The 72,089-nt window shown below is 35.7% G+C and overlaps 3 protein-coding genes across 7 annotated transcripts; 1 reads left to right on the forward strand and 2 right to left on the reverse strand.

Moving 5' to 3' along the window:
* The first annotated feature begins 2,141 nt into the window (after nucleotides 1-2,141).
* On the forward strand, nucleotides 2,142-15,259 carry slc1a8a (solute carrier family 1 member 8a). Its single transcript, XM_051122731.1, is given in 11 exon segments — nucleotides 2,142-2,468; nucleotides 5,451-5,530; nucleotides 5,629-5,844; nucleotides 6,970-7,012; nucleotides 9,308-9,515; nucleotides 9,604-9,703; nucleotides 12,008-12,241; nucleotides 12,349-12,543; nucleotides 13,476-13,610; nucleotides 13,819-13,915; nucleotides 14,627-15,259. Coding segments are annotated over 11 exon segments (1,800 nt in total). The 3' UTR covers nucleotides 14,792-15,259.
* A 5,661-nt stretch (nucleotides 15,260-20,920) lies between these two features.
* elavl1b (ELAV like RNA binding protein 1b) lies at nucleotides 20,921-29,432 on the reverse strand. Of its 5 annotated transcripts, none has more exons than XM_051122664.1 (8): nucleotides 29,273-29,432; nucleotides 28,657-28,722; nucleotides 27,876-27,938; nucleotides 27,549-27,726; nucleotides 26,162-26,265; nucleotides 25,214-25,367; nucleotides 24,899-25,124; nucleotides 20,921-21,539 (listed from the first exon to the last, which is right to left on the reverse strand). In XM_051122664.1, the coding sequence occupies exons 2-8, from the start codon at nucleotides 28,690-28,692 to the stop codon at nucleotides 21,215-21,217; spliced, it is 1,086 nt and encodes a 361-aa protein (XP_050978621.1). In that variant the 5' UTR covers nucleotides 28,693-28,722; nucleotides 29,273-29,432; the 3' UTR covers nucleotides 20,921-21,214. The 5 variants fall into 5 exon arrangements, with proteins under 5 accessions (XP_050978621.1, XP_050978620.1, XP_050978623.1 ...); XM_051122663.1 differs by having other exon boundaries at nucleotides 27,549-27,729; XM_051122666.1 differs by lacking the exon at nucleotides 27,876-27,938.
* A 3,213-nt stretch (nucleotides 29,433-32,645) lies between these two features.
* si:ch73-60h1.1 (calcium/calmodulin-dependent protein kinase type IV) lies at nucleotides 32,646-53,566 on the reverse strand. The gene is given in 12 exon segments (XM_051122658.1): nucleotides 32,646-34,156; nucleotides 34,159-34,372; nucleotides 36,383-36,535; nucleotides 36,758-36,884; nucleotides 37,541-37,616; nucleotides 37,815-37,889; nucleotides 37,989-38,079; nucleotides 48,265-48,337; nucleotides 49,846-49,928; nucleotides 50,048-50,110; nucleotides 50,197-50,275; nucleotides 52,794-53,566. Coding segments are annotated over 12 exon segments (1,407 nt in total). The 5' UTR covers nucleotides 52,901-53,566; the 3' UTR covers nucleotides 32,646-33,890.
* Nucleotides 53,567-72,089: the final 18,523 nt, after the last annotated feature.

The raw sequence follows: 72,089 nt of genomic DNA on the forward strand, positions 1-72,089 counted from the left end.
ATATTTATGATACAGCTAAATATTACTGATATACTGAAACTATATTCATTAAGATGTGAATAAATGTTTTAAAACTAGCTACTCTTTTTAAGGCATGATTTTGATTCTGTTTACTTTCTACATTATTCTCCTACGATCTCCTCCCTTCTGGTGGATCTCTGTTAATTTTCTGTCTATATTTCCTCGTCCTTTCTCTTCCACTATTTTCTCTCCCTCAATTCTTTCTGTTTCAAAAACAAAGTATCACATCTTAACAAGTATCACATACTTATTTCATGACACTTTATAACAGTACAGGTTTTCTGCAAAAACATCAGAAAATAGTTTAATCAATGTAATTACTGCATTTAAGAACACTGAAAATGATCAAAAAGAATAAAAAGTAGTTAAATTATTATTTAATTATTTAAAATGCTTTTTAAAGAGACCTTGTCCTCTGGTGTGACAGTACAGGCGTCACACTGAAGGACATTTTTTGCCATTTCAGCCTTTTTTTGTCAATGACAAAATGATGACCTTGCTATTCCAAGTTAACCTGTCATTAGCGGTTTGCAAGACACATTTCCATAAGTTTCCATGATTATGTAGTTTAATACATTTTTGTAGTGGTTCCAAAAAAGTTAAATATTTTAACATTTCTGAGACAAAAATTGACCATGTGCACACGTCATGGACTTGACAAGGACCATGAATGGAGTCCTTCAACTAATAAAAGTTTTTTCTAGAATTGGCCGATTTAAAATCAGGATATGGTGTCACACCATAGGACATGGTTTTCAGAGACAAAATGTATTAAGTTCCTACACTTTCAGAATATATGGATGAAAAAAATGATTTACTAAAATAGACTTATACTGGAGGTATTTATTGACATTTTTATGCTTTTTTTTTTTTTAATTGATAAAATGTATTGAACCATGGTTGAGACAGTCACACCATAGGACAATTTTGACATTTGGCTCAAAAATTTAAAAAAATTAAATAACATTGCAGCTTTTATAACAACCCATGTCGGACAAAGAAATGTTTTATGATTTACAGCATTTTAAATAATGACAATATTAATTATATTAATTTTTATCTTGTGGGACAGTGAAATGCCATGTCACGTCAACATCCCAGATACCTGTATAAACTTGCAATTCTGAGAAGAAAAGTCCAAATTGTGAGACATAAACTTGCAATTGCGAGAAAAAAGTTTGAATTTTGAGTCTTGCAATTCTGACTTTTTTTCTTAGAATTGTGAGTTTATATCTTTTTTTTCTCTCAGAATTGTTAAAAACCATGGTGGAACAGTGAGATCAGACTTATAGTATAATAATATATCAAATATCATTTAAGAACTGAATTTTTGTTTTAGTTTTATAGGCTTCAGTACAGAACAAATCAGTGAATGAATTTCAATAAATCTTTATAGAGAACGGATTCAAAGATTCCAGTCACATTTTCTTCCTGTAAGAGTGGACGTGGACATTTGCAAACTAAATGGGTCTGGCTTCCTGTCTCATCCATGTCCAGCTATTTTTAGCTGTACAAAACAGCTTGTTTTGCTGCTTGATATTGCAAATTGGTCTTACTATATTATTTTAGTGTATTACCTTAATTATGAGCGAGCACATTGGTTTGTAGTGTAAACAGTTTTACCGTTTACTGCATGTTGTTATTCTTCCCTAATGAACTATCAATGGATCACACCGGTCATGTCTACTAAAGCCAAACTTTGGAAATCCCCTTAATCCCCTTCCCCACAAGACAACAAGGCTGTATCAAGTGTACTGAACTTTACCTGTGCCAACCTATTCTCCAGAGAAAAATCATTTAATTGAGCCCGTGCGTAACAGACAAACTCAGTCGTAACAAGATCATGTGAAGTCACGTGCTGGCTTCCCTTGTGGCTTTAGAGACACAGATCATCCTCACTATGGATTAGATTTGCGAACAACACAGTGCACTACTATTTTACCCTTTGCTCCGGTAGTGAATACGCAAAAATAGGGGGTTATTTGACATCACTTCATGCCAAACATCCAGAAGTATGGCAGAAGGCCACTGTCAACAGGGAAGTGTTAGATTTTATTACTGCATCCTAATCCTCTTAGCCTCCTAATTCCTCCTGACCGTGGTCTTGAGATGCTGGATGGATGCATGATGGCTTAATCCCTTGTTAGAAAAAGTTACGCTTTGCCCTCCTGCGTTACTCGCAGCGTCTCGCCATGGAGGAGCTACTGATACCCGCAGATACCGAAGAGGCGCCGCCCGAGCCTGCTATCATCTTCTCTCCAGCGGGACCGGCTAAAACCCCACTGGAGAGGATGAAGAACTTCATGGCAAGCACGTTCTCGGTCAGCGTCAGAGAGTATGTAAAGGACTACATCAGGCAAAACGGGCTGCTGACGCTCTCGGTTCTAGCCGTGATCACAGGATGCATTCTGGGCTTCATGCTGAGAGGTCTGGAGCTCTCCACACAGGTAAGGTTTATTAAACTGTGATTTTAGATGACTGTGGATATTATGTGGATAAGGAACCATGCAAACATATGCAAGTTGAAGTTGTTCAAAAGTTGTGATGCATCTTCGTGGGTGGACCTCAAACATCCACCCAACATCTTTTCCTATATTTTAGTAGATTATGATCATTTTTCTGAAATGGTCAAATCTTTTTCTCATGCTTTTGATCTCAGAAAAACGTGTCATCATAGTGCAACTCCTACTGTGTGAAAAGATGTCTTTATTTATGTCAATGTTGTTGTGATGGAATACGTGTAGGTTTGAATGTTAGGAAGTGCTTAAGGACAACTGTGCTCAATGATCTAATCCCAGACAGACAGCATTCCAGCCGAGACAAATGGAGGTTGACGTGAGAGACAGTCTCACCGCGCGTGACGCCTGACCCTGCTGAACAGCAAATGTCAACAGTCAGGGGAAACCGCTCAGATGTGCTGCTCTCTGATAGCAAATTCATCCTCCCATATAATATATGCAGTTACATTAGAGGCAAGCATCAGTACTATTACTCATATTTGAAACATAATCATAATTCTAATAACATACTTACAGTTTTGAGAACAAAACATTAAATTCGGGAATGAGGAGAGGTGTGCTGTTAGGCTAGTACACTTTAAACACAACCTAGCGCTGGGTTGTTTTGACCCAGCGGTTCGGTTAAAAGTTTAACCCAACCTTTTGGGTAGTAACCCAACCGCTGGGTCAAAACAACCCAGTTGCTGGGTATGTCCATATTTTACCCAGCGCTGGGTTGCATTTAACCCACCGGTTTTTAGAGTGTATAAATACTAGGGATTCACCGATGTAATCGTTTGATAAAAGCAACTATCCAGGCCAGGGGTCTTCAACATTTTTCAGTGTAAGGACCCCTTTGGGTGACAGAAACATGGAGTAGGGACCCCAGACACAACATGTGTCAAGCAGAGCTGCATATTAAGCATAGAAACTAACCATATTATGATTAAGAATAAATTATATTGTTATACTGTATGGATGAGACAGTAGATCAAAACTATGCACATTGTTATTGCTGCACATGCATCGCTGCCTATATGTGACCCTGGACCACAAAACCAGTCTTAAGTCACTGGGGTATATTTGTAGCAATAGCCAAAAATACATTGTATGGGTCAAAATTATACATTTTTCTTTTATGCCAAAAACCTTTAGGAAATTAAGTAAAGATCATATTCTATGAAGATATTTGTAAATATATCAAAACTTAATTTTTGATTAGTATGCATTGCAAATAACTTACTTTGGAAAACTTTAAAGGCGATTTTCTCAATATTTAGATTTTTTTTTGCACCCTCAGATTCCATATACTGAAATAGTTGTATCTCGGCCAAATATTGTTCTATCCTAACAAACCATACATCGAAAGCTTATTTATTCAGCTTTCAGAAGATGTATAAAGCTCAGTTTTGAAAAATTGACACTTATGACTGATTTATTATACAATTCATTAGTTGTTTGCAGTTGTTGTATAATATTTTAATGGATTTGCAGAGTCATACGCTTTGATGTAACTAGTCAGATGGGCATTTAGATTTACCTGAACTTTAGCTATAAGTTTATTAAAAATTCACATTTTAATTGTACTGTCAGATGGACAAATAAATCTTCACTTAAACTTTAGCTTCAAATGTATTAAATCTTAACATTTTATTTTGAGATGGAGCAGCGGCTCCTTGACAAGAATAGCGATTTACAGTGAGACATTTAAGATTTACAAGGCATTACTTTTACATATATTTGGAATGGAATTAAAAATCTTATTAGTCTGCAATTAGATTGTGCCTATCTATTTAGACATGCCATATTTTTGCACCTTTAGAGTGAATCACGCATTTAAATGTCACTTCCAAAACTTCATTGCGTTAAAACTCGCTAGAAAAAGTAACATTTAATATTCTCCAGAGCTTAAAGCCGAGTGGAGTGTTTGCTAAATCTGTTTTGCTAATAATAATATAGCATTACAGTATCAACTAAACATTATTTGCTTGCCTCCTATTCGGTAGTTGCAAAGAGGTTTGTGCTTTGTCAGGCTACTTCTGATAAGAGACAAACTAATTCTAATGCTAAATTGAAACAATAAATGGCATTTTGTCGCTTTTAAATTGCTTTTAAATGTGGCGTGACAGTAGCGCCTCAGGAGCGCGAGCCACTTTTTAAAAAAGTTATAGCGCGAAATAAACACAAATCAACATGAGAAGGTATGTTGAAAAATACAGTACATCTTACCTGAAAATATCATGTCTCAGATCAGTTTCACTGACTCAATCATTGAATGTGATTATTATATCTGAAAATTATTAACAGTTAAGTTTAACCTAACTGTAAAACTACCAAATTGAAATCAAACTTCAGTTTTTGAATGTTATTAACAGTTAAGTTTAACCTAACTGTATACCAAATGAGAAATCAAACTTGGTATTGACAGTAATATTGTGAAATATTACGTTATTACCATTTAAAATAATAGTTTTCCATTTTAATATATATTTTAAATATAATTTATTTCTTAGATAACAAAGCTGAATTTTCAGCATAATTACTCCCATCTTCAGTGTCACATGATCTTTAGAAATCAAGCTTAAGACACATTTCCTTATTAGCAATGATAAATACTACAATGTGATACACTACCATTTAGATTTGGTCATAAAATCAGGTAGTGCTCACTGCAGAGCCAAATGACATCTAGCTCCTTCTTGCTGGATGTAATGGATGGAGCTTGACCCTGTCCAGCTTCACCTCTGTGGATCTAATGTGTGGAGTTAATCAATCTCAAACTAAAAATGTATTTATTTTTTTAAATATCACAAAATATAACATGTGGCAAAACTGGATGACATTCCAGCCTATTACCAATGTTAATGCAACGTTAATACTTATTGAAATTGTGTATAATCTGAAAAACTCTTTTTCTGTTTTGGTAATCAGGCAAAAATCTATTTCTCCTTCCCTGGTGAGCTGCTCATGCGGATACTTAAAATGTTGATTCTTCCCCTAATCACCTCCAGGTAAAGATTTGACTCATTCTCATCTTCATATTTGATACAGAACTATTTGTCTTACATAAAGATTATGTAAACATCAACTCATGCTGTCTTGCCTGTAGTTTAATGTCTGGACTGTCATCTATGGAGTCAAAGGCCTGCTGCAGGATGGGGGTGCTGACAGTCACTTACTACCTTTGGACCACGTTCATTGCAGTAGTGGTCGGCATTGTACTCGTTCTTATCATCAAACCTGGCTATGGGACACACATGGAGAGCAGTAGACTGGGAGGTGGACAAGTAATAACATCTGCAGATGCGCTGCTGGATCTGGTCAGGTATAACTGTCCAAAAAAAATAAAATAACGTCAAGTAGCTACAACATCCTTGTAGGTCCTGATTTAACATTCATATCAGCTAAGCAGATTTTAGGAGTAGGAGCCTAGATATTGAGTTAAAGGCTTTGCTTTAGTAGGTTCAGTACTGCTGATCCAGAAACATGTGCTTCTTGGAAAATAAATGGAAAAGTTCACCCAAACATGACAGTTCTTTTCTCATGTCATTTCACACCTATATGATGTTTTACAGTGACACAGAAAGAGAAAGTCTTTCCATGCAATTACAAAGCATAGGGACAGGGGGATTCAGGCATCAAAAAATATAAAAGTATTCTTCTGAAGCCATTTGATGGCTTTTTGTGAGGAACCGAATCAAATTTGCCCTGGCTTTCCTCAGCATATTCGTTATTTGTGACTGAATTGTTCTTTGAGTTAGGTCTTTTCAATGAATTGGTTGATCCAGTTCACAAAATCAGTCTAAACGAATGTCAGCAGTCTGATCTTCATGCAAAGCTATGTTGCTTTAAAATAATATTATAATATCAGTATGTTATATATAAAACAAAAATCACATGGATCAGTTTTTTTTTTACACAGAAGAAAAACAGTTGAAATTGCATTAGGGTGAATGAAGTATAATGGTATTTTCATTTTGGGTGAACTTCTCCTTTAATATCAGCTTGTTTATTAATAAAATGATAAGCTTTTGAGGTAAAATTTTACCTTATTTTGATAGAAATGTTCATAAATATGTCTCTTGGACACCGTAACTGCCATTCATAGGAAGAGTTGCCCATGTCTGGGGATTTTAGGCCATCCCATACAGTGAAATCCTATTAAAGCAGTGATTAGGGTATTTTTAGTAATCTGCACAAAGGACCAAGTAAGAAGTGCAGGACTCTCCCACTCCCCTCGGCCCATAAACACAGCGAGCATGTCTTGTGCTGCTATACTTGATAACAGCTAGCCTAAGTGTTCAAGTCTGCAGGGTGTACAACGTATCATAAAGTATAAATGTAGTATAATATATATTCATAAAGGCACTATTAATGAATTAGTGACATATGCTTTAAGTATGGCCAGTTGCTTTATACTTTTACACTTATACTTTATTTCCATCCCCAGGAATATGATCCCCTCCAATCTCATTGAAGCCACATTTCAGCAGGTGAGTAAACAGACACCTATCAACTGATAAATTAGCTTACAAAATGTCTTGTGTTTGTACTATGAGCATGAAAATTTTGTTGCTGTCACATTTAAGTATTTAACAGTTAGTTTGGCAAGAAGTTTTTGAAATTTCTGTATTGCCTTGTACATGTAAGTCTTGGATGTTCAAAATAGCTACCTGGAGGCAATCCCATAAATGTTGTTTTTCATTCTCAAATAACGTTAAAACCAAGGTTGGTCTAGCCAATGCGCTTGGACTTTTTCTATGGAACTGGCAGCTGTAGTGATCCAATGACTTCAACATCAGATTGACAAATGGCTCTTTTATTTAGATTTATTTATTTTAGAGTATAAAGTGTGTTAGTGCCTGCCCACTTTTTCAGCAGCACTGGTTCCTTGAGTATTTTTCCCATGAGGCATTGTGAATTACATAGTCAAATTAAAAAAAAGATGGAGAAATATAAAACTATGAATTTAAAGGGGTCATATGATGTTGCTAAAAATAACATATTTTGTGTATTTGATGTAATGCAATGTGTTTATGCAGTTTAAGGTTCAAAAAACATTACTTTCCACATACTGTACATTATTGTTGCTCCTATTGTTGCGCAGTGTGCTCTGATTAGACAGGTATTCAGTGCGTTGTGAATACCGGACGGAAATGTTACGCTCCTAACCATATTGTGATGCCGTGTCCTGGTACGACGAACCAAAAACAATAAAACCCATAATAAACGAGGCATTTGTTGCATCCAGTGAGGACATAATTGCTGATTATAATGACTCATACTGTCTTTTTATTTGTTTCGTTGCGTCGCACCGCGCTGCGCTGCGTAACATAATGCCATGTCTGCATTTGTGACACACATTTGTGAAACAAACAAGCACTACTCTACACTGCTTAAAACTTGCATTTGAATAGCCAGTAGCAAATTCTTTCAATATGAAAACGTACTTACAGGCTGTGAGTCAGAAGCGCCGGACTGTCCTTGCAAAGTTGGAATTGCCCCACTTTATAGTGTGCATAGCCGGCATTGTAGGCTACTCTCCCAGGTTCAGGTGTGCTGCACACATTCGAATATTTGCGTTGTACTGGTCTGGAATAGTGTTGTAAATATAACTTAACCACTGATTTCTAGTTGTGTACTCATTTGGATGGCCAAAGTATTTTTGCTTTCGCAACAAAACACACAGCGTCTCCACAACATGGTGGTGGCTGCAACAATACTACAGCGAGAATAAGTTACGCCTTCTTTGTTTGCGTATACATTTGGGCGGTGTTATGCAAATCTTCCCACACCGTGACATAGACGTGGGGACATGTTTGAATGGGCCGTTTTAGGAAGGTGTGGCTGAGCCTAAACTTCTCTAAAGAATATCTCTTCGGGTTTGAGATTGTAATCTTTGCAACTTTACAGATCTTATATATGCACAAACAGCTTGCAACTCTCCAAAGACAAAGGAATACATGAAATTGCATCATACGACCCCTTTAAAGCTGATTGTATCCATAGAACCTACATTTTTAACTTTTTGCCAAATATGCATTCTATACACATATATGCAGCAGACAACATTTGAAGTGGATCACAACCTTTCATCAAAGTTGTCCTAAAACCAAAACAATAGCCATTCTTGTCTTAGGACAACTTTGATTAACATTTTTGATCAACTTCAAATGTTGACGTGCATACAAATATTTAACTAATCTCGTAGAGTAAGGAGACTGACACTATTATGTTATTTGCGGTGCTTCTGTGAGCAGGCGGGGCTAAAGAACTCTTGGTGGGGTTTGCACGCTGTGACTCTCAGATAGGTGGAATTTCTGTACAGCATTAAGCTGTAGGAAGTGCTTCTGCCTCTCAATATGGGGACAGGAGAGGTATAAATGAATAAATGGGAAAACAAAGTAACTTGCATTACTTGAAAAAGTAACTCAGATATTTCATTGTAAATTTAAAAGTAATTCGTTACTTGCATATACTGGGTACTTGAAAAAAGCAATCTAATTACATAACTAGCATTACTTATAATGTGTTAATGACTGCTGCACTATTGCACTGCACTTTCTCCCCTTCATAGTAATGTGAGTCAACCATTTTGTGTATAAGTATATACAGGCTTTGACAATACCTTAAATCATGCAGCTTATTGTTGACTTTCATTTGCTGTATGATAAAATACATTAGACTTGCATGGATCAGGATCAGAAGAGAATACAAGGTTTATACAAGCAAAAACCACTCGCATTTCCAGAAAAAGTCAAACCTAGCTTTATATTTTGTTGTTTCAGTATAAAACAGACATCATTCCAGTCTTAAAAACACCAGTGAACACAGGACGCCCAAATTTTGTCTACTTGATGCCTGATGAAGAAAATCCAAAGGGTCGGACGGTGCTGTTGGAGCTAACGCCACCTCCAGACATCGACTATAAGACCCGTCCAAGCAGCAGTCAGCAGATGAACGTACTCGGCATTGTTATTTTCTCAGCCACGATGGGTAAACTTCTTTCTTTACCTAATGAAGCATCTTCACTAAGTAAAATCATGATCAAATGCATAACTATAACAAAAGGCTTTTCATTTAGGTCTCTTACTTGGTAAAATGGGTGAACGGGGAGCTCCTCTGGTCAGCGTTTGCCAGTGCATCAATGAGTGTGTGATGAAGATTATTAATGCGGCCGTATGGTAAGAGTAAAAAGCACTGGTGTGAACGCATTCATACTCAAAAATCTGTCAATTGAAACAATCATCTTAGCAAAACAATCCTTTAGTGTTTTTAAAAGACCAGTTCTATACAAAAAAACAGTTTGTTGTTGAAATTAAGATCAGGAAGTAGTATTTACTGAACACTTGGCCAGGATTGGCCATTGAGAAGCTTGAGGGCTCAGATACCATTAGCGGAGGATCTGAGTGGAAGTTTCCAGCATGCAACTGGCACGTGCATAACGGCTGCAAGCATGAAGGTGTGTTAAAGTCATGCTGTCATTCGGCACATGCGGGGATTATGGATCACCTGCACTTAAGAGTTGTCACACACTTCAACATGCTGCTGGGTAGCGTGGGGCTACGACACTGCTAGCACGTATTACACTCCAAAAAAATATTTAGGTCTAAATTCAAGATTTATCCATTTGAATTGCATATAAGATTTCCATCACACAGTTTTAACATAAACTAGTAAATAAAACTGATTTCTACATTCTAAACTTAAAAAAAAAAAGAAGAAAATAATCATGGCATAACTATTTTGGAGTGTTGGCAGAGGCACTAACTTTGCCTACCAACCTGTGGTTGAGATCGAAAATATTACAAAAGACAGCTACCAAACAACAGCTCCAGTGGTGTAGACGGTAAAGCGTGTATTGTGTTTTGTAACGCAAATGACCCGAGTTCAAATCCACTTTTTGCTTAACTCATTTTTCTCTCTTTTCACATCTCATATGACATTGGAAAGGCATTTATTTCCAATAAAATTTGAGTGCCATACAGGTGTTTTTTGGGTAGGGTTAGGGTTAGGTGTAGGGAGGGATTTATTGTCCGAACAAGGCGGCATCCATTTAATAATTTTAATAAAAATAATCATATACACTCAATACGTTATTACTGCATACTGTTTTATAATGTACTACAATATTGAGGTGCAGATATTTGCCACTATTTGCAATTAGTAGTATACATAGCAGAAAATTAGATTTTATTGAAATAATCATATTTTCTAAAATGCATTTATTCACATTGCATAGAATTAGCATAAATCTGTTAATTGTGAAAACATTTAAAATTATCGGACCCTGTTTACTGCCTTAATTCATATGCTTTCTTAATGTTAACAATTAATCACTGCATGTTATAAGAACAAAATGTTTTGTTTTGTAATAAAAAAACACAATATCACAATAAATAACTTTGTACATTTTTTCCAGTTATCAGTGGACAAAAAAGGACCTACCTTTTTCCACTAAATTTCCTGTTTTACTTTAAATGCATCACATTACAGAAGTAAAATAGGGTTGCAAGTGCCATTTCATGTTGATTTTAATAGTTAGGCATAGTTTATCCAAAAATGTAAATTCTGTAATCATTAACTCACTTTCATGTTCATAGAATGAAATGTTCCACAAAAGAAACCCATACAGGTTTGGAATGACATGAGGGTTAATAAATAATGACAGAATTCACAATTATTGGGTGAACTATCCCTTTAATGTGCCATATTAAAGGTTAGTTCACTCAAAAATAAAAATTCTGTCATTAATTACTCACCCTCATGTTGTTCCAAACCCATAAGACCTTCGGTCATCTTCTGAAAACAAATTAAGATATTTTTGATTAAATCAAAGAGCTTTCTGATCCTGCATAGACAGCAATGCAACTGACATGTTAAATACCCAGAAAGGTAGTAAGGACATTGTTAAAATAGTCCATGTGACATCAGTGGTTCAACCGTAAAGTTATGAAGCTAGAAAACCAAAATAATGACTTTATTCAACAATTTCTTCTCTTCCGTGTCAGTCTCTGCCATGAGTACCACAACACACAATAAAGTTGTCATTTTTGTTTTCTTTGCGCACAGAAGGTATTCTCATAGCTTCATAAAATTAAAGTTGAATCACTGTTGTTACATTGACTATTTTAACAATGTTCTTACTACCTTTTTGGGTCTTGAACGTTGAAGAGTTGCTGTCTATGCAGGGTCAGAAAGCTCTTGGATTTCATCAAAATTAGCTTCATTTGTGTTTCGAAGATGAACAAAGGTCTTAGAAGGTCGTGAGGGTGAGTAATTAATGACAAAATGTTTATTTTTGGGTGAATGACAGGACTTTTTAATGACAGGACATCAGTTTCTAATGACCATGTACACAAAATAAATGTTAATGACTTTTGAAGATGAAGTCTTGCTCATAATCACACAGTCCTCAATATGACTAAAGAATGTGAAGAACCATATTCTTGAACATTACTCTTTAACTTCTCTGTACTTTTCAACAGGTATTTTCCTTTTGGGATCATCTTCCTTGTGGCTGGCAAAATCCTGGATATGAGTGATCCCTCCACACTTGGGAAGAAGCTGGGCTGGTACGGGGTAACGGTCATGGCAGGCCTGTTTGTGCACGGCCTCATCTTGCTTCCATTCTTCTATTTCATTCTGACACGGAAAAATCCTTTCACATACATCAGAGGGCTTCTGCAAGCCATGGTCATCGCCCTCGCCACATCATCCAGGTAAGATGAACGCTTCAAAAAATGTGTAAATGGCTTGTACCAACTCCATTAAATCAAGTAAAAGCATGCATTGACCTCATGACCGTGTAACCTGACCTTTTTCACAGTTCTGCAACGCTGCCCATTACAATGAAATGTTTGCTGGAGAACTGCCGAGTGGACAGGCAGATTGCCCGGTTTGTGCTGCCAGTGGGAGCCACCATTAACATGGATGGAACGGCGCTTTATGAAGCAGTCGCTGCTATTTTCATTGCCCAAGTCAACGAGTACGAACTGGATTTCGGACAGTTGGTCACCATCAGGTACTTGTGCTGTTTATTACACTGTTTTCATTCATATTTTTAAATATTTATTTGTGAAAAGTACTACAAATAGAATTACAGAATCATGAAGTTGCCACATACATTTTATTTGACATATATTTTGAATCATTTATTTCATATTTCTGACCCTTGACCACAGCCATAAGGGAACATTTTCTGAGATTGAGATTTGTACATCATCTTAAAGCTGAATAAATAAATTGTTAGGATAGGACAATATTTGGTAGAGTTACAACTGTTTGAAAATGTGGAATCTGAGGATGCAAAAAAATCTAAATACTGAGAAAATTGCCTTTAAAGTTGTCCAAGTTCTTAACAAGGCATATTACTAATGAAAAATTAAGTTTTAATATATTTACAGTAGGAAATATCTTAATGGAACATGATCTTTACTTAATATCCTAATGATTTTTGGCATAAACGAAAAATTTATCATTTTGACCCATACCATGTATTTCTGGCCGTTGCTACAAATATATCCATGCTACTTATGACTGGTTTTGTGGTCCAGTTTTTTAATTTTGAAATTATATAATTTAGTAAATATTATGTAAAATTATTACTAATTTAATTCCAATGCAATTGTTATGCATTTGTTCTTTAAATTAAATAGTGTGATTTTATACATATCGACTATTTATGAGCCATAGGCCACCCTGCTTTCTAAGATGTGGCCATCAAAAAAAAGAGAAACATACTGTTCAACCAACACTTATTTTGATCAACCACTATTCTGATTATTGGAGGGAGGACATCCCACAGATGTCTATAGAGGTTACTGCCCTATAGACAGACAAACATTTTGTGTAAACTTAGTTTTAATGATTATGCAAACTATATCAACATGATCAATTCCATCAGGAATCAAGTATAATAAATAATAATAATCTTACTATTCTGATTTCCTCCAGTATAACAGCGACCGCCGCCAGCATAGGTGCCGCTGGAATCCCTCAGGCAGGCCTTGTAACCATGGTGATAGTGCTGACATCTGTTGGATTGCCTGCAGATGACATCACACTGATTGTGGCCATTGATTGGATCTTGTAAGTTGAGATTACTTGCCATTTTATCTGCTGGAAAAGAAAAACAATTACAGCTCATGATAGCTGTAGTCAGCTGTAATCAATGGATCATCTAAATTAAATATAAATAGTATATTTAATTTATATGAAAGTAAATATTAAGAATAAATATTAAAACGATGCATGAAGGAAATAGTGAATGAAGTCTTCTGCCCCTTCTGGTTTAAAGAGATCGCTTTCGAACAATGATCAATGTACTAGGAGATGCTCTGGCAGCTGGAATCATTGGCCACTTGTGTCGAAAAGACTTCCCACCTGACAGAGCGGTAAGCTAACATTTGTTTTCTGTTTACAGTTTTTGGGTCAATGACATGAGACTCATTTTATCTCATTTTTCAATAATGTAAATGTAAACTCATTTACAATTAAACTTGAATAAGGCATGTTTTAAACCAGATTATCACTCTTTCATTTTCTTTATTGTGGACAATCTTACAATGTCCACGATGTCATTGACCCATTTCCAAACCTTTGTTGTATAATTCAAAGGCTTTTTTAGCATCATGCTTAAAGGGATAGTTCACCCAAAAATTAAACATTAAACTTTAAATCTAAAACTAAAACTATAAACTAAAAATTAAACATTAAATACTCACCCTCATGTCATTTCAGTCTTGTAAGATCTATGTTCATCTTGGGAACACAAATTAAGATATTTTTGAGGAATCCAAGAGCTTTCTGACCCTGCATAGACAGCAACGCAACTGACACAACTGACACGGCCTTTCAAGGCCCAGAAAGGTAAGGACATCAATAAACGTGTCAGTTGCATTACTGTCTATGCAGGGTCATAAAACTCATCAAAAATATCTTAATTTGTGTTGTTAAGATGAACGAAGGTCTTGTGGGGTTGAAACGACATTAGGGTGTGTAATTAATGACAGAATTTTCAATTTTGGGTGAACTATCCCTTTAAACTTTACTTTATCTTAAAATACCACATGCTCATTTATACTAAATGACCACCTTTTTGTCAGGCTAAAGCATATGGAGCTTCACAGGAGAGCCAGACGGCTCAAAACATGGAGAATGTGCCTTTAACTGAAGTACCACTGCTGGCCGGCAAAGACTGTATATTTGAGGTGGTCGGGGACACTGTTTTCGAAAGACCTACAGTCTACTACAATATATGTCAGGTCTGAGTCACCAGACGGTGCCTTACGCATATCCAGGAACCTTCTTTGTACCACTGTGCCATAAAGACGTACTGGAAGAACACTGGTTCTTCCATCTCCACTTTTTAAAACGGACTTATATTGGCTGTTTTGTACAGCTGAATACATTTAGGCAGCATTGCTTTCCCATTTCAAGGGAAATACTTCTACTTACAAGGACAGGCCAAAATAATATTTTTTTTTTCCCCATCTGCTTTTGTTGCCTGTTTTCCTGGAGGTACAAAAGTTATTGCATGCTGGCATGCATTCAGGAATTTTGTCATTCTGGTTCAGGCTGATGTTACGATCAAAACACGATCCAGAACTGCAATGACATCACTAATCAACATCTTAAAGGTGATGGGGAAGGAAACTGAGTGACATTTTAGAATGCAAAGTCAAAAGCCAATTATCTAGCATCACGTGCAACAACACGGGTGACTCATTTGCAACTTTTTTTTTACATCTGCATTATTGTATTTTTGTGTAATGAATTTGCAAAATGTTTGTAATAAAACAAATATTGAGAAACAAAAATGGATGTGAAGCGTTTGTGCAGTGATGTTATGCGAAGCGGCACGCACGTGAGGACAGATGGTTCGAGCGTTAACATCGGATTTGGTTTCGAGGAAAACAAGCAGAGCTTACGCCTAATTAGATAGAGCTGCTTGCTTAAGGTTTAAAAGCTCAGGATGATCAGTCCAAAGAACATTAATGACAAATTAGCCATTCAGAGGTTGTGACCACTGAAACTAATTCAGCTGGGACAAAACAGACGTATGACTATGTTCCAAAGCACAGCTGACCCAATTATTATAGCCTTTAGACCTAATTGCATTCAACTTTCAACATATTTGTGTAACATCTTTTTACAAAGTATTTCAGGGTTTCTTCAGTTTTTAATAGTAAATTTAAAACTATTTAAAGACCTTTTTAAAATGAAGTAACAAAAATTAAGTCTTCCGAGAAATTGATTCAAATGAAGTGAATTTATGATTAAAACTAACAAATATCTGCCAAGTCAAGTCAACTTAATTCAAAAGAAAAGGTTATCATACCCCACTGACAGATATTTGTTCTTGTTTTAAATATAAACTAGAAAAAATGAATGTCATGAATAATTAAAAATTGAAGACTTTCTTTGTGAAAGGGTGAATTAAGATTTTTGAGACCCACAGAAATGACTTGGTTGTGTATGGTAACCCTTGTCCTCTGTTGGAGGGAATGGAGATGTGTCGAAGCCCGCCACTAAGGGTCACACTGGGGAGCCCAAACACCTCTGACATCATTGGTCCTGTCCCAAATGGCAAACTTCATGTACATTTGCAGTCTTGTGGACTCACAATGGCCACCGCAAGAGCACGTTCATTAAGTCCACGAGACAGTATGGTGTCCCGTTCATCATTTTATCGTTCAGAAGGGTGCTCCTATGTGGCCGCTATGCACCCTCGATACGCACTTCTCCGCTGCAGACTTCTACCTGACAGTCAAAGTGGCATTAAATCACGAAAGTGCGGACTCAGAGGAAGACCGCAAGAGTTTAGGGTGCCATTTGGGTCAGGGCCATTGTGAAATGGCCAATGAAACTGGCGAGCAAAATTTGCATAGCTGGCCACACCCCAGATATCTGGGTATAAATAGGCAAGTGTGGCATTTACAATTTTGTTCTGTGGAGTCAAGAAGAATTCCAACCACTCAGCGGTAGTTTAGAGTTTCGACATAAGGGGCACATCATCTCCATTCCCTTCGTCAGGTAACAGGGGTTACCATACGAAACCGAGATGTTCCCTTTCAGTCATCACTTAGACCAGTGGTTCTCAACTCCAGTCCTTGGGGCCCACTGCTCTGCACATTTTGTATGTCTCCCTCATCTAACGTACCTGATCATCAGCTCAGGTACGAAGCTCAGAAAGATCCTTGAATTGAACTGAGTGTGTCAGATTCAGAAATATACAAAATGTGCAGAGCAGTGGGCCCCGAGGACTGGAGTTTAGAATCACTGACTTAGACATTGAACTGCATTACAAGAGATACTGTGCACAGGACAGAGTTTGCTCTTTTCCCAGCTGACACGAAATCTCAATTGGGCTAGGGGGTTGAGGACCACATGCCCTGTGTGTGCCAAACAACTCTCGAGAGTGAACTAGAATAATGGCTTATTAATTGGATGCAAGCACATGATTCCACCAGTGAAGCTCCATTACAGAATTTGATCTTTTAAGAGGAAATTTGTTCTCAAAGATCGCCGCTGAAGCACGCTGTGGTACACTCACAAAACTTAAAGGGGTCATTGGATTCCCATTTTCTACACGTGAATATGACTCTTTAGGGTCCATAATATGCTTTGATTAAAATTTCTCAATGGTAGTGAAAAAAAAAACACCCTTTTTACCTTGCAAAAATTCATAAAAGAACCTTATACTCACGTCTTCTCAAGGTGATGCTGGATCACAAATGATTTGCGCGAACATAGACGCATTTAGGTAAATCATGGACATGTTCCCTTCAAAAATGAAAGTAACTGCAGCGGCTCAGATGTCGGGAGTAAATGATGACTGCTTGGATCATTATTACATCCAACAACAGAACACCTTAATCGCTTAGGAGACACTCTTGTCTTCCCCTGCTCAGGTATCAAAACAATGGCGGGCAGTTCACAGCTCACTCAGGACTAAGGTAAGACAACTGTGTCAATCAACTGTCGTGGAAGAGGCCTTGGTCTGTGTGGCGTCGCATAGCCCAAGAAGCTGAGAATGGTCTGATTTGTGAAAGACATTGTTATTTATGGGGATTTAAAAAAAACACACTTGACCGTTGCCGACACACATTCATGTAAAAGTGAATTTTGCATCCGATGACCCCTTTAACTATGTGTGGATGAGGAAGAAACCGCTGCCTCCATAAGATCCAATGACAAGGAGGTCAAGAGGTGAATGAGGTGCCGCTTCTCACAAAGTGACGCTGCATTCAGGTCCAAAGAACAGAATGAGTGTGCAAATGCCATGCTAGCCTATTTATACCTGGTTATTTGTATAGCTGGCCACACCCCAAATAACCAGGTATAAATAGGCCAGCATGGCATTTCCTCACTTGTTCTGTTCTTTGGACCCAAATACAGCGTCTCGTTGCCATTTTTTTTTTTTTTTTTTGCCAGTTTCCTTGGCCTTTTCTAAATGATGTAAGAGGTGTCTGGGCTACCAAGTGCAACCCCTAGTATAGGACTAACACAAAGTGAAAGGGAACCCTGAATTTGTACATTTGTAAAAAATTAAGGGATGTCGCTTAATAGATTATAATCAATAAAGCAAGCCATTAAAATACTTCTCCTAAGCAGACTGAACACTATCAGGTAATAGAAAAAAAAAAAAAAAAAAAAAAAAAAAACACTGGTGTAATTATTGCTGCAGTCAAACTGCAGCCACAAGGGGGTGCTACTGGATCTAAATTCATTAGAGCTTTCTGTTACTATTGCTGTCACAATATTTCTGGTAATTTTATTAATTTGTCATTTGTAATTTGCCACAAAATGTTTAAGAAGTCTGCATACAGTGGGTCTGACAGACCGTCAACCAGATTACCTCACGACTATATGAATGCTAGTGCAGTTTTATTGCTTTAACTTGTTTACTCACCCAAAAGCAATTACAAAAGCAGGATTATACTGTCATAATTGAAAGAGTTCAAAAACAAAACAACCAAACTTTTGCACTCAAACCCTTGTGACCCCCTCATTTTCATCTACATTGACCAAAATTATAAACGCAATACTTGTTTTTGTTTTTCATAAGCCCAAAGATCTATGTCTTTTTCTGTTGTACACAAAAGGCCCATTTCTCTCAAATACTGTTCACAAATCTGTCTAAATCTGTTAGTGAGCACTTCTCCTTTGCGAGATAATCCATCCACCTCACAGGTGTGGCATATCAAGATGCTGATTAGACAGCATGATTATTGCACAGGTGTGCCTTAGGCTGGTCACAATAAAAGACCACTCTAAAATGGGCAGTTTTATCACACAGCACAATGCCACAGATGTCACAAGTTTTTAGGGAGTGTACAGTTGGCATGCTGACTGCAGGAATGTCCACCAGAGCTGTTGCCCGTGAATTGAATGTTCATTTCTCTACCGTAAGCAGTCTCCAAAGGCATTTCAGTGAATTTGGCAGTACATCCAACCGGCCTCACAACCGCAGACCATGTGTAACCACACCAGCATCCTCACCTCCAAGATCGTCTGAGACCAGCCACCTGGACAGCTGCTGCAACAATTAGTTTGCATAACCAAAGAATTTCTGCACAGACTGTCAGAAACCGTCTCAGGGAAAAACATCTGCATACTCGTCACTCTCATCGGGGTCTTGACCTGACTGCAGTTCGTCATCGCAACCGACTTGAGTGGGCAAATGCTCACATTCGATGGTGTCTGGCACTTTGGAGAGGTGTTGGTTTTCACTGTACAGGACAGATGGCAGACAGCATGTATGGGATTGTGTGGGTGAGCGGTTTGCTGATGTCAACATTGTGGATCGAGTGGCCTATGGTGGCGGTGGGGTTCTCAATATTTGAGAGAAATAGGCCTTGTGTTCATAGAAAAAATCTTAGGTCTTTGAGTTCAGCTCATAAAAAATGGGGGCAAAAACAAGTGTTGCGTTTATACTTTTGGTCAGTGTAAGTCTACAAGCCTATTTTAATGCGTGTACTTCATAGGACTTGTGCACTAGATCCCTAAAAAGTAACACCTTAACCTTCCTAAACCTTAAGTTTGTTAATATCAAATTCTTGTTCAAAATCTGTCTCATCTGCTTAACTACTTAAATATGAGAAAACTCCATGCACTAATATAAAGCAGCTAATGCAGTGTAGTAAGTTTGGCAAAAAATTATCAGGAAATGAAAGCGGATTAATTCTTCAACATTTACCCATTATGAACACTTAAACTTAGGCTAACTGGAAGGCTTTTTTACCATTAATTTTAGAAATACATTTAGAATCATAACGAAAGTAACAATACATTTTTACGACAAAACAATGGCATTTATTTGAATGAAACACATGGAACATCCTGCTACAGGACTTCAGGTCACACTACCAGACCCAAAGCATGACGTGTACAATTACCAATGTCAAACCTACTGACAAATGAACATGCACACAAGTATAGTGCTGATCTGCAAACCGGATGTGTACTAGTACTGTGTGATATCTTGAGAACAATTAAATACAATTCTTCACCTCTGTGTGGCTTTACATGACTTGACAAGGTCTCAGAAAGCAGATTCAAATTTCACATTAAAATGTACAAAGCTGCATTTCGGGATCGACTAAGTACAGAGTAAAACACTACATTAAAATGCATTATTAAGGTTAATTCTGCAAGCAAATGTGTAACTGAACACTGGTCTAACCAAATCTAGACTGACAACTTGACGCCATGTGCCTACAAACCCAATCCTATCAGACTCGAATTTATCCAGAAACGTTCACGACCTTTAACACGACATGGGGAGTGAAGTCAACGCTGCTTAAAAAGATCATGTAAAAACAAATTTTAAAAAGCACCATCTGAATAAAAAACACAGAAAAAACTTAAAAAGAAACATGCTTTTAAATGCAAAACAAACTTTAATATTAAAAAAAAAAAAAAAAAAAAAAAAAAAAAAAAAAAAAAAAAAAAAAAAAAAACTGCAGTTGAAAAACAGAAAGAAAAAAAAATATGTAATAATAATAATAATAATAATAATAATAATAATAATAATAATAGATTGACATCCTAGATGACAATACTTGCGGTTTTAGATTTTTACCTTCCAAACAGGAAAACTAAAACACTTAAAGGCATATGCTTTACACTCCAAGTTCTTTGGTCCTTCCAACGTTTTTTTTTTACCTTCCAGGTGGGTGAGCTGGAGCACTGAAGAATTAGACTAGTCACTATTTACAAAAGTCTAGAAGATGTGGGGAGGTGTAGTTTGTACTGACAATAAAGCTAAAAGCTTTCACATTATAATATAAGGAAAACGGGACCAATAAGTCCAGCGTGATTAAGGGAATAGGGGTTAGAAGGAAAGAGAAACAATGCCATGATATCGTTAAGGCATCGTAACAGTGTTTATAAAAAAAAAAAAAAAAAAAAAAAAAACTGATCCTTCAATATATCTCAAACTTTTCAATTGTCCAGAGCATCACAAACGCCAGGCATCAGGGATGCAAAATCACCAATGCAATATTCTAGTTTTTGCTCAACCCTGAAGTAAAACACTAGGACAAACTTATTTCACCCCAACACAGATGTATGAATATGTATATGTAGACAGTCAACAATAACTGAAATTTTTAGAACAAACCTCAATTAACTTTCAGGTTCTCTTTTGACACACACAAAAAAAACCAAAACAAAACAAAACAGTCCCGTTACTTGTGAGACTTGCTGGTTTTGAACGACACTTGTAGGACTCGGTCTCCCATGCGGTATCCATTCAGGCTGGCGATGGCCATTGCTGCCTCCTCGTAATTTGTCATGGTAACAAACCCGAACCCTTTGCATTTGTTGGTGTTAAAGTCACGGATGACCTTGACGTTGGTGACAGCTCCGAACGGACCGAACATCTGCCACAGGATGCCTTCATCTGCATCTTGACCCAAATTGTAGATGAAGATGCACCATCCAGAAGAAGAGCTGCCTGACACATTCATACCGGAGGCACCGCTCATGTGGTCAACGCTCATGGGTGAAAACCTGCCAGAGTAAAAGATAAATCAGGTGGACATCTCTAGTAGGGTCCTATGATTTACACGACACGGTCTGAATAGCAGAACCCAGTCAAAAAAAACAAAAAAAAAAAAAAAAAGAATTTACTGTATAACGCAAAATGTCACGTTTGTCAAAGTTTGGATGAATTAATCAAAAGTAGGTCATTACACTTAAATCAAATCTTCATTTACTACACAGACTGACGTCATGTGACACTCGCAGTGATTTCAGTGTCTGCCATCTCACCAAATGAGGACATACAGTGGGTACGGTAAGTATTCAGACCCCCTTAAATTTTCCACTCTTTGTTATATTGCAGCCATTTGCTAAAATCATTTAAGTTCTTTTTTTTTTTTCCTCATTAATGTACACACAGCACCCCATATTGACAGAAAAACACAGAATTGTTGACATTTTTGCAGATTTATTAAAAAAGAAAAACTGAAATATCACATGGTTCTAAGTATTCAGACCCTTTGCTGTGACACTCATATTTAACTCGGGTGCTGTCCATTTCTTCTGATCATCCTTGAGATGGTTCTACACCTTCATTTGAGTCCAGCTGTGTTTGATTATACTGATTGGACTTGATTAGGAAAGCCACACACCTGTCTATATAAGACCTTACAGCTCACAGTGCATGTCAGAGCAAATGAGAATCATGAGGTCAAAGGAACTGCCTGAAGAGCTCAGAGACAGAATTGTGGCAAGGCACTGATCTGGCCAAGGTTACAAAAAATTTCTGCTGCACTTAAGGTTCCTAAGAGCACAGTGGCCTCCATAATCCTTAAATGGAAGACGTTTGGGACGACCAGAACCCTTCCTAGAGCTGGCCGTCCGGCCAAACTGAGCTATCGGGGGAGAAAAGCCTTGGTGAGAGAGGTAAAGAAGAACCCAAAGACCACTGTGGCTGAGCTCCAGAGATGCAGTCGGGAGATGGGAGAAAGTTGTAGAAAGTCAACCATCACTCCACCAGTCGGGGCTTTATGGCAGAATGGCCTGACAGAAGCCTCTCCTCAGTGCAAGACACATGAAAGCCCGCGTGAAGGACTCCAAGATGGTAAGAAATAAGATTCTCTGGTCTGATGAGACCAAGATAGAACTTTTTGGCCTTAATTCTAAGCGGTATGTGTGGAGAAAACCAGGCACTGCTCATCACCTGTCCAATACAGTCCCAACAGTGAAGCATGGTGGTGGCAGCATCATGCTGTGGGGGTGTTTTTCAGCTGCAGGGACAGGACGACTGGTTGCAATCGAGGGAAAGATGAATGTGGCCAAGTACAGCGATATCCTGGACGAAAACCTTCTCCAGAGTGCTCAGGACCTCAGACTGGGCCGAAGGTTTACCTTCCAACAAGACAATGACCCTAAGCACACAGCTAAAATAACGAAGGAGTGGCTTCACAACAACTCCGTGACTGTTCTTGAACGGTGTTCCAGGTGTGAAAAACTTGTTGCATCTTTCCCAAAAAGACTCATGGCTGTATTAGATCAAAAAGGTGCTTCTACTAAATACTGAGCAAAGGGTCTGAATACTTAGCACCATGTGATATTTCAGTTTTTCTTTTTTAATAAATCTGCAAAAATGTCAACAATTCTGTGTTTTTCTGTCAATATGGGGTGCTGTGTGTAAATTAATGAGGAAAAAAATGAACTTAAATGATTTTAGCAAATGGCTGCAATATAACAAAGAGTGAAAAACTGAAGGGGGTCTGAATACTTTCCGTACCCACTGTAAATACATGAACATAGACTAAACATTTCCAGAACTGCTCTGAAGTTTCTTCATGAGCAATTTACAATTTCTTTTGAGAGAAACTATCATATCATATACAAACAGAAATGTAAAGGTATTCACAGCAAACAGTCCAAATTAAAGGTTTGGTTTAACTTGAAGACTGTTTAGTAGAATGTATGTAATACTATTACTACCACTATTATTACTAAAATTGTTAAAACTTTATTTTATTAAGAAATAAATCACATTTCTTTCAACATTTAACTTTGCCAAAAAATAAAGTTGGTTTAATTTTAATTTGATTAAAAGACCAATTAAATTAATATTTTATGTCTTCACTTGATAACCAGAAATATTTAAATGCTGTAAAAATAAAATAAGAAGTTAAGTTGTTTTTTATGCATTCTAATAATTACAGAATTCATAGGGCCCTATACATGTAATGAATTGATGCTGAAATGTATAAGTTTCATAATTTAAATTAATCAGACTTGTTTTTTGATTAGTAAACTAATTTAATCATAAAAAAAAGTCCAAATTAAAACAGAAAAAAAAAAAAAAAAAAAAAAAAAAAAAAAAAAAAATTTAAACGGAAAAGTTGAGAAAAAATAAAAAAAGTGAGAAAAAACAAACAAACAAAAAAAAAATGCTTGATTGGGCCCTTAACATGTAATTTTTTGGCTCAAGTTTTAATAGATTGATGTTAAACTGCATAATTTTAATTAATTAGGCTTGCTTTTTGATTAATAAATTGTAATTTAACAACAACAAAAAAGTAATTAAATTAGAAGTTACATTAAAACTGAAAAAAAAAAAAAAAAAAAAAGAAAAGAAAAAAAAAAAAATAAACAGGATTTTGAGATAATCGAATACTTGAATAGAATCGAGGAATTGTTGCAGCCCTAATTTCTTTCATGTTTTAATTTTAACAGTAACAGTGTTTGCCAAAAATTAAAGTTTAATTTTCATTTGATTAAAAGATCAATTAAATTAATATATTAAGTCTTCATTTGATAACCAGAAATATTTACATGTTGTTAAAATATTGTAAAAAATAAAATGTAATAGATTAAGTGGTTTTATGCATTCAAATAATTAGACATGCTTAAACAGAATTCGGTAACAATAAAACAGAAGGTGAGAGAAAAATAAAACACTTCATAGGGCCCTAAACATGTAATAAATTGTTAAATGTATAAGAGTCAATTTTATTAATTAGACTTGCTTTTTGATTAATAAATTGTAATTTAATCATTAAAAAAAAAAAAAGAAAGAAACTAGACACATTAAAAAGGAAAAACTGAATTTGGAAAAAAAAAAAAAAAAAAAAGGAATTTAGAGAAAAAAAAAAAAAAAAAAAACTAATTTCAAAGGGTCACCTTTATTTCAGCTGGTTATTGATCGTAAAAAACATTTGTTTTTAATTTTGCGTTTGCATTATATTGCATTGGTAAAAAGGCTCTACAAACTTTTATTAGTTGTGGCTGCCAGATTTTAAAAGTTTAAATTTCCCAATCAGAGATTTTTGTAATCTAGAATCTCTGATGCAAAAATGACAACATATGGACAACAATAAAACTACAGGAAGCATATTTGGCCTTGTCACCTGAAGCGCTGTGCCTGGTGATGAACAGGTCCTCCAAACCGACGGGATTGAGTGTGGTACAGCTGAGAGAGCAGCTGGGAATTCTTGGTCTGGTTTGGATTGGCAGCAAACTTCACTGTGATTGGTTCAGAGGCACCAGCTGGTTTGGATCCATTAAGATCCTTGATGGCTTCCTCTGCTTCAGACCTCTTATCGAAACGAATGAATGCAACTCCACGAGACAGACCTGACAAGTAAGAAACCCCCCCCAATATAAGTTAAGACCCAGAAAACATTCAAGATGGAAAACTGCAGAACACAGGATAGAATTATTACCAGAGGCCTGATCAACTAGTACGCGGGAGTTTATGATACGGCCATACTGGGTAAACATGTCCTCTACATCCTTCTGCGTCATGGTCTTGGGTAAACCGCTGATGTAAAGGTTGGCATCTTTGATGCTGTCAGAGCTCGGCCGGGCGAATGAGACCTAATTTAAATGGAGAAGAACTGCGTTAAAAACCACTTTATTAATTCATTCTAAAAGAAAATGTATTAAGGCATCATGTTTGCCCACATTACGGATGAAACAATGTATTTCCATTGTGTATCCAAAGCATTACCTCACATCTTGAGTTTCACATATGAAATAAAAATAAAAACAAATCCAGAAAAATAAAAACACTACAATGATATTGTGTACTTCATATAGGTATAAAACAATTTTTAAAGCCTATGTGTGCAAAACAAAAAATAAAAAGACAAATTTTCAATTTGAATTAAACTACAATGCTCAGAAGTAAAACAAACAAAAACAAAAACAATAATAAATAAAATAAAAATGTCTGGGACTTCAGTGCAGGGCTTCTGTTCGGCACAATTTCATACTCAAGCAAATGACAACTCACATTTTACCCTCCGTTTTTACACCACAAACACACAAGAGAAATAAAAAAAGCAGATTTTGATCTTCAACTCCAAAATAAAAACGTCACTGACTTCAGTATAATTCTGTACCGAAATTAAACCATGCTAAGTCAAAGACAGCCAATCATACAGATTACAGAAGCAAAAGTCTTGAGACATCAAATGTCAGGAAAAAGAAATTAAACTGAAAGAAATGAAAGTTAAACAAAAAAATAAATAAAGGAACACATGAAGTTGTTCATTCCTTACAGAAAGCAGGCAGGACTGGAACACTGTCCTAACTGCTTTGAGTCTAGTGTACCAAGATGGCATCTATAATTTAACACATGGATACAAAAACACCTCTTTGCACGTTACCTTGATAGTTTTAGACTGTAGTCTCAGGCCATTGAGTGTATTGATTGCCCTTTCTGCATCACTAGGGTTAACATAGTTAACAAATCCGTACCCTAAACTGTGGCCTAGAGAAAACAAAAGGGAAAAAAAACAAAATAAAAATAACAAACGTTCGTCCACATCCTGCAGACTATTCTCTCTGCACAAAAGAAACAATGCAAGCTATTCTTGTGAATGACAATCGTAAAACAAAAACAGTTACATGTTCATCAAAAACAAAGTTTGACATCAGGCAAGAAAAAACGGTTAGGATACAGAAATAAAAACCAAACATCAAAAACAGTCTTCACAGAATAGTTTCTAGGACAAAAACAAATACCTTCCTTCACCTCCTTAAAAATAAAAACAAAAAACATTAGTAGGCATTTATAAATGTTTAAGTAAATAAAATACAGAATGTACATTCAACATCATAACTATACATCATGTTTCTAAATTCCATAGAAAGTGGGATGCTGTGCGCAAGAAAACAAAACAAAAAAAAACAAACAAAAAAAACAACAACACAAACAAAAAAGTCAAAAGCTAATGGCATAGATGCATGAAGATGGCACCAGACTGACATCATTTGGCCTCCCCGGGTACTCCATACGTCTACTGGAAATTGATAATTGTCCTCAAAAACAATAGGAAAACAAAAACACCAACCAAAAAACAAAAACACAATCCAAAAATAAAGCACATTTGCTTATACACTTTGCACAGAACAAGACAGGATGCCCACACCATTTAAAAAAAAAAAGTTTGTCCGAACTCCACAACAAAAAACAACAACAAAAAAAAAAATTACAGAAAAACAAATGTGCTTGACTTCAAAGTCAAATCAAAACTTAGCACACTGTGGGAGGACTCCAAGTCTAATCAAAAGCTCAATAATATCGAATCGGACCAGTACCATCTTTACACCTTTTCAACAAATATAGGGGGGCAAAAAAAATAAAAAACAAACAAAAAAAACAAACCCAAATGAAAATCTGTGAGCAAAACGTTTATTGGAGCATAAAACATACCACAGTGGACAGTGAAAGCTGCCACAAACCTGACCCAAGCTTCAATAAACTGGTCAAAAGAAAATCAAAGATTTGCCTTAACATCAAAAAAGGAAAAAAGAAAAAAGTAGTACTTCAAAATATTGAAAAATAAAGTGCATTCCCTATAGAACTATGAAAATAAAATATTCCTCAGCCCAAAACCAAAAGTGACTTTTTGAGGGAAACAAACAAACAAACATAAAAAAAAAAAGTGTTGGAAATATAGACAATAACTGAAAATTTAAAAAAAAAAAGCATTTCTCTTCATGTATCAATCACAGAAGAGAAAGCCGCTGGCTCATTGTGTTCAGACGTACCTGCCATCTTGTCTCTTATGAGTTTGGCCGACTCCACCTCGCCAATGCTGCTGAAGAGACTCCGAAGCTCCTCCTGACTCATGTTCTGGGGCAGGTAGTTGATGATCAGATTGGTTTTCGCATCACTCGGCTCATCGCCCATGTGGTCCTCGTAACCGTTCGGCATGTCGTACACTTCCTGCTTAAGAAAAGATTATGCACTGTAAACACACCGTCAAACTTACACTAACTAAAACCTAAATAAAAAAAAAATAAAAAAAAGGGGCACGTAGAATGACCAAAAATATCCGACATCAGTCTACACACAAAAATAATGGCCAATTTTACCTTTACTGAGCTGCCACCCTTGTGTGAGTCTCTGTCATTACCCTGGTTCTGAACCTCACAAACCTGCAGCAACAAATCAGTTGCAACATGATATAAATATAGGCCTAGTAACACCACGCAGTATATATCTAATTGCACTTCTTGCTAACTTAATTCCTGTCCTTTGTACTATGCACTTTGACTATGTGTTTAAAGTTTTCACTTAGCTGTAAACTGATAGTTTTAATTAAATTCGAGCAGTTCAACTTTGTATGCTGTCCCAAGTGATTAGTTAAACCAGTAATAATAAACTTCCTCAACTACAGGTAACCTTTTGATATTTTAGCTGAACATTTTTCTACTTTTTTTATTTTGTGTCATGCTGAAATGTGTCTACACTGCTAAAGTTTGCCTGTTATCCATGTTGTGTGAATAAAACAGATGCTGAAACTGTCCAAACACATCAGAGAAGCGCTAATTAAACATCACTTCTTTGGTCAATAACTTCAACCCTCCAAAACTATTTTGGCCATAACCAGTTTGTTTTTGCAGTTGCAAACAAATGTACTCTTACAAACATTTCTGTGTATACCACTTGACATTTATCCCATATATCAATCACATACATTAATGAACACAATTAATCAAAACGACTGTTCAATGGGCAAAAAAAAAAAAAAAATAATAATAATAAAAAAAAACACACACACAATATATATTGATAGTATATACTGATTTGTTAAAAAGGTAACTCACCATTTCACTGAAGAAATATAAATAAATGTAGATAATAAATACTTACTTTCAAATACCTAATGTGTCCTCTTCTGACGGCCATGTAGACACTTTACAGCTTCAAAATATTAGTCTGAAAAAGAAAAGAAATCGTAAACAAGCTTGTAGTAAAAATATATTCTCTAGTAGAGAGCCAGTACAAACGCTGCCTCTTTATGGCCGTACATCGGTTTAGATCTTTTCAAATTCCCTGTGGTTGCAAAAAAAAAAAAATTTTACTCAAGTCTACCATTTACAATGAAATAAACGTTTACTCGTCGACTTATTTCCCTACAAACAAAAACGAACGCAAAACAACAAAGAATAGCTAAATGTATGCATGTGTGCTAGGCTAGGCTAACCGAGCTAGGGTTGCGCGGACAGTTACAAATAAGTAAATGCACAATTACAACATTGCAATAGTGCTATAACTCACACATAGATTGGTTACATTATTACCTAAACGCATTTTACAAATTATGATGGTTTCAACGCTGTAGGCCGCTCTTTTGGGGCCTGCTAGTATCAAAGCTACAAGCGCACTAGTGAGCGTTTGAGAAAGCGTGCAATCCCCACATTTTTTTTTAAATCACAGAATACAAGAAGAATGGCATAATTTTCAAACACAAATACATATTTTTTACCTTCGTTTCCTTTGTCCTTGACCGTCGTTCTAGCAGTGGGAGTCACAAATCGTGTAGAGAACAAAGCGGAGATCTGCTCTACCTACTTCGCACGCGCCGATCTCAACCCAAGTCGGGGGTGCGTTCGGGTGTCTGTCTCACGCTCAAACGGAAGTGAAGCCACACCTCCTCCTGTCTGGAGGAAGAGAGAGATGCTGCGGAGTCACACCCCATCTAAGCACCATCCATAAAACATCACACGAGCTTTTTTTTAAAACATTGCCAGTTTTTTCCTGCAGCGATGTATTATGTTCGATAAATTATTTAATATAGCATGAAATATAGAAAATTTTAAACACATCTAATGTCTGTATCAGTACCCCACTCCTCTTAAAATGGCGATTACCTCAACAATAAACTATCAAAATTATGCCACGGTTTTCCTCTTTATTTCTAAAGAAAAGTTTGACATTAAAACGTATTTATTTATTTACTAAATATGTATCGTCTTTCTGTATCCACCTTTTTCCTCTAAGAAAGGGCGTGGCTTTTTATAGATTTTATGGGTCAGGCTTCTGGTCTCATCTGTCTCCAGCTATTTTAAGCTGTACAAAACAGCTTGTTTTGCTGCTTGATATTGCAAATTAGTGTGTCTTACCATGCTATTTTAATGTATTATCTTAATTGTGAGCACCCTGGTTTGTAGTGCAAACAGTTTTACCATTTACTACACGTTGTTATTTATCTCAGGAGTTGGTCAGTTACCGGATGCGCAGCCATATTGCCGATACTCGGATGTAAACAACAGCATCCATTGCGCAGGTAATGTACTACTGCTAATTTATGCTGTTTAAATCACAGAAAAAACGTGTGGAACCTGCTAAATCGTATAAAGAAGGACTTAGTAAGCAGGAAAGTGTGCAATATTTAAAAAAACAAACTTAATAGGTGGTAAAGATACATAGGAGCAGTATTAATTAAAATATTAAAGCTGCAAGCAGCGATGAAGGGGCCCTCGCACCCGGGCTCATCGCTGACCGGTGGCTTTAGGAAAACTGCAAACGGTGGGCAGTATGCTTTTAATACAGTAAATATGGGAGGAATATGTCAAAGTCATTTATATGTGCCAATCTTCCTGCTGCCAGCTGGTGGCGCTATGCCTATAACTGAATATTGGAATGTAGATGTGTTTAGGCCAGCACTTTTATCAGACATATGAAGTTTGGTGCAGATTGAACATGATATGCTTGAGCTAGTATAAGACGTGACATATCCTGCTGCCAACAGGTGGCGCTATGATTATAACTGAATATTGGCCTTTAGATGTCTTCAGGCCAGTACTCTTACCAAACATGTGAAGAATGGTGCAGATTGGACATTGCATGTTTAAGTTAGTGCAAAATATGTAATTTCCTGTTGCCAGCAAGTGGCGCTATGATAATAACTGAATATTGGCCTCTAGATGTGTTCAGGCCAGGACCCTTATCGAACATGTGAAGTTTGGGGCAGATCGGACATTGTATGGCTGAGTTACAACAACTTCTATTCCTATGGCGAAACATCGAACTTTGTCAGGCCGCCACGGACATGCCCTTCAACGAAAACTCAAGATCTTCACAATTTAATGTCGCAAAGGTCTTTAGATTAGGCTGACCAAATTTGGTGTTGATCTGAATAAATCTCTAGGAGGAGTTTGTTACAGAGTAAAACATGTCACTTCCTCTTGCCAGTAGGTGGCGCTATGCCTAAAACTAAATATGGTCATGGGTATGTATTCAGGAGTGGACTCTTATAAAACATGAGAAGTTTGAGGCAGATCAGACATTGTATGGCTGAGTTATAACAACTTCGTTTTTCATGGCGAAACATCGAAATTTGACAGGCCGCCCCGGACACGCCCTCCAGCGAAAACTCAAGATCTTCGCAATTTAACGTCACAAAGCTTTAGAGTAGACTGGCCAAATTTGGTGTTGATCTGAATAAATCTCTAGGAGGAGTTCGTTCAAGTACGACGCCTGGAAATGGCAAAAATGACACAAAATTTGCTGGGAAAAATCAAAATAACTTACTTCCTGTTGGGCTTTGGATTTCGTACCTGGACACTTTTTTGTAGGTATTGGTGTGTTGCATGTGTGTGCCGATTTTCATACATGTACGTAAAACATAGCTCGAGGCGCACTCCGTTGAAATTTTATAGGTGGCGCTATTGAGACATTTTGCCACACTCACTTCTGAAACCCATATCAGACGTAAATTTTCGCCAGTTCTGATGCGTGTGCAAAGTTCATGACTTTTCGAGCATGTTTAGGCCCTCAAAAATGCGATTCATTTTGGAGAAGAAGAAGAAGAAACTGAGCAATTCCAATAGGGTCCTCACACCATCGGTGCTCGGGCCCTAATTAGCAAAGACGAACCAACATGAATGTTGTCAAGATTTTTGCCCTGGAAATCCTGGTTCAGTTTGGCCAACCACAAATGCCCTTTGTGCCTCAGACTTGGTCTCCTTGATTTGTTATAACTTTTGCAAGTCTATAGTACTCCAAATATTTTTTTCCGGTCCGACTGGTTAGTACAGCCCAAAACATGACAATAATTGACCATTTTCAACAGCAATAATCAGCGAAATATGCAAGTTTTGTTTAGTTCAGCGGCACTTTTTAGGCTCAGTGCTGCCAATATGTGACCCTGGACCGCAAAACTAGACATAAGGGTAAATTTTTCAAAATTAAGATTTATGCATTATCTGAAATCTGAATAAATAAGCTTTCAATTGATGTGTGGTTTGTTAGGACAGGACAATATTGGCTGAGATCCAGATTACAAATCTGGAATCTGAGGGTGCAAAAAAATCTGAATATTGAGAAAATTTGTTGTCAAATAAAGTTCTTAGCAATAGAAATTAAGTTTTGATATATTTATGGTAGGAAATTTACAAAATATCTTCATGGACATGACATTACTTAATATCCTAATGATTTTTGGCATAAAAAAAGATCATTTTGACCCATACAATGTATTTTTGACTATTGCTACAAATATACCCGTGCTAATTATGACTGGTTTTGTGGTCCAGGGTCTCATATGGCCAACTGATGACGCGTCTTGAAAACACTCTGTAGGACAATGAACCAGAAGTCTCACCCATAGACTTACATCCACGTTAAAGAAAAAGATGTTTGTCGTCGTTACTACTTGATTATCCCATGAATACTCTTAGGAATGTTTAATTTAAACTGAGGTTAATAAATACCCTTTCTTAAACTCATTATTAAATTAGACAAGAATATTTCGCTATGCTGCTTCAACAATTGATCAATGTATACATCAAAAATTGTCACTGTCAGCATATGAGCAACAAAAAAGCATATAAACTCACTTCAAAAAGTAGAAAGCATCTGATAGCACGATTTATTAATCTTGGAAACATGGAAACTCCTGCTTAAACATAAACAGCATCTACACTGGCTTGCAATTGAACACAGAATTAAGTGATTTAGCTTAACTGCAAAATATTAATATTATTCATACATAACCATAATGTTCCAGTGATGTTTAATTAGGCTACTGTTTATGTCAGCGATATGTACAAAGCATTCTTGTTTGGCAAAGATCGAAATAAAGTAGCATGAGAGAAGCGACTATATTATATACTGAAACATTTTGCAATGCTGTTACATGTTCATAGAGGCAGATAAATTTAGCCTACATAAAGTTCACAAAAAACAGCCCTTCGACATTCAACATTGTAAAATATTCTTCCATGCCTTCTATCCTAAGAGTAGATCTCTACAGAATTTCCTATTTGAGAAGCTGGAAGCCCCTGTACAGTAGAAGAGGTAGACAGTGTGGCTGAAGCATACTAGTTGTATTATTTCCACCTCATAGAGAAGATTTCTTATAGTACAGTGGCAGTTTAGGTGCGATTTTCAATAAAACATTCCCAGATGTTGAAGAAGGGGGCGACTGAATCGCACATCAGCGTGCTAACCCTGAATGACATCAATTCGATTTGATGGCCGATAAACTGCCAAAGATGAGCCGGGAGAAACATAATCCTTGACTGTGGCATTCTGTCATATCCTTTCATTAGTCTGAGCTTTTAGAAACAATTGAAGCATTTTTTGTAGTGTGCTAATAAAAAAAAGGTTGAATTAAAATGGGGGAAAAGACATATAAAGATACATTTTTAATATCTATATATATTTATCTATATATATTCATTTATCAATAGTGTATGCAATACAAATTTTAGGGTCTTTTAGCGATCATTCCTAAAGAAATATATACTATCACAACATCACAGATACATGATCCTCACTACCTTTAGAGAGAGAATAGGATTGTATGAACAGTTGCATATGATAGCAAAAGAAGAGCAAAATGAATTTCAGTTCAGATGAGAGACAATCTTATTCACAATGCTTGTGCAAAGAGAAAAACGACTATGTTCGCTGTGCTGCTAACCTAAAGTTGCCACGAAAGCCACATGCCTCCATACGAAGAGCTTTGAGAAACAGCTCATCGTGTCAGTCCCGTATCAAAATATCCCATGGCAAAAATGGAAGAGGAGAAGAAGAAATTCTCAGTGTGTTTTAAAAGCATCGTCTTTGTCCCCGTTTGTCTTCCATGAGAATCCAAGCTACTGACATTCTGCCGTACTGCTGCTCGCCTCCACGCTCATGGAGAAACCATTACTGAGGTTTTTGGGACTGGGTGGGGTGGTGCTCACCGCCGAAGGCTCGTGTTTGCCTCCTGGATCCACTGAGCAGCTCTTCTTGGGCACCCTGGGCCGAACCACTGGAGCCTTCGGAAGGACGGAGGCCTGCCTGTGTCCCTCTGCTATCAGGGGTGGGCGAGTGGGCATGGGCCCGGATAGGACAGAAGGTTTGGATTTATGTGTAGGTTGGAGGGGGGGGGATTCGAGGGACTCGTGGCCCCGTCTTCAACCTGCTCAGATCCTTCTTTAATGGGAATGGGCTGTCTGTGAGAATCCAGTGTGTTGTCCTTCTGTATGCTGCTCTGGCGTGAGGTCTTATCGGCGTTGGGCATCTCGCAGCTGTCCGTCCGCCGTCGTGAACCCTCGTGCATCCGGCTTGTGGCGACCACAGCTTTCATAGCAGCCTGTGGATAGAGAAATTAATGATTACTGTGGACTGGTTCAGTAAAATACTCAAGATTGTTGTATTAAAAACCACAGAAATCATATTCTTAAACAGGAAATGATCCAATATTTAACCTAAAGATGAAAATTCTGTCATTATTTACTCACCTTCAAGTTTTTCCAAACCTGTTTGTGTTTCTTTCTTCTGAACTCAGAAGAAGGTATTCTGAACGTGTGCAACCAAACATTTGCCTGGCAGCCACTGACTTCCATAGTACTTCTTTCCATAGTATGGAAGGCAGAAGGGGACCAGAAACTGTTTGGTTGCCAACACTCTTCAAAACATCCTATTTCATGTTTCACAGAAGAAGCTAATGCAGGTTTAAAATAACTTGAGGGTGAGTAAATGATGACAGAATTTTCATTTTAAATGACTTTAAATGTCAATGACATCATTGACAACTAATGCAGCAATGAAAATAAATGTTTAAAGAATTAAAAGAAATTAAGATTTTTGAGGAAAACATTCCAGGATTTTTCTCGATATAGTGGACTTCAATGGAAGCCAACAGTTAAAAGTCCAAATTGGACTTTCAATGCAGCTTAAAAGGGCTCTACACGATTTTTGTGATTAAAAAGTATATAAATTTTAGTATTATTCTTTTTTTCTTTTTTTTTTTTAGAAAATGACGATTGTTTCACTAGACAAGACCTTCATTCCTTGGCTGGGATTGTGTAGAGCCCTTTGAAGCTGCATTGAAACTGCAATTTAGATCTTCAATCCGTTGATCCCCACTGAAGTTCATTATATGGAGAAAAATCCTGAAGTGTTTTCCTCAAAAACCTTGATTTCTTTTCGACTGAAAAGACAGGACCGTCTTGGATGACATGGGGGTGAGTAAATTAACAGGACATTTTTATTCTGGAAGTGAACTAATCCTTTACATTTTTCTTGAAAAAGGTATGAAAGTAATTAAAATATGGAAATTTAACTTATTAAAATTAAAATGATATGAAAGCAACTTAAATACAAAGAGAACATTTGTAAAAACTGCAGTAGAGTTTACTTCCAGAACAAAAATTTACAGATAATTTACTCACCTCCTTGTCATCCAAGATGTTCATGTCTTTCTTTCTTCATTCATAAAGAAATTATTTTTTTGAGGAAAACATTTCAGCAATGTTCTCCATATAGTGGTCTCTATGATGCCTGCAAGTTTGAAAAGTTTGAAATTCCAAAATGCAGTTTAAATGCAGCTTCAAAGGGCTCTAAATGATCCCAGCCGAGGAAGAAGGGTCTTATCTAGCGAAACAATCTGTTATTTATTTATTTACAATTAATATATTTTTTTAACCTCAAATGCTCATCTTGTCTAGCTCTGCACTTGCCCTGTGCAATCCGGTTCAATACAATTAGAGTATGTTGAACAACTCCGATCTCATTTACTCCTCCAACTTCAAAATCATCCTACATTGCTGTTTTACCTTTGTTGTAAAAGACGTTTAATCTTCTTTGCACTTCGACTTTGTAAACACTGGGTCTGTACTTCTGCCGTGATGTAGGATGATTTTGAAGCTGAAGGAGAAAATGAGATTGGAGTTTTTCGACATACCCTAACTGTATTGACCCGGACTACACAGACTACACATGCACATCACAGAGCTAGACAGGACGAGCATTTGAGGTTAAATAGCATAGAAATTGTACATTTTTTTTTGTTTTTTTTTCTTTTCACTAGATAAGACCCTTCTTCTTATAGTTTAGAGCCCCTTGAAGCTGCATTTAAACTGCATTTTGGAAGTTCAAACTTGTGGGCATCATAGAAGTCCACTATATGGAGAGAAAGCCTGACATGTTTTCCTCAAGAAACATCATTTCAGAAAGACATGAACTTCTTTAATGACAAGGGGGTGAGTAAATTATCTGTAAATTTTTGTTCTGGAAGTGAACTTCTCCTTTAAAAGAGTTTTTTTGTCTTTATTGTGGACACTTATTTATCAGTCCCAAAACATAGCTATTGATGGCTGACCTTTAATTTGCGCCGAGCATTAAATTCCTGTAGCTTCCTTTGTGTTGTGTCCATGTGGGAGAATCGTGCTGCTTTTCCAAGCACCCATGGGTGCTCCAGAGCCTGTTTCACCGTGAGGCGTTTATGAGGGTCCAGCACTATGAGCTTGCTAACCTACAGACAGCATCAAACAAACATAACCAACAGCTAACGGTGAATAAACCAAGAGCGGGAAAGCTCAGGTGATTGTATAATCAAATCAACATCTGAGTCGGCGGTTTATATTTTGATGGCGATACTGTTCTCTCTCATCTCATTCGAAATCAATCTGCAGCACATGAACATCATCAGCATTACAAACAGGACAATAATGATGTGTGAGCACATGATACTCACCAGATCCTTGGCATTGAGAGAGACTTCATCCCACCAGGGGGAGACAAACTCATAATCACAGTTCAGAATGCGACTGTACATGTACTGATCCCCCCTTGGATCGAAAAATGGTTCAAACCCACACAGCCTGAGGGTGGAGAAGGAAAGAACAGAAGCAGAGAGCAGAGAAAATGCAATTTATAATTTGACCAATGAAGTGAAGGGGAAACACACTCATAATAGCGAAAATACAAGGAGGAGATAAAAAAAACAGTAAAAATGGTAAAATATAATTAAAATGCAAAATAACTGTTTTATATTTTAATATATTTTAAAAGTAATTTAGTTCTGTGATACAAAGCTGAATTTTCAGCATCATTACTCCTCCTTCAGTATCACATGATCACAGAAATCCCTCTAATATGCTGATCTGCTGCTAAATGTTGAAAAGAGTTGTGCTGCTTATTAAACCACTGATGCAACATGGACAATTTTAATGATGTCCTTACTACCTTTCTGGGCCTTGAACGTGTCAGTTGCGTTGCTGTGTATGCAGGGTCAGAAAGCTCTTGGACTTCATCAAAAATATCTTAATTTGTGTCCCAAAGATGAATGAAGGTCGACATGAGGGTGAGTAATTAATAACAAAATTTTCATTTTTGGGTGAACTATCTCTTTAAGGGAACAGTGATGTCAATTTTCAAACTGTTCCTCGCATATTTCAGAGAAATACTGGAATTTTGTGCATTTGCAAGTCAGATAAAAGCATCTACTAAATAAATTAAACATTAACGTATTACTCACAGAATATAAAGGATGACTCCCACCGACCACATGTCAACCTCAGGACCATAAGCGTTTCCTCGGAGGATCTCAGGAGCTGAGTGGATGTGAGAATAGAGGCAAATGATTGCAAATAAATTGGCTGATGAAACTTTATTAGTCATTCACTAGAATTAGCTTGCTTGCGGACAACTAAATGACTTTCATCTTAGCGGTACATATAAAAATAAGGAAATCATTAATATCGTGCTTGAAACATAACAAAGATAATGTCATATCTTAAATTCTGACTCACCGCAGTAGCCGGGGGTCCCGCACACTGTCTTCATCGTCACTTGCTCATCGATTATTTTAGACAGACCAAAGTCCGCTGTGGACATTACAGAAAAGATTGAATCAATAAAACCCATTCATTAATGTAAGAGTTCACTGTTCAGTTTCAATTTACAGAAAGTATACAGTTTGTTACCTATCTTAAGAGGTGCATCTATTGACAAGTCAGCATAGAGGAGATTCTCTGGTTTGAGGTCTCTGTGAACAACTCCATTCTCATGTAAGTACTGCAACAGAGAAAGAACAGACATATCACAACCAGAGTTACAATAGTTATCTAAAACCATACTTGAAATAACATATCTTTAGTGTTCCACAGAAGAAGGCAAATCAGGTTTGGAACGACGTAAGGGTAAAGAGTAAAATGAGGACAGAATTTTCAATTTTATGTGCACTCTCCATTTAAGACAAAGTTTTCTTGTTGAATTTCAATGGAATCTGTAGGATTTTACTAAATCATGGAAGGAGCATCATGGATTAACTGGATCAACAGTAAAAACCTGCCAAATGTGATTGCGGCAACATTGAAAAATGAGAATTTTTCTTCATCTCGGAGAGTAATCAGCCCCTCATTTAGCAGGCCTACTCTAATAGGTAATTTGTTATGTTTATTGAATTCATTAGGACTTATTATACAGCTCCAGGAGGAGCATGTTTGTGTGTCTCATTGTGTGTGACTGTAGATGACATCCTCGCATCTCTGAAGTCCTGATGGAGTGTAGGTGGGGAAGATGAGTTCACTGAGGCAGTCTGGAGCAGTTCTCTGTTAAAACAGCTGTCATGAAGGCAGAGACAGATCTGGGTATTCAGTGTCTCCTCACTTCACAGGCATAGCTGTCTGAAAAATTTAAATTCTGTTCTCATTTACTCATTCTCATGTCATTCCAAACCTGTATGACTTTCTTTCTTCTGTGAAACAGGAAAGGAATATTTTTTTAAAAAATGGTTGTTGTTCTTTTCCATGCATTCACAATAAATTGAAATTTCAAGCTTTAAAAGAAGGAAATACCACCAGAGTTAAGTCTTTTGAATTAGAGACAGATATTTCTTTAATAGTGTGAGGTATATCCGATGTATGTACTTAATTTTGTCTTCCGGGAAACATGGAACTATCTTCTGTTGTTTTGGAAGGGCGGTACTAAATAGAAAAAATGATTATTTCAACAAGTAAGAAAAATGTGAACATTCTTCATCCTGTTCAAAAGTGTTCACCCCCCAGTTCTTTATGTGTTGTGTTTCTTTCTGGAGCATCTGAATATTTCAAACCTTTTTAATAGTTGGGTTTGAGTCCCTCAGTTGTCCTCAGTTTGAAATGATGGGTCTCAAAATCATACAGTCACTGCTGGAAAGGGTTCAAATATACAAAAGATGCTGGAAAACTGAAGAATCTGCAGGACCTGGAAGATTTTTCTCAAGAACAGTGCTCAGTTTAACTGTTCAGAACTGAGCACAGTTCTTGAGAAAAATCTTCCAGGTCCTGCAGATTCTTCAGTTTTCTGTTCAGAACAAACAAGGGACTCATGAACAACCATCACAAAACAAAAAAAAAAAACAACAACAACAACAAAAAAAAAAACAGTCGTAGATCATCCAGGTAACCACACACAGCATTAAGAACCAAGGGTTCCCAAACTTTTGCAGAGGGTTATTTTAATAATATCTGCTATTTTTTTTTTTTTCTTGTGGACTGTATGTAAACATCTTTTATGTAAAATATCTTACTCAGGACGGTACTAAATAAATATTACATGCATTTTGTATGGTCTCTCTTATTCACTTTTTCACAGATTCTGCAAAGGGTTCCCAAATTTTCGCATAACACTTTTAAGTACATTTAAGTTTTTTCATATATTATTTTATTTTAAGTAACAATTTTTATTTTCTTTGAAGTACATTCTTTAAAATGTCTCCACTTGTGTTCCACAGAAGCAAGTAAGTCATACGAGTTTGAAAAGACACGACAGAATTGTCGTTTTTGCCTGAACTACTTCTTTAACAAATCATCTCTGGGCTCCAGACACAGTTTTCAGCGCTGCAAATAGCAGACTGTCTCTGGGATGAGAGATGCCTGAACCTTTTAAACCTCCTGTCTTCCCTGAAGAGGTTTTCTAGCACTCTGTTGAGATCATGGGGTCGTTCTCCATTATCAGAGCATGGGTGTCTGTGATCTGCAGTCTGATAAGTGCGGGGATGACTCATACGGTGTCAGGCCGTGTTAATTAATTTTGTGTTCGTAGGCACAAGACAGATGTTGTTCCTTTAACACAATTCCAAAAATATAATAGTGCATCATGGCGGGCGAGGAGACAATGATTTCCTAGTAAATGTGAGCCCAGCAGAACCTGATAAAGTACAGAAAGTGTTTGGCAGAAGTGTAAATTGAAGGCGGCAGGAGTCACTCTTGTGTGTTAACGCACATGACTAGTGTGAAAACCGGAGGTGAATCAGTTCTACTACACTCTCCGTGCTCTGCTGAAATAAGCTTCTGGAGTTTTATTACATTGTAAAGATTTAATTAATTACCATGTAAGATGTTTGAACAGGGTTAAGATGGTGTTGTTTTTATTTGACGTTTAAATATCAGGCCAAATCATTTAGGAAATTAGAAACAAAGCTAAATGTGAGTGCATTTGTGGTTAGCAAGGTGTTCTGACTAGATTTAGCAGGCTGCTATACAGTTGTCAAGTCAGAATAGCATTTTTGAGCTAGCTGAGCTAGGGCTGGGTGATAAACGATATCATATTGACATTGCAATAAAATTTGTTAATAATAATAATAAGCTCTGGACATTTCTACTTGATATGGATTAATCTTAAAGCGATCACACAGCAGAAATAAACACGATAATAGTCGGTCAGTGCATGTGGCTAATAAGTCTGCATGTTCTGTGTGCCTTTGTGTGAGTGTGTTATAGTCTAGGGATGGGCGATACCTTATCATTTGCGATATAACGTTACTGGTGAAAAAATTCCCTTTGATACGAATTAGTCTTCCCGCGATAATTGCGATAAAGTCTGCAGTAGCACATGTGCTATACAGCTTTGCATGTGTATGAGCCTGTTTACAAACCTGTTGTCCAACAAAGATATCATTTATTGACATGCCTTTTCTCTAAATTGACTTCATAACATAGTTGAGTGTTTGAAATAACCTTTTGCGATCAGACGTGGCTTCATATCACAGAATTATAAAAGCTATGTCGATTAGCATTCCAATATAAATATACTTTATCCTTAGAAAAATATCCAAGATTGCTTGAAGAACACAGACAAACCATATATTGTAGTAATCGTATGTTTATTGTCAGGTTTCCTCAGTTAAAATTTCTCTATCTTCGTTCCATTCAGCTACAGCGATAAGTGGATTAGAGATTTCCTGGAGCGTCGTCAGTACTATCCCAGCTAACACTTTTTGGTTCCCAGAACGTTCTGGGAATGTTAGTTTTTGGTTCCCAGAATGTTCCCAAGAACGTTTCCTGTTGGTTAGACAGGAAAGTTTTCTTATTGTAAATGGAACATTCCCTGTAGGTTAGGGGAACTTTCTGGGAACCTACTGGGAACGTTCCGGGAACACTTAATAACCAATAGGGAATGTTCTATTTATGTTCCTAGAAGGTTCCCTGAAAGTTCTCTGAAGGTTCCCAGAATGTTCTCCTAACCTCTTCACTCTGATACCACAGCCGTACGTCAGCATTCCCGCGTCCCGTAGTAAGCGGTATGGAAGTCGGACGGGTCTGGACCTCAAAAATCACTGCTACAAACCATGTCTTGTTTTAAACTATTGTTTAATCCTTACAGATACTCGGAGCACATTTAACCATCATAAGGAACATTAAATGAGTTTAAATTATTCTTTAATATGCTAGATTTGTCTTATTTGTAATATGTAAGATATGTAAGATTAGAAGTACCACAGCCCAGATTTTATGTTTTACGTTCTTGGAACGTTCTCTGTAGGTTATAAAAATAAAACCTAAAAATAACCTGCAGGGAACATTCTGGGAATGTTCTCTGTAGGTTATAACAATAAAAGCTAAAAAATAACCTGCAGGGAACGTTCTGGGAAGGTTGTTTTTAGGTTATAAAATTAAACCAAAAAATAACCTGCAGGGAATGTTCCTAGAATGTTCTCATTTGGTTCCCAAAAAAAATAACTAAATGGGAACTTTAGGGGAACGTTCCGTGTTTGCTGGGATTACTTCTGCTATAAAGCATATGTGGAGATTCTGTGCAAGGGCGCCCTCCGGCTACCAGTGAATTAAACAGTCATTACATTGTACATTGTATGTGTGTACTCAGTTCTGCTTTATTTTGGGTAAAAATAGAAAAGATAATACTTTTCTCTAAAGAAACAGGATTCCCCAAATTATCGTCATTGATATCGTTATCGCAATAATAACAGAAATTATTGTGATACATTTTTAAACCCACATCGCCCATCTCTAGTTTCGTCTACTACATAAACGCAAACACGTGATGCTTCACAGTGTTTTCAGTGCCTGTCTTCCTGATATATGAGACATGAACATGTAAACTTAATCTCCAGAGCTGCTCTGTGACTCAATTCACCTGCTTTACACCGCCAAAATAAAAGTTTAGGCTAATCTGAAGAAATTAAGATGAAAAATTTTCTTCTTATAGTGGACTTCAATGGGGATCAATGGGTGAAAGGTCCAAATTGCAGTTTCAATGCAGCTTTAAAGGGCTCTGCATGATCCCAGCCAAGGAATAAGTCTCTTATGTAGCTAGACGATCGGTCATTCCAAAAAAAATACAAATTTATATACTTTTTAACCACAAATGCTAGCTTTGCAGCAGCTCTGCAATGCACATCCACAACTTTATGCATTACGTAATCTCACGCAAAGAAACTCCATCTTATTTTGTCCTTTAACTTCAAAATCATCCAACATTGTTGTTTTACCCTTTTTGTAAAAAAAAAAAAAAAGATGTTTGACTTTATCACACTTCACTTCATCACACGTGACCTTTCCAATGTGACTACATAATGTGTGAAGTCCAGCTAGTGCAAGACAAACATTTGTGGTTAAAAAGTATATAAATTTTCATTTTATTTTTTAGAAAATGAACAATCGTTTTGCTAGATAAGACCCTTATTCCTCGGCTGGGATTGTGTAGCTCTTTGCAGTTGCATTTTGGACCTTCAACCTGTTGGCCACCATTGAAGTCCACTATATGGATTGTTGGAATGGAATGTTTTCCTCAGAAAGCTTAATTTCTTTTCGAATGAAGAAAGAAAGACATGAACATCTTATGACATGGGGGTGAGTAAATTCCCAGGAATTTTTTATTCTGGAAATGAACTAATCCTTTAATTTATAAAGTTCTGTTATCCAGCATCCTATTTCACAAAAGAAAAAAGCAATATTTTGTTGTAAATTAAGTGTTGCAATTTAATTTGCTTACTTTTTAAAAGAGTAATCACATTGTTAATGATATAATAATAATTTATTTAATTCATTTCTGATGATAATTTTGTATTAAATAATAGAACACAATTAAAAAATAAAATGAAAAACAGAATTTAGAGGAAAATAAAATAGGTTTTTATGGGGAACAAAGTTATGTTTGCATTCATTTAAAAGGTCTAACAAACATATGGAAAGCATTTTCTTCCCCATTAATGGTAAATAAACATCAATATCAACAATGTACGATAAGGAAAAAAATATTGTGAATATTTTCTGCCATATCGCACAGTCCTAAGCTAGCGAGGTCCTGGTGAAAACATGTCAGAGACAAATGCAAAGATTTCCCAAAATCATCATATATGCACATACATAAACCTTATGTCACAATCAAGCCCTAAAGATTATATCATAGACAGTGTGGATTAAACATATCCGATCAGAACACACACAAACATTCGACACATAAATGTGGCCTCCACATTGTTGCTTCATTGTCAGATTGCTGAACTGTTATGTAACGCCAGCCCACATTCCTCCTGCTCAGGGAGATTAAAAGCCGGGGGAAAAAAAAATTGCAATGTTTTTTTTTTTTTTTTTTCCCTGAGAAGATTATTTTTCACTAGCAGCTCTGCACACATATCCGCTTACTCTACCGTTCGCTTTTGAGTGACGACAAGACTGACCCACATCTCCAAACCCCTTCACTGTCAGCCCATCGCTGGACATGTGTTCAGCCAGGCCAACACATACACAGTAATCCTCCGGCTGAGAATACATTAAAATAACTGCTGTCCCTCATGACACGTATCATTATATTATGCTATTTGGTCATATTATTTACTTCACATTAAAGGCACCGTATCATACATTTTGTGGCATTTCGTTTTTTTTTTCGTATTGTAATGTTGCTCACAGTTATGTTTTACACTATATTTTCTAACCAATCTCTGATCCTCAGTAATAAACTTTTTTTCAGCTACCATACCTTTAAAGAGACCGTTTGCCCAAAAATGAAATTCTGTCATTAATTACTCACCCTCATGTTGTTCCAAACCTGTAAGACCTTTGAACATCTTCAGAATACAAATTAAGATATTTTTTGATGAACTCCGAGAGCTTTCTGACCCTGTATAGACAGCAACACAACTGACACATTCGAGACCCTGAAAGGTAGTAAGGACATTGTTAAAATAGTCCATGTGACATCAGTGGTTCAACTTTAATTTCATGACGTTTCTTCTCTTCCATGTCAGCTTTCAGTGCCATTCACACAGGAGCTAGAGTCCTGACAGCGTCCTTGTTTACAAACAGAAGAAGATGCATACTGTACATAAAACAGTCTTCGTAAACATGTTTTAAGATTTCGACAGAGAGGATGACTTGCAATTTTTTGCCCAGCCTTACTTTTTTGAACCAGAATATACAGATGATGAACTAAGACAGATGGACGTTCTATGTCAGAACACCGGCTCCTGTGTCAGCAGCTCCACACGGATGCGTTGTGATATTTTCGTGAATGTGTTAAAGTCTGACACAGAAGAGAAGACATTGTTGAAAAAAGTTATTTTTGTTTTTTTGCACACAAAAGGTATTCTTGTAGTTTTATAATATTACCATTGAACCATTGATGTCTCATGGACGATTTTACTTTTCATGGACTTACTACCTTTCTAGGCCTTAAATGTGTCAGTTGCTGTCTATGCAGAGTCACAAAGCTCTCAGATTTCATCAAAAATATCTTAATTTGTGTTCTGAAGATGAATGAAGGTTATGGGATTGGAACAACATGAGGGTGAGTAATTAAGAACAGGATATTTATTTTTGGGTGAACAAATCCTTTAAAAATACGGTAGCAGAAAAAATAGTGTATTTCTAAGGATTAGTGAGAGGTTAGAAAATGTAGTGTAAAATATAATTGTGAGCAACATTACAATACCTTAGGGAAAAAAGGGATGATACGGTATGATACGGTGCCTTTAATATAAGGTAAAAAATATGACCAAATAACATGATATGATGATACAATAGAGCACAACAGTCGAGTTCCGGAAGTAAAAACTCCATCATTTTCTCCATAGCAAAATAGATTTTTAACAATAACTAATAAACCTTTAAAGACAGACCTGTTGAGAGTTCTGAGCTTGTTAATTGACTGATATGTTTTTGTTGAAGACATTTGTTCATATTCATTCAGCTGATTTTTAAAATTATCCATTACATTACCCATGATGCTGTAAAAAGAGATGCTCCTCCCACTTAAATGATGTAATCGAGGCCCCCAAATTGTATATATATATATATATATATATATGTATATATATATCAGAGTTTGCGTTAACTGAAAAATCTTCATCATTGATGGAAATTTTTTATCAGTGACGGAAAAATCTGAAGGCCGTCTGTCATTTTGATGGATTACATTGAGGATCACTATCACGAATGTTTTACTATGCGTTTGATTAGGCACAGGCGAGTACCCAGAAGCTACAACGATCTATCACTCCACATTAAAGAGCGCCAAAACGGTATTTATTGCTTGAATTTCCTAATGAAATTGACAGAATTTGAAATCTGAGACTTTGTTTCATATCAAAAGTAACACAAAGCCTAGCCTATTGCAATTTATTGGAAGGAAGACACACTATGTACTGTCCATTCATAAACTGAAAACAACATAGACCAAGAGATCGATTGTTGATTTAAGAATCGATATTGGTTCATTAAAATGAGTATCTATTAAAATCGAGAAATTGTTTTTTTTTTTTTTAACCCAGCCCTAACGTATTTTTTTAAACACTGCGCTATCGTCCTGTAGGTTCATAATTAAAAACGAAAATGTGAAAAAAAATGAAAGTAATTAAATGTGTTATTCTGATTAAAATCTGAAAATTAAAATGGCGGTTAATAATAGATTATGACGGGATTTTTTTACGACCCTGTCTGTCAAAATGACGGACAATGTTGAAGTCTAGCGCAACTTCTGATTATACATATATATATATATATATATATGTATATAATTAGCATTTTTAATTTGATTAATGTCATTTGCAGTGCTTCATGGGGTTGTAGTTTACCTCACTAAAGCTATTATGTACACAGTCTTTTAACTTTGCCTTTTTGTCAGATTTTCATTGCTTATTCATGGTTTATAATGCTTTAACAAAAAACTTTTTTTTGAAAATACTTCCAGAACCAATACAGTTGAACTAAGTGACTAATGCACTCTATAGAAGTTAAATATATTTTTGGGATAGTTCACCCAAAAAATGAAAATTACCCCATGATATACTCACCCTCAAGCTATTCTAGGTGATATGACTTTCAGATGAATACAGAAAAAAAAATAAAAAATTGTCTTGGCTCTTCCAAGCTTTATAATGGAAGTGAATGGTTGTTGATATTCAGTACTCAAATAGAAGTCCAATAAAGTGCATCCATCTTATCATAAATAGTGTTCCACATGACCCCAGGGGGTTAATATAAGCCTTCTGAAGTCAATCAATGCATTTGTGTAAGAAAAATATCCTTATTTAAAATTTTATAAACTGTAATTTCTAGCTCCTGCTAACTGTTGTAAGACGTGTGTAGCGTAAGCTCTGGTGAGAATATGCTAGTCTTGCAAGAACCAAATTTTGTTTACAAGAAAGGCAAACCAGTCTCCTCTTGGCTTATATCGAAATCCTCTGACATTTATTTATTCGTGATCCAGCTTCACCTACAGCAGAAGTGAGTATAAGGTTTTTTTCATGAATCTCTGCAATCACCTTTCCTAATAATGTGCTAGTTAGGAAGTTTAGCGGCTAAACGTGTGGCTAATATGTGTCTAAAGCATACAATCTCTCAGAGCACAGCTCCAAGAAAGGGGCGGGGCGAGCAGAGCTCATTTGCATTTAAAGGAACAATCCATCAGAATGGGATGATTTTTGCAGAACAACCTTTTGCAAGGTAAAAAGGGTGTTGTTTCACACAACCATTGAGAATTTTTAACCAAAGTATATTGTAGACTTTTTATTAAGACCCTAAAGAATCATATCAACTTGTGATAAATGGGCATCCGATGACCCCTTTAAAATCTCAACAGCCATTCACTGCCATTATAAAGCTTGGAAGAGCCAGGACATTTTTATAACTCTGATTGTATTTGTCTGAAAGAAGAAAGTCATATACATCTCTGATGGCTTGATGATAAGTAAATCATGGGATAATTTTCATTTTTGGGGTGAACTATCCCTTCAACGGACAGCATATGTGGAATAATCATTTTGTTACATGCCCTGTTATCTTTAAAGAAAAGCAAAAATCAACATTATGATGAGGCAGTTAAAATGGAAGTAAACTGTGCCAATTTTTTTTCAAGAATGTAAAAGCAGAAATGCGAAGCGTATAGTTGTATGAAAGCACACACATTAGCTTTTCCATTAAAACTAGTGTACTGGAGCTGTAAAGTGATTCTGTTCTTGTTTATGGTCATTTTAGCGTATATATGGCTTTCTGTTGCCATGTTAACGAAGTGGTAAAACTGCTTATCATTTAACAGAGATAAGGTTTGAAAGCAATTTCCCCCACTAAAATCATGTTAACATGCATATTGTTTACATCTTGTTGCTATAGTACCAAAACACTCAGTATTCTGATGTTAACAAAAATGCTGTTAAGTATTTCAAACAGAATATTTCTTTCAGACTTCTATTTGTAAATGGTTATGATTATCCAACTTGTACATGCATAATTCATGCTGTCATTATTTAGTACAGACTAATATACCTATATTTCTGAAAGCAGCATTTTTGCACTTTTGTATTGAGAATATTAGAGTACATCTACCCAGTACATCAGACTCTTTTACTTCAAAAGAGCCATTTGTGTTCCTCTTTAAAGCTAAACATCCACATTACCATTATTGCCTTTCAAACATGAATAGAAAATCTCTGTGTGGGTGAAAAGCACATTTTATATCCCATGATTCATTTGGTCTTACCGCCACAGCCTCCAGGATCTGTTTGATAACATGAGCTGCATCTCTCTCGCTGTAGTAGCCTCTCTCCACGATCCTGAAACAACACATGACCATCTCAGAGACAAATTCAGCATTAAAAATCACACGTAGCACGTATATAGACCATCATATGTTTTCAAACATGAACAGCTGATGTTTAGGCGTCTGTGTGTGTGGATCTGGCAGCATTTAGTGCTCTGTTTAGCAGTGTGTAGATGTGTGTAGGCAAACACATCCTGCTCCTGCTCTGCACCAAACCCACTTAAACCAATTATCGGGAACTTGTTTTATTCAATTACGTCTCACTGCTGGGTAGAAGAACAGACAGAAAGCCCACTGAGCTGGAAGAACTTGAGCCGGGAGGTGTTGACGATAAAGAATAAATGAGATTCCTGTGCTGGAGACCACCGCAAGATCTAAGGAGAAACATTTGGCCCTCATCGTATCATTAGCAGATAATCTTTTGATAATCTTCAAGCAGTAAATCACACTGAGACAACTGCTTCTTGAGATAGTTGTCCTTGTCAGCATTTCTTGAACCTCTTCTAATTCTGGATTTTCTTTCTTCTGTGCAGTGTTGTCACGGTTAACTAAAACTAAAATTAATATTTAGGTATAAGAAAAATATTGCTTTTTTTTTAAATTACCTATTTATATTTTTTCACCTTTATTTTAATTCCCAAAAATGTGTTAGATGAAACATTAGGTGGAAAATAAAACAATAATAAATAAAACATTAATAAATAATATGAAATAGGGCTGTCAAACGATTAATCGCGATTAATCACATTCAAAATAAAAGTTTGAGTTTGCCTTAATATATGTGTGTGTACTGTGTGTAATTATTATGCATATATAAATACACACAAATTAATGTGTGTATATATATATATATATATTTAAGAGAAATATGTTATGTACAAAATATTTTCAAACTATATAATAATTATAATAAATACATATACTTGCAAATATTTCTTAAATATATACATGAATGTGTTTGTATTTATATATATACATAATAATTACACACAGTACACACATATATATTAGGCAAACTCAAACTTTTATTTTATATGTGATTAATCGTGATTAATTGTTTGATAGCTCTAAAATAAATATGTTTAAGTTGGAGTAATACAATTATTAAAATTAAAACTGAAACAAAAATAAAGCTAAAAAATCTCAATTAGAAAAACAAAAAATATAAATAATAAATATATGAACAAATTCTATATTTGTATATAAAATATAAACATAATTAATTTTTTTCGGTACACTCAAAGTTGTTTTTTTCAGCGTTGTTTTGGACCCCACTGACTTTTATTGTTTGAACAAACAAAACATTTTTCTTTTTATTGTTTGTTTTTATTGTAGATATTTTATGTTTGTGTAAATAAAATACACTAAACTTTTAAAAAAATCATAAAGATTTAGATCAAAACGAGGTAAGCGATGACAGAATTCTCATTTTTTGGGTGAACTATTTCTTTACGCAGATGATGAATATCATAAATCCTGTTTCACATTTGAATTGCCTCTAATTTATGTAGCACATCATACCTGTCAAAGAGCTCTCCACCTGTGACCAACTCTAGGATGAGAAAGATCTCCGTCTCGGTTTCGAAAATTTCCTTCAAACGAATCTGAATGAAAACAAAGTGAGAATGGTCACGTCAGAACGAGCCTATCCATATTCTCACAGAATACAACGAGCATGAAATATCTCATAACAATGCGAACAATGTGAGCATAAATATCTTACAATATTTGGATGAGAGAGACGCAGCAAGACTCCGATCTCCGTCCTCACAATTTTCTTGTCAATCTGAGGTGATGACACAATGAACAGAACCTCAAACAGTCGTTCTGGAAGATTTCAGGAAGAATGAAAATATCTTCAACTCAACTTACGGTTTTCTTCAAGACCTTCACAGCATAAGGTTTCTCAGTTTGCTTCTCTTCACAGCGAAACACAACAGATGTGGCTCCCCTGTTGGTTAACACAAAGCAATCTTTATATAGTACTAATTAAATAAAGATCTTACATTTAATAACTGTGCATCATAGCAATTACCATGCAAACACATTGCACAGTGACAGAAAACCAAGATGTTCAACGAAAGAAAAGTGTTGGCATTTCACGACTGTGACCTCCATCGCTCAACTAATCATGGAGGTTCTTACCTACATTCTTCCTCCCCCATCACCACTATTATGTCCATGGCAACTGAGTCTAAACAATCTGTTTCCATGAGGACAGAAAATCTTGAAGAAGGGAATACGCATTGGCAGGTTTTATGAACGCTTAATTCAACTAAACTGGAAGTTCTAACTTCCAGCCACAAAATAAACCTGCCTAGACTTATATTTTGTTCACGGCTGCATTGTGTTATACACTATACAGTACTTGTGTGTCTTCATGTTGTCTCTCAGATCTTGTATTTGCTTTTCATGGTCAGTGAATGACTCAATCTGACGAGCACTCAAAGAGAAGGCCATGATTTCTCCATCTGCTGCCCTGTTATCCAACACTTCAACACATCAGAGTCTTCAGCATAATCAGCGATAGACATCAAAGCACTCACTGTCATACAGTTCAACTAGATACATTAAAAACATTTCGTTTTATGAAAACGAGGCCTGTAGATTGAACGGCCATGATGCCAGAGTAAAATCGGGTGACAGCGTCAATGGCTCAACATTTTGTATCCCACATCCTGGGAGGTAATGATGACATTTTAGAGCACTTGGTGACATTTGCAAAGATTGGGTGCTTCCTTAATGTGCTCAATTAAGTGCATTATAATTAGTTTACTAAAGGGAGATTAAATTTAAGCTCAATTAGTTTAGAAACCACCCATCCCTAACTGTGACAATTACATACAAGAAACATTCATTAGCAGTTCAGAATAACCTTGTTTATTACACAAAACCTGAACACTTGCTCACATATAGACACAGGCATATTATAGGCAAATACATGTTAAGTATAACAATAGACTGATAATCGGTGTAACCAATATTATTTGATCAATATTCACTTTTTGGTGGATCTCTAAAAGTGTACCTCTCAACAACACCATTACACCACAGTGAACAGGAACTTACCTGTTCATAGGTCAAATAACTTGCATGTTTAATGTATTTTTTATTTATAATTTTATGCTGTCAAAATTAGCGCACTAACGCAGGAGATTATTTTTTCTAATTTAATGCCGTCAAAAATATTTAACGCAGAGGCGGGGCTAAGGTTGACCAACCCACTCACAACTGCAGCTTCTATCTCTTTTTCTTTCTTTTTTTTTTTTAAGAAAATCTTTAGCGATCTTGATGCCGCTAGTCAAACGAGCACGGGAAAGGTACAGGTGATGAAGGAGCTTCAGTAGAACAACCGTGAACTGTGCTCAGATGAGATGTTGTCTGGCCATATGTCAGTAAAAACTAATTTACCTGTCCTGTCAGCTGTTATACTGTGCTCGTAGCACACACACTTCAAATTGCACATACTGTATTATTTCATATTAAAGCACTATTGAAACTACGGGCATGCGTGTCAGATCTGTGTCATTTTCATCGGCAGCTCTTAAAGTAGTATCAGGCAAATACCATAATAACCCAACTGCAGTGATGTCTATTAATCAAAGAACAAAAGAAAAAAGAGGAAATTAATAACTTTTGTAGCTTTAAGGACTCTTTGTATATAAAATATAGGAGCTTTATTTATTTATTTTTTAATTAGTTATATTTTTGGGCTTTTTGTTACTTTGTTATTCAGACAGGACAGTGAAGAGATGACAAGAAAGTATTGGGTAAAGAAAGGGGAATGGAATTGGTATAGGACTTTAAGACGGGATTCGAACTCGGGTCACCGTGATCGCAGTTGGGCTGTATATGATAACCCACTAACCACAAAGCTACCGGCGCCGACGTGTCGGACAATTTTAGTAAAAAATAGGTTTATGTTAAGATTGTTTTAAGTTCACGTACATTAGAAGCTGTTATTTTTAAAGTCTACTAAATGTTAAAATTGATAGCTCATTTATACTGTAATGTTGAATGGCTATAGTCAATGGTTAAATATTAGGGGAAAAAAGAACTATATAACTATATTACTATATAAACAAGTATCTCAATAAGAATAAAGATCACTTGATCAGGAAAGCATCTGCTGTGTACAAATATCCGACAGACAGACAAGATGTTAGTTTTGCATACATTCAAATCATAAACATCTTAAAGACATCTAATAGACGTCTATTTGACATCTGACAGGAACGTTTGATAGGACGTATTGCAGATGAGCAAACACTTTAAAAAATACGTCTTCCAGATGTAAATGCAGACGTCAAATAGATGTCTCGGTGATGTATGTGTGCTATCAGGTATAGTTATAAACACTATATAGGTCGGCATATAATGAAGAATAAAACCATATGTACATAGTGTGTACGTATATATTTACACAATAACATAAAAATCAATGTAAAGTGGTTCAGTTATGTACTTACCTGCCTAATTCTGGGCCCATGATATAGAAATCCTCCACTGTCGCATCTCGGCGCGAGCCATCGACCCAGTATTCCACCGAGCAGGCGCCGGACCGAGAGGTGGGCATGATGGACCCTCCGAAGACTGATCTGCTGTTATAAAGAATACAAGTAATCCCTCAGATCAGGGAAGCCCAGGAAACGCGATCACTTTCACATCTGGGTGTCAGCTTGAGCTGTGATATGGTTGCAAGTCTACGTTTATTAATCTCTTCCAAGTGATCAATGATTTAAAATGTCCAGGTTTCCATTTCCGTCTGAGTGCGCATATTAAAAGTCAGTCCAGACACTGAAGCATCACTGCGGGCTGGATTTGATGTCTAAATTCAGTCTATTTTCAATTGATCTATCGATGTCTCACGCTCACGAGAAGATATATCTTAAATATGATGATTTTTGCTCGGTCTGCTGGAGTAATCTTGATCATAAAGGCTGTTTTCAAAGTCGGTCTTCAGCTTCCAAAGGGCGTCATAGATCCCATCCCCAAACCTCCCACGACACAACATTCAAGAAAACATCATAATCCTGCGATTCCCGATGTCACAAGCGACAGGACGAGGAACGATTCCTTGCATTGGTCCTCGCCAGGATGAAAAACAACAGATTCGCGTCTTATTTCTCAGATGGTTCTGGAAAAGCTGAATATTGTGAATTAGCAGGGTGAAGATGAAGTAAATATCGTTTGAAATGTAAATATCACACTGCTGTTTGTGCTGGTAAGGGGTGGAGAAAGGGAGGGGGTCTGTCACACGCTAACCACACACACACATACACACGCCCTCTCAGCCTCTCTCCCAATCCCTGGCTTTCACTGCGGACTGCAATTGGGAAGCGGAATATTCAATCAAAATAACAAATGTGCTTCTGCTATTACTAGGGTTGCAAACTGAGAATCGGTTCTTATACAAAAATAGTGGATGTCGAACATGCACCTATCATGATAGTGTTTCCCGACCCAATTACCGACGCCACCACACCGCTATTGAATCTACAGCGCGACCGGTGTGGACTGACGAATGATTGACTGTAATGAACCGGTTCTTTAAAATGAATTAGCGTGATTAGTGTAGTCAGATTTTAGAATGAACAACTCTTATGAACCGATTTTTAGGAAATCAAAACAGCTTAACCAGATTAATCGGTCTCCCGAACTAATAGATTCAGAGCCGATTCTTTTCAGCAAATACGGATATTCAATGTACATACATACAATGTAATATAGTCCGATACCTGTGCAAATGAGCCGATTCTTTAAATGTATCGAAAACAGTATTTGAACCAATCCGAGCAGTTACTGGATTAATTTACAGGTTCGTAAGACTTATTACAAATAATTGTAGTGGTTGTTAATATGACAATGTATACTATAATCTAAACAATTTATCTAACAGTTTCCTCGTTATTAAATATAAGCTCGTTTGCTCGCAGTCACTTGGTCCATTTCAGCACCTCGGACAGCTCCATTTTTTCAGCTTCCTCACATGACAGCTTTCCACCTTTTTCTTCCCGTAAGAGTGGACGCGGCCATTTGTAAATTTTATAGGTCTGGCTTCCGGTCTCATTCGCATCTAGCTATTTATTATCTTAATGTATTACCTTAATTATGAACACTGGTTTGTAGTGCAAACAGTTTTACTGTTTACTGCAAGTTGTTATTCTCTTCATTATTACCCTAAAGCGGCTAAGGAACCGGATGTCCCACCCATATGCTTATTTCTGATCAGTTAGGTTAGACAAAATATTGAATTGAACATGGATGAAAACAAGGCTGTGGGGGGCAGACAATGCCACTATGTGTCATTTTCATCTCTTAACTTTAAAATTGTTTTTATGGAGTTTTTCATCTTTTGAAAGTAAGTGGTACCACTCTGACTAAGGTCTATAGCTAATGTAAATGTAAAAGCCAAAACAAGCAGAGGAACAGAGTTTAAAAATTGTCCTAAATGTGTCCCAGTGCTTTGCTTAAGCTACCAAAAGACATTTTTCAACTGTAATTCCACTACTGTAGGATTCTATAATGCTGGGGAAACTGAGTTACAAGAGAAAATGAGGGAACACACATTGATATATTATCCACCTTATTTTTGCTGTAAGAGCGTCCACAGCAATTTCTAAATTTTACAGGCCTGGCTTCCAGTCTCATCTGCATGCAGCTATTTTTAGCTGTACAAAACAGCTAATTTTGCTGCTTGATATTGCAAATAGGTGTGTCTTACCATATTATTTTAATGCATTATCTTAATTGTGAGCATGGACCACAAAACCATTCATAAGGGTAAATTTTTCAAATTGAGATTTATACATCTTCTGAAAGCTGAATAAATAATAATAAATAATAGCTTTCCATTGATGTATGGTTTGTTAGGATAGGACAATATTTGGCTGAAATGCAACTATTTGAAAATCTGGAATCTGAGGGTGCAAAAAAATCAAAATATTGAGAAAATCACCTTTAAAGTTGTTCAAATGAAGTTCTTAGCAATGCATATTACTAATCAAAAATTAGGTTTTGATATATTTACAGTAGAAATTTTACAAAATATAACAATGGAACATGATCTTTACTTAATATCCTAATGATTTTTGACATAAAAGAAAAATCAACAATTTTGAACCATACAGTTTATTGTTGGCTTTTGCTACAAATATATCCATGCTACTTATGACTGGCTTTGTGGTCCAGGGTTACAATTATGAACACACTGGTTTGTAGTGCAAACAGTTTTACCATTTACTGGACGTTGAACACTGAACCGGAAGTCTCGTCCAAGGTGAATAATATTATCAATATAATGTAAATTAGCATCCTGGCAGTATTTAACAGTGTCATTAATCATGTAATTTGAACCCGCAATATTTTGATTCATATGTCACTTCTTTAACCTCTATATGACCCCGGCATTGGTCATTCTCTACGTCATGTTCACTTGTTTCCATTACCTTGATGCTTTCACTTTGATAAACTTAACAGAATTGGACAGCAGTTCTCAAAACTCAAAGCAACATACAATAAACATAAATATATCACACTACAGGTTTTTTTTGTTTCAATTAAAGTCGAATTTAAATTTGTCTTTGTCGCCTTTGTATATTTACAGTTGCCAGGTACGGTTCACAGGTGTAGTCACCCTTAGGACCGAACTGAGCTAAATCCAACTGAAGCCATAGAATGGCCAGCACGCACAAGACAGAAGGTGCATCAAGAGACACTGTTGCTATGAAAGACAGAAGGCACGTGATGTGCTGTTGATTTTGTTGAAATCTCACACGATGATGAAAAACTCACACTTACATACTAGAGAATGTCAACATATTTAGATTTACATTTATTCATTCAGCAGACTCTTTTATCCAGGTAAACACAAGAAGTGCACGTAATACAAAGATTCAGACATTGTTTCGATTTTTTCTGTAGTTAAGTGTTGACTAAAGATATGAGTTTTCTGCTGTCTCTTGAATATTGCCAGAGATTCATCATTCCACTAGTGTAGAACAGCAAATGAAAATGTTCTTGAAAGTGATTTTGTGCCTTTCTGTGATGGTACTATCATGTTGAGCCCATGACTGATCAAGCAAGCATCAGCTGAACTTGATGCGAGCTGCAGTAGTCAATGCAGGGAGAAAAAGAGAGGTGTGACCCCTTTTGGGCTTGTTGATGATCAGTTGTGCTGCTGTGTTTGCGAGAGAAGAAGTTGTGCAGCAAGCTCCGTTATGAAGAGCCTGATTTTCCTCATGTTGTTCAGTGCAAACCTGAGTGATTGAGCTGTCTTTGCAATGTGGTCCTTGAAGGTCAGCTGGTCGTCAAGGATTACTCACTGAACTTGATGGGGTAATTGTTGATGAATCTAGCTGGATGGTGAATTAGAGTTGGAGTGACCAGGAAGATGAAAAGCTCTGTCTTTGTTAAGTTAAGCTGGAAGTCATGTTCTTTCATCCATGCCGAGATATCCGCCAGGCAGTCTGAAATTCGTGCAGCTACAGCTGATCACCTGACTGAAATGAAAATAGAGCTGTGTGTCATCAGCATAGCAATGGTAGCAGGAACCATGTGCCTGTATAATGGGACCCAGCAATATAGTGTATTTGTAGAAGAGGAGGGGTCCAAAAACTGATCCTTGAGGAACCCCGTTACCAGTTGTGCTTTGGATACCTCCCCATATGCTGTGAAAGGAATAGGTGCAAATGATTAAATGTCTAATTTCACATCTTTAATACAGCTTTGGTTGTCATATTTCAGAATTAAAAATTCCTGATCATTTACTCATCCACATGTCATCCAAGTTGTTCATGTCTTTCTTTCTTCAGTCAAAAAGTAATAAGGTTTTTGAGGGAAACATTCCAGGATTTTTCTCCGCATAGTGGACTTGAATGGAAATCAGTGGGTTGAACATCCAAATTGCTAGAGGGCGGGGAAAAAAAATCGGAAAAAATCGAGATTCAGTCTTCTAGCGATTCGCATTGATTCACAAATTTCAAAAATCAATTTTCTATAATAATAATAATAATAATAGGATGATGTTGTCGGAACAAAACAACAGCAATGGAGGAACCAAAAACAAATACATCCTTCCCCATTTTCAGCGAGGGCAAGTGTTTGGAAAAATATTATATTATATTAAATATTTATCTTTTTTGTTATTATGGGAAGTAGGGATGTGCCCAAATAGTGAATCCATATACGGAAAGGCACGGAAAGCGAACAGGGCATTCTACGGAGCCACTAAAGGTACATGGTTAGCAACTTGCTAGCAGTAGCCTGTAACATTAGCGTACATGATATATATTAAATAATTCAGGGCTGCCAGTGAGACTCACACAATTGACACATTTCTCACCCTCTCAGGCCACACATCCATTATCTCACGCCGTCAAAAGCACCTTCAGTTAAAACTGTGATAAAAGGACATTGGCAAAACAGATTTGATAAAGGCTCCAGTGCATATTTGTGCTCTGGAAATCACCAAAATATTCTAATTACAACGTGTTTTCGTAGCGCTGAGCAATGTAGCAAATCACAGGCATATCTGTTGATTTCTTAAATACTTGTGATTGGCCATTGCATTTATTCACCACAATAAACTCATTTAACCTCTTCCAAGGCCCATATTTACAAAATATAGACTTCTAGGAATTCATACTCTGGTCTCAAGAGACCAAGTCAATCATTTTGAATCCAAAAGCATTCAAAATGTTCTGGTGTTGCTAGAGGAGGAGTACAGTGAGAATTGCCTGTTACCCACAATGACGTTCAGTGGTAGTAAAGCTCTTACACTGGGATATATGAGTGCTGAAGGTGTGAGGGAGTTGTGCTTTATCAACGCTGTCATGAATTCACACACCACTGTGTGATGTACTACAAAAAACTGAAACTGCAGATGCTACCCTCCCCTCATTCCCTGCATTATTGGGCATTTTTTTCAGCATGGTAATAAAGATCATTTTCCCAAGGTGAAAATCTTTCAGTGGACATGTATTTCACTCAGTCTTAACACTCTTGAGCAGCTGTGGGGGATTCTGTAGAGATGAGCTGAGCAAAACTCCCCATTAAAGACCAGGCATTTAAGGAGGTCGTTTAAGGAGGTTAAACAGGACAGATGTGAAAATTTGTCCTGAACTTGTACACTCAGTGCCAATAAGGGTCAGAGCCGTATACGTAAAGTTCTGGAGGACATACTAAGTGCTAGAATATTATACATTTTCTGAATTACATCTAGGGTGTACTCATTTCTGCAATCCTTCATTTAAACAAAATTGGCTAATTTACTTATTTTACAGAAGATATTGGCATACATTTTGTTGTTTTTATTAAGTATATGTTTAATACATTTTAATTTTGCCATCTTTCCATGAATTATTTTAGTAATCATTAAGAAAATCTGTCTTTTATATTTATTCAGAGGAGGTGTACTGTGCCCTGTGTGTGTGTCTGTATACGTACATATATATATATAGCCCTATATTTCACTTACCACATAAACAGAGTAAGGAGAGATGACTGATAGGACGATTGCAAATGAATTGCAGATCCTGAGCACCACTGACAAACATCTAATCTTGAAAAATATGTGGTAAGTAGGCCTACTGCCGCTCCGTGTGATCATAAATTTTGAAAGTGAAAGTAAAATGCAAACTCGCATTCAAAAGCAATTTCAATGCTCCGCATATTAATAATGGCTCCCTAATGCCCGCAATTACTATACAGTATAATTACCCAACAATATAATTGCGAGAAAAAGCATTGAAATATATTTTTTTCCTCCCATCTCATATTTAAGGGTTTTGTAGTACGGTGTGTTCAGATTCAGACACATCCCTAATGGGAAGTGTACAATATTTTTGATTTATTAAGAAATTAATAGTTAATAGGAAACACTGATTTTGAGTCAGGACTTCCCATATTATAGACTGGTGTGTTTTGTATTAAAATACATGCGTTTGATGTCCAGCGTGTACAAAAAAATGTATAAAAAATTATGAATCGTGAATAAAAATTGAAAAATCGTGAATCGATTTTTGATCAAATCATAAGGTACTAAATGATTCCCACCCCTACAAACTGCAGTTTCAATGCAGCTTCAAAGGACTCTCCTCGACCCCAGCCGAGAAATAAAGGTCTTATTTAGCCGAACGATTGGTCATTTTCTAAAAAAAAAAAAAAAAAAAATACTAATTTCTATACTTTTTATCCACATATGCTCATCTTGCACCAGTTCGACTTTGGACATTAAATTATCATGTTGGAAAGGTCATGCATGACGTAGGCACAAGTACCGACCCAGTGTTTATAAAGCAGTCGTGCAAAGAAAGTCAAACAAATACCGGTAAAACAGTTTTTCACCCTATCCTACTTTTTTAAACCAAAATACACAGATGAAGACCTAACCACACGTGACCTTTCCAACGCCATTGTGTAATGCATGAAATCGTAGATGAGCATCACAGAGCTAGTGCAAGCTGAGTATTTGTGGTTAAATGTATATACATTTTTATTTTATTTCATTTTATTTTTTTAGAAAATGACTGATCGTTTTGCTAGATAAGACACTTATTCCTAATCCCCACTGAAGTCCACTAAATGAAAAAAAAAAAAAAAACTGGAATGTTTTCCTCAAAAATGTCAATTTCTTTTTGACTGAAGAAAGACATGAACATTTTGGATGACATGGGGGTGAATAATTTATCAGGAAATTATAATTCAGGAGTGAACTAATCCTTTAAGATGACTGTTACTCTTCAGATCAAAACTTGAATAGTGCTGCTCTCACTACTGCCCTCTAATGTTCATCTCTAATTAGATTGCTGTTTGCTGCTGGAGAGGGGTAATATGGAATTATTAATCACATGGGATTTGTGATTGGCTCACGAATGAATACCCATGACGCATACAGGTCATACATCTGGAACTTTATGGTGCATGCGTCAGCCGACTAACTGCCTTCAAGGAAATGGAAATGGAAATGGAAATATTTACACATACGCCTACTTGGGTACATTAAAACTTTTTTGTTCAGTTGAAACCTGACAGATACAAGACATGAAATATTTACAGTCCATATGATGTCACATGGATTTTCATCTTTTTTCTTGTCTGCCTAGACCATGTCTATAATAGTCGTAAATATCAATAAAGCTGGACATTAAGTGTATTCTTTAATGCAATTCTGTCATCATTTACTCAACCTCAAGTTCTTTGAGTTTCTTTGTATAGTCAGTACCAGCAACTGTTTGGTTACCAAAAATCTTCAAAGTATGTTCTTTTATATTATACAGGAAGGAAAAAGGAAATCTTGAACCTCATGTGCAATTTATAATTCAACCACTAGATGGAAGCAAACACTAAGACATGGAGAATGATTTTCAGCTCCCCTCCAGGTTCTGGCTTCTCCAGTGCTTTGTGAAATGCTCGTGTGCTTAAAGCCACATGCAGGGGATTTTATGTGTTTATGAGGCGCCATAAATCATAAAGCAAAAAAGCCACAAGTTACATCATCTTTTGAACTCACCAAACCACTGACCTCTCACAGCTGAAAACTGAAACACATACAACTATGTTTGGTACAGACAGAAGCCTATAAAATCCTCCCATTAAGTGGCAGCTGCTGAGGATTTTGCCGTAAACTGCGTGACTGTTGCACGGGAGAGCGAGCGAGACATGGCCTTAATTATGGCACAGGCTCCTCCCGTACTTCCAAATATGCTTTGCTTAACAGGATTTTTGCTTCCTGAAGTCAGACTGGAAATACTAAGACCTTTAAATGACTGCAGTGTGTTATTAAAGACATTACCCACTGTAAGTTCACTGGCTCTAAAGGCCTATCACCATCGGTGATTCATCTGTTTGGGATCGGGCGAAGTAAATGACCACATTTTCAGACCACTGTAAGTGCCTCAAATTGCGCGGGCTAATTTGATGCAGAAAATCCCCCCAGAGGTTTTACAAGCTTTGTAAATGAGTGTGAGGTCCATTAGAGGCGATTCATGTGTGCTTTGAGGAGAGCCGAGGCTGTTTTTTGAGCTTTTAAATTGGGACTGTTTTGATGTCGGCCTGTTTGCCATGATGGAGCTGGAATGGCAGAATAAAGTATGATTAAACAAAATGCACAAAGCACAATAGAGTTTGGCTTAAATTAGGGACTATATTTAAGTATACGAAATATTTCTCACATATTGTAGCGGTACAGACAGTAATGGCTAAAACACTGCCACTTGACTGCTCATGTGGAAGGAGTCATCGCACCTGTATATGGGAGTCACAGAGGTTTTAATGTTTGTTGCTTGTGGTGATTCACAGAGCAGATTAAAGGCAACCGGAACTGTTGCCCAGAATTACTTTTAAATGGCATGTCAAAGAGAGCGACCTGGTAAACAACAGATTTCATTGACATCACAATGACATATTTGAGGGTGAAAATTTGATCTAAAATAAACACACGCAATAGTTCAAATTCACAGCTACTACAAAACATATCCCCAAAACGCATTTGGACACAAAAATACTATAATAATGTAATAATATTATCTTAATAAATTATAATTGCTTATAATATTATGTATTATGTTCATTAACTATAATCAATCACTATTTATGATGTAGTAAGTTCATTTACTATATTAACATGCGTTATTGTTGTTGTTATTATTATTACTGTTAACACTAATAGTCTATTCTTTAAAATACATATTATAAAAAAAATAAAAAATGACAGACAGACAGACAGATGGATAGATAGATATTATTATTATATATTAACATTTATGTATAATTATTTATAAAATATGATTATTTTTAATGCTTTTATTTTAATTAATAATTATCTTAATAATGATCAATATATATATAAGATATTTACACATATAATATTTATACATATATTAAATGTATTATTATGTATTGCTAAATCTAAAAGGACCAGTAATATAATAAAGAACAACAACAACACATGCATAGAGTAAATTAATACAAACAAACAAACAAATAAATAAGAAGTAATATAATAATAGTATATGCTATTATTATATTATTAATATTAATATTCTATTCTTTAAAATACATATAATAAAGATAATATAAAATGCTAGATAGGTAGATCAATAGATAGATAATATTACATTAAATTCTATTATTTAATAATATTATATTTACATTTATTTATATTTATTTATATTATTATTATTATTATTATTCATGTTATTATATTAGTTAATAATTATCTTAATAATGATATATAATATGATAAAAAATTATATATATATATATGCATATAAGATATTTATGCATATAATGTTTATTAAATATTTATCAATACATATACATATATTATATGTATTATTATGTATTGCTAAATCTAAACATACCAGGAATAATCATATAATAAGAACAGCAACAACACATGCATATTATTAGAGAAATTAATAAAAATAAATAATTAATTAAATAATACTATATAATATTATTATATTATTAATATGAATATTCTATTTTTAAATACATATAATAAAAATAAAAAGATATAGATAGATAGATAGATAGATAGATAGATAGATATATAGATAATATAATATTACAATAAATTCTATTATTTGATATTTACATTTATTTATAATTATTGATAATATAATATTAATAATACTCTTATATTAATTAATAATTATCTTAATAATGATCAATATATATAAGAAATTTACACATAATATATGTATTATTATTTATTGTTAAATCTAAAAGTACCAGTAATAATAATATTATAACAACACACACACATATTTCTTAGAGTAAATAAATAAATAATAAAAAGTATATAGTAAAATATAATAATATTATATACATAACTAATATATACAATAATATACAAATAATATAGAGTATATTTATTAATAAATACTTACTATTATTTATTACATCAACTAATTTACTATATTATTATTAGCAGTAGTAGTAGTAGTAGTAGTAGTAGCATAAATATTACACTATTATATTAATAATGATCAATATACAAAGAGTTTATTTGCAAAAACAGAAAACTCTGTTTTTAACAATTTCAAAAATCATGTTTTTTTCATTGTGCATTCCAGTTAATCTTAATCAAACTGCAGTTGGGTTATTTTGATATAAAGTAAAAAACAACAACAACAACAAAATTAAAATATACAGGTAACTAACACAATAAAATACAATAAAAACATAATAACATAATAAAAAACATGAAACAGAGTTCTCTGTTTTTGCAAACAAACTCTTCATACATATAAAATGCAATGGAAATTAAGTGTGCCTGAAGCGTTTTGATACTTTTGGGACCAATGTATATAATCATATTATGCCATTCAAAACAAACAAACAAACAAACAAACAAACAAACAAACAAAAAAAAAAGTATCAAAGGAAACCTGTGCTCAAATGGCCAGTGCCCATTCGAACGTACTTATTGTTATTAGTTATTTGCATCTTCCCAGACTTTTGTAGTACCACAGAAATCTAAATTTCAAACTGTTAACTTTGTGTTCTCCGAGCTCATTTTCTTACATTACACATCATTATGCCAACGATGCCACCGAGACCAGTTCAGACCAGTCTTCTCTCCTCTCCTCTCAAATGGTCTGTCACTTTGTACAGGAAGGTGAGTGCAAAGAGAGCTAATTAAACTCCACAAGTGTTTCATGTTTTATTTCAGCACATTTAGGCTCATTGGCTGGTGAATAATGAACAGTGCAAAGCAAGGAAATCAATTTTCCAGCTACGGGAGCAGAATAAATAGATACAGAGTGGTAAACTAAATTAAACACTGGCACCTGAGGCTGACTGCAAACAGATGCTGGGGCTGTAATAGAAATGCATTGCCATTTCCTACCACTGAAGGAGACGCATATGACGGGATGTATTTCATTGTCAAGTCCACTGAAAAACAAGAACCAACAGATGCATAAAACATTGACTCAAATATTCAGTGACAGTTTATTTATATTTAAAGCTATATTTACATTCTGTAATATTTATAGCACTATTTATTCCACTTCATTTTAAGGAGACTTTCTAGCTAATGGTCATATAATAAATTACAGCCCCCTAGAGGAAGATGTGTGTAATGTCAAGCGGTTTTACATACACTAACTCTTTCTAGCTCTTATATTTCTTAATACGTTAATACATGAAGGGCGTAGACAGTTTTCCTGCTGCTTGCACTAATTCTTCAAGGGACATTATAATATCGAAAATTCAGTCTCTCCTGAGAACTACAATATCAGACTTTTCTTGTTCTGGAAAAGTAGCCGACTGCCATTTAAAAGGCGGAAGGAAATTAAATAATAAAAGAATCTATTTGGTTGTTCAAATTGTTTACGAATCTCTGTGCGACAGTCAGGCAGACTGAAAGGTGATGTTCAGGGAGAGGAAACACCCATCAGGCCCTGCGCCCATTTGCATATATATAGTTTCAGCATCAAAATCACACAACACATTTTTATTTTCATTTGGACACTAATATGGATGTGCCATCAGTGCATATCTTGAATATGAAAACACTCACACTCAAATGGCTCCCTGCATCATGCGTTCAGAGGTGCTCTTCTAACTTTAATGAAGGAAAATAGGTTTGGGAAACTTTTCAGTACATCTACAGCATACGTTTCTATTAGACGGAAATTAATAGGGAATCGGGCAAAAATGCCACAGAAATGATCAAAATGCCCCACAAATTCAAGATAAGGGGACTAAATGCTCCTGCACAATTAATAATCTATTAGTAAAATGAATGAAAACAGTAATTTACAGTAGACTTGCTTACTTTACATTACATCTTGTTACGCAAGGTTTGCAGCATTGAGCATTACAACTAAGCACACACGTGACGTTTCATTTGAGCTGGTCCTTAGCTGGTTTAAGATGGTGCTTTGCTGGTTTTTGCTGGTCATGTTGCTGGTCAAGGACCAGCATGAACCAGCAAAGGACCAGCATAAACCAGCAAAGGACCAGCTTACACCAGCATCAGAACCTACCTAACCAGCATCCCAGCATCAAAACATACCTACCAGCATATGCTGTTTTTTTCACCAGGGACGTCCAATCATACGCGTTTTGAGTTGTTCAGTGAATTGGTTTTCAGCCTTGAGCATTTCAATCAATCATACACGTTTCTGTTGAGCTTCTGAACGCAACGTCCAATCAGAGTCGTTCTGATTTGTCACCGCGGAGATCGCCAGAGTTATTAAGTGCGCACGCTTACTGAATGTATTCTGAATCTACATCCGCTAATTGTCTCATCATCAGAAACAACAAAGTGCAGAAAAGATGTAAGTAAGAGATTCATTCTACTGTATAGTGTACACAGCTTCAGGGATTATAAGGGAGTTTTTGCGAAAGCACCTAACTCACATGAAGTCATGGATTGTGTCAGTGTTCTTGCTTGCTTTCCCTATCCATCTTATTTTTGGCCTAAGAATTGGTGGCCATTCGTAAATTTTATGCGCCTGGATTCCGTTCTCATCCGTGTCCAGCTATTTTTAGCTTTATAAAACAGTTTTGCTGCTTGATATTTGATATTAATGTATTATCTTAATTATGAACAGACTGGAGTTTTACCGTTTACTGGACATTGTTATTCTTCTTGTTATTTCATTATAGTGGCTAATGAACCGGAAGTCTTTACCCACAGGCTTCCTTCTGGGTCATTCTATAATTGTGGGTACATCTCATGTCTGTGAAGTATATTTTTAATACATTTTCATCAATACAAATCCCAGATGCTTAATTTTCTAGTACACAATTATTTTTTTCCCCAATCATACTACTATATGTTGAAAAAGCCATATATTTTGTTCAAAAATGATGTTCATATCACATACAAGCCTGGTATTCAGCTATCCGATTTTGTAAAGTTGCTCATTCTACTCTGCATTTAAGCATGGAAATTACCTCAAATATAAATTAATTTCATAGTTTTGCCTTCAGTTAGATTAGGTTATCAAGACATTTGGGTGTGCGCTTCAAAAATAATGTGTTTATTGTGATATAGCTTGTTTTATTTGTGTCCAAAAAACCATTGTCAACTAAGTTACCCACTAGAACCCCCCCCACCTCTCAAAAAAGAATGTTTTTTCCTATTCTCACATAATTTACACAGTATGATGATATTTCCTTTAGAAGCACATGGATGAAACACTAGAAGTTATGTTCTCTCTCTTTCCTCTAATATTGGTTAAACTAGCAAACCTGTGTCAAGAGTGGATTAATTGACTGTCAACAGTGTTACACAAGTATTATTGCTGCAATTTTTAACAAGACAATTTAACTAAAACTTATGTTTTGTTTATGAAAATATATTTCTAAACATACCATATGCTCAGTAGTTCTAGGCTTCCATGTTGAGTATAGGCCCAAAACACTAAAAATGTCAACTAAGGTACCTGTCAACCGTGTTACCCAGTAAAGGTAACATGGTGGACAGTAGCAAACATAGATGGTATTTTATGCACATATTCCTACAGATCACCTTTATTTATATAGCACTTTATACAATATAGACTGTTTCAAAGCAGCTATGTAAGGTCATGTTTAGGTTTTTGGGAAACAGGAAAACTTTTTCCTTTACATTGTCAAATTATAAATGTACCCCTAATTATAGAATGACCCTTCTGTGTTGAAGAATAAGGTGGATATAATTTATTCCTAGTTTGAATAACATTTTTTTTTTGTCATGTTACTAAATAACAAATGTGAAGTGATTTTCTAATATGTAAAAAGCAATATATGAATTCATAAATGGTTTTTAGCTTGTTCTGTCTGTGGCCAAAAAAAAAAAAAAAAAGAAACATTAAAAATCATCAAGAGCAATAATCAACAGTAATGATTTTGACATTATTTTTCAGCTTCACCCTCTAATTGCTTCCTGTTTTTATTTATATATTTCTATGCTATTTACATTATGCAACTTTTGTGTAAATAGCCTACATGTACAAAAGCAGCAATCAGTCTGTGTAAATAAACATAAATGCAGCAGTGTGAGGAAGGCTTTTGTTGATGCAGATTTTTTTTTAATTGGTAACAGTCTATTGTATTGTGATTGATTAAAGTAACTGGTTAACTGGTTAAATTTAAGTATCTTGACATAAAAACAACACAGATAGGCCTACATTTAATAGGGTAATTACCCTTACAAAGGTAGAAAATTCAATTCCAGGGGGCAAATATTGCCTCTTAATGGAAAATTAAATTTCTGACCCTGACAGAAACCATTTGAGTTTAGGAGATTATTTTATTTGTGCATTAATTTATTTAGACAATTCTTCATGTGGAACAATTAGTGTTAATCATGTGGGCCCTGGAACATCTGTTTGCCAATGAACCACAAACCTTCAACAAATAGAGTACATTTCAAATAGCCAGGGTGCTTGGCTGTGCTTAAAAGGGTTTCATAATTACTGTATCCTAAAATTAGCAACAGCGAGAAACTCCCTGGGAACTGTTTGTGTAAATTTCTCTGCCGTTGCACTCATGTGGAGATCATAGGTCTGTCATAAATCCAACTGCTGTACAGGTGCTAGACACATTTCCTTATATATATAACATTGTAACAAATTTTATTTGTGTGATATGTCACTTTGGATAAAAGTGCCTGCTAAATGATGTGACAGATAAAAAAATGACTTTTTATATATATCGGAGCTGTTTGACTTTAAAAAAAAAACAAAAGACATTTGAGAAATATTCAGATGCGTATCAAAACAAATTAGAGTTTATCCCGAAGGCAAAACAAGCAAGCAGGCACAGATAGATGAAACAATAAAAATGTAATCTTACTATATTGAAAAGTTGGCCATCATCATTTGGCTAGGAGAATTTTATCAGCACCCATGTCTGGAATACTAATTCAGGGAGGACACATAAGTGCATACGCAGCTCTCTTTGAGGGCCTCTTGGTATTTTTTTGACAGCTCCTGTATCTCATTGTCTTGGCCCCTAGAGGCCTACCACAGGCCAGAACTTCACTAATAGTTTTGGCAGCACAGAGTCAGGAAAAACAGTTAGAGCGGCCTATTTTGATCCAACACCTCTCCGACCGCAGGTATAAATAATATAAATCATATAAATATGCCAAGTTTTGTCTGAAAGGAATATTGGATCCCTTCTTATTACAATAAAGTTCAACTAGGGCTGCTTAATTTTTATGAAACGGATAGTTCGGATACAGCGTTCCGGTCACGCTAAAATGCACAATATGGTAACAGGTATGATGCGAAACATATGTTCACTATACGAAAGCCAACTGTTGATCTTGCACAAGATGTCACGGACTATATCTTCCAGTGGAAGAACCACACATGAATTTGTTAATAAAGTATCATTTTAATTTGTGTCCTTTCTATTGTAGTTACCATTCTATAAAAGCAATAAAGCACTTGAAGCTGTGCTATATTGTGAATGCATTAACAAAATACTGACGCTCACTTTTTTGTCTGTAATTGTTTACTCAAAAAAATAAAAATAAAATAAAAATAATGATACACACACACACACACACACACACACACACATATATAAAATGATATTTTTAACCATTTTTGTTGTGTGTGTGTGTATGTGTGTGTAATTATTATTTAAAATGATAATAATAAAATAGTATACTTATTTTAATAACACAAATTATTAAAAAAAGTTATTTATGTAAAATTAGTTCTTTACACACACGCACACACACACACACACACACACACACACACACACACACACACACACACACACATATATATATGCAGATTTTTCTGTCCATATTTGTTTACTCAGAAAAAAACGTTACAATGTAATTATATATATATATATATATATATATATATATATATATATATATATATTTTTTTTTTACCGTATTTGTTTTGTGTGTGTATTGTGTATGAGTGTTTCATTAATAATAATAATAATAATAATAATAATAATAATAATAATAATACATTTTATTAATTTTCAACTTTATGTATAATGAGTTCTTTATAAATATATATATATGTGTGTGTGTGTGTGTGTGTGTGTGTGTGTGTGTGTGTGTATATATATATATTCCAAATTCCAAAATATCAGGTGGTATCATAATGGGAAAAGGACATTACAGAAATAAATAAATAAATAACCCATTTTTTAAGAGTTTAGTATGATCGATTAGTATCATTTTAAGTTTTTTGTAAAAGTATTATAAGCATTTTTGTTGTGTGTGTGTGTGTATATATATATATATATATATATATATATAATTATTAACAATACAATTATTTAAAATTAATTATAATAATTATGATTGTAATTATAAGTAATTAGTAAATTAGTTTTTAAATATACATATACATTATATATAGAAATGTTTTAGAAATATTCAACATATTTAGAACTTTACTGTAAAATCATTTATACAGTTCTTGTTATTGACCCTAATTGTTGTGTTATATTCACGCTGTCTTTTTTGTTAAGACAGATACAACAGTAAATTGTTGAAATTAATCAGAATTACACTAATATTAAATATCTAAAAACAATAATCCAAACATAATTCACATCTGAATTATAAATATTTTGCAATCTCTATGTACTTCTTTACTTATTCATCCCTATATAAGGCATTCGCTGAAAGTGTATAGTAGGGATCCTCAAATCTGGCCCACGAAATCCACTTTCCTGCAGAGTTTAGCTCTAACCCTCATCAAACACATCTGAGCTTGCTAATCAATGTCTTCAGGATCATTAGAAAATCACAGGTAGGTGAGTTTGATCAGGGTTGGAGCTAAACTCTGCAGCGCATTGGCCCCTTCAGGGCAAGATTTGAGGAACCCTGCTGTATAGTGACACAATCTGTCAATACTAATTGATCTGAACCCTATGCTTCTTACAGACAAGCTATCCAGCAGGATCATAGATGGTTGTGTCATCATGCATATGTATTTATCTACCACCACTCAGGTGCTACTAACCATATTTGTGGAACACGAGAAGGTTTGAGGATGTTATTGACCTTTTTGACAACCACATGCAGCTTTTGACAGTTTACCCGCCTGTTAATTTATAATTTATGTACCGTAAGTGCCGTCTCATCTGCCACTCCAGAGGACAGGCAGGTAGATGTGGGACAGAGTGAATATATGTTACTTCAGCAGAAATGAACAGCCACCTTTATTCTCCATATCATGTGTCATGGCTTCTACTTTCATTCATGTGTAGAAAGTAGCTCAGTTGACTGAGAATACTGCAGTCATGGGTTCGATTCCCTGGGAGTGCATATCCCAAATGCAGTGTAATTTGCTTTGGGTTAAAGTGTCTGCCAAACTCCGTTTTCACACTTTGAAATCCAGGTATCATCACAAATAACTGTATCTTGGCAAGAACTTGGCCCTGGATGAACGCCCATCATCAGAAGCCAAAGTTATTGAGTCGTTATTCATCCCAGCCAAAAACCACCCTTTAATTTCAATAAACAACTCAAATATCTCACCCACACAGAAAGAACCTCACACTTTTGTGTCACGCTGGAAAACGACTTCTTTTTTGTGACCTATAACCACAATCAAGACTCTTTCGGTAGAACATCTCCCGACCTTTTCTTACCAGAGAAACTGCTCAAATTCTAGTACAGGCTCTGGTCTGCTCTCACTTTAACTACTGCAATTTAGTCCTGGCGTATGCAATCAAACCTCTACGACTCATCCGGAATACTTCTCGACCTTCCCAACCAAAATCGATTCAACATTTCCAAGTACTCCCACGTTACACCTCTGCTGATTCCAGCTTGTCCTAATGTACAGGGCAGTCAGACTGCAGTGGTCAAGCAGTCCAAGAAACCATCTGCAGCAACTCAAATAACTTTGAACGAACAGCCAAACAAGATTTATAAACAATGTCTCTTTTGTCACGAAGTTTAAATAGTGCATGCAAACTACTCTGACTTTCATCAAGGATTGATAAACGGAGGCCTTTCACATATAATTGGCTCAGTAACATGACATTCGTTTTTCTGGACATGTTTTACAGTGAGTGGACATTTTGAATGAATGGAAATGGATAATTTTTTTTTTTTTTGTAGTAAAAAAGTTCTTTTTTTGAAAGAAGGTACATTTATTCAGCAAGGATGTATTAAATTGATCAAAAAATGACAGTAAAGAAATTTATTATGTTACAAAAGATTTCTGTTTTATATATGTTACCAATCAAAAGTTTTTGAACAGTAAGAGTTTTAATGTTTTTTTTAAAGAGATCTCTTCTGCTCACCAAACCTGCATTTATTTGAATCAAAGTACAATAAAACAGTAAAATATTTTTACTATTTAAAAAACTGCTTTCTATTTGAAGATATGTTAAAATGTAATTTATTCCTGTGATCAAATCTACATTTTCAGCATCATTACTCCAGTCTTCAGTGTCACATGATCCTGCCGAAATCCGAAATGATGATAAAGACCTTTATAATGTTACAAATATTCTAAAAAATATTCTATTTTAGATAAATGCTGTTCTTCTGAACTTGCTATTCATCAAAGAAACCTGAAAAAAAACAAAACAAAAACAAACAAACAAACAAACAAAAAAACTACTCAGCTGTTTTCAACTTAATAATAATAATAACAATAATATAAGTTTTGAGCAGCAAATCATAATATTACATTGACTTCTGAAGGTTCATGTGACTGGAGTAACGATGCTATTAAATTAGCTTTGATCACAGAAATAAATTACATTTTAAAAATATTCAAATAGATAACAGCTAAAATCTTTTTTTTAAAATGTGA

Source organism: Labeo rohita, chromosome 11 (assembly GCF_022985175.1).
Source record: "Labeo rohita strain BAU-BD-2019 chromosome 11, IGBB_LRoh.1.0, whole genome shotgun sequence".
NCBI lineage: Eukaryota > Metazoa > Chordata > Actinopteri > Cypriniformes > Cyprinidae > Labeo > Labeo rohita.

What these genes read in the sequence shown, in the direction of transcription:
- elavl1b (XM_051122663.1), bottom strand. Translation starts at nt 28,692, where the DNA reads ATGGCCGTCAGAAGAGGACACATTAGGTATTTGAAA. An exon ending in CATAAGAGACAAGATGGCAG is followed by an intron (nt 26,266 to 27,548) that starts GTACGTCTGAAC and finishes TGTTTTCTCTAG; the next exon opens with GCCACAGTTTAGGGTACGGA. An exon ending in CACCAGGCACAGCGCTTCAG is followed by an intron (nt 21,540 to 24,898) that starts GTGACAAGGCCA and finishes TTACTCTGGCAG; the next exon opens with GTTTTCACCCATGAGCGTTG.